The sequence below is a fragment of the Vigna angularis genome, chromosome 5, assembly GCF_016808095.1.
Source record: "Vigna angularis cultivar LongXiaoDou No.4 chromosome 5, ASM1680809v1, whole genome shotgun sequence".
Taxonomy (NCBI): domain Eukaryota; kingdom Viridiplantae; phylum Streptophyta; class Magnoliopsida; order Fabales; family Fabaceae; genus Vigna; species Vigna angularis.
In genome coordinates this window covers 35093344-35163383 of record NC_068974.1, presented here as the reverse complement: position 1 = coordinate 35163383, position 70040 = coordinate 35093344, and the positions used below count along the sequence as shown (strand labels likewise).

Genomic DNA, 70040 nt, shown 5'->3' with positions numbered 1-70040 from the left:
AGAAAAATATTTTAATCCGGGGAGATACTACATACAGAACCAAAAGAGCTGTGCAAAATGACAAACACAATTTTGATGGTGGATCTAGTAATTCCCATCTCGCAGCCAAACAAAACAAAAATGTGATCACGGTTAATTTTAGTTTTAAGCCACCCAAAATAAAGCTATTCAAAGACTCAGAGCATAAAAAATGGCCAGAAAAGACGTCACAAGCCAAAAACCAAAATTAACTACAATATTGAAACCAAACAAACTAATCAAAATTCCTTTTTTGTTTCCTTTTGCATATGCCCGAACGATAATTCCTGAAAAGAAATGAAAAGAAAAACTCTTCCAAAACGTAAACAGAAGTACTCGATGACCCCACCCCCAAAAAAAATACGAACTTTGATCAGCTTATGACACACCCACCACATAATCTTCACATTAAAACGAAAACCACTGAAAAAACACAGCAATCGGCACGATCAGACAAAATGGGTCACAAAAAAGAAGGAGTGTGCTCATATGAAATAGTGAAATGCATTATTAAAGTAAAAAGAATAAAAATTTACCTGCGGCAGTGAAGTTGGAGGGTTTCTGGTCGAAGTTCTGGCCATACTCTTCAGTGTCCGAATTGGTGCATGATTTCCCCGCGCAACAAAAGCAACCCATGTTCTTTCTCTGCTCAAACTCCACCAAGAAAACAGAGACCCCCCCTCAAGAAGAAGAAACACACAATTTTTTTAAAAAAATAAAACTGAGAATAAAAGAGTGACACAAACTCTGTGTGTTTTAGAGAGAGTGAAGAGAGAGAGAAGAGAGAGAGAGAGAGAGAAGAGAGAGAGAGAAGAGAGAGAGAGAGAGAAGAGAGAGAGTCCTTTCTGATGTTTTGGGGTATTGTGGGTGCTTTAATATATTCTTGGTCAATATGAGGTGGAAATTAATTGTGAACAAATGTTCCATAGTCACCAACAAGCCACAATGAGGACAAAGGAAGCCAGGGGTGTTTCTGTCATTTTATACGCACGGGGAAGAGAATGTTATCACCTGAGGCCGATTTGTCCCCGATCAGGGGCTTTTTCGGTATTTCTCCCTCTTCCTTTTGTTTTGGATTTGGAGTAAGATTTTGATGAGATTTATCTGAGAACATTGATTTGAAGCACTAAGCGTGAGATTTTAAGAGTTGACTGAAAATATTATTTTAATTAACTAATAAAATAAGATAACATTTAAATATTTTATCCATCACACAAAATAATATATACTATAAATCAATTTATTTTCATACAAGAAAAAAGTAACTATAAAAATATATATTTAAATTGTTAAAATTATTATAAATTATTATAAATTATTAAACAAATAAAAACATTTAATGCAATTAAATTTTTATACTTTTGCTTGTTTTACACATTGAAGTCCGAATTTTAACCACGTTGCATTCTTTAACAAAAGAGTCACTACTTGTCTTCAAAAGGAAAAAAAAGAAGATTGAAAGTTACTTAGAGACTTATTAATGTTAATTCTTACCTTTAAAGTTAATTTAGCATGTATTTGCTGAAAAATGTATTATATATTTTTGTTTTAATGTAAGAAATATCTTTTTAACGTACCTAAGAGTTTAAAACTTATATTAAAACAATATATTTATTTATAAATAACTCCGTTAACTGATTTCCATATTTTAATACATATACTCAATAAATGTAAGAAACTTATTTTTTGTACATATATGTAAACTGCAATCTATTAAATTATGTAATTTTTTAATATTATGTACTCATTAGTTTAATTCAAAAAGACTTAAATTTTGTTTAGTTTATTGTAATTCATGATATAAAAACCGTATTTTTAACTTATTTAAAACGCTTTATTGTTAAGTACGTTTTCTGATGAAGTTTGAATATTAGGTGGCGATGGATTCAGTGTGTGGTGCGAGCTGGTTCGCAACATTAACAGCAACGTGTGTGTCGTTTGAATAGCCCTAAATCACATTGTTTTGTTTCAACGTTGGCAAAACGCTTTGACCAAAACCCTGTCTTGTTTCTCTCTAAAAATATTTATTTAATTGGAAAAAAAAATTAACAAAAAAGTCAACCTCTCGAACATCGCAGTGGGCCACAGGTGACGTGATCAAATGGGGCCCACTTGCCTACGCGTACCGCACTATTGATATGGTTTCGAACTTTCGTTCCAAACTGTCGCTAAAATGAAATTGACGGTGATCACGCGTTCTGTATCCGCCGCCGTAACGGAACCGTAACTCGAGACCGTGACGGTGAGTCAACCAATCAGGGAAGGGTTGCACGTGGAACTGAGTGTACTGGATGATTGCTCTTTTGGGTGACTTTTACTATTTTTTTTATTTAGTAAAAACGCAGTGAGGGGAATTGTTTATAGTATATATGTGGTAGGTGAAATATGGCATGCTATATATCAGCATTTTTAATTTGACTTTGCTGGTTTCTTCCATGTATTGTGGTCTTGAAATTTAATTTTTAAAAAGAAATTGAGTCGAAACCTGGCTTTAATTTTTTTAATAAAATAAGTTTTTAGAAAAAAAAAATGATTTGATACTAATTGAACATGTTTTAGACTAATTATTCAGTATCAAACAAGAAGGAGAAACTTTTAACCAATTTTTTTTACTTGCACATGCGGGTGTTTAAAGAAGATGTAAAGTTGTAGAGGTTGAGAACGTATAATTAAGTTATTTAATGTATATTTATAGTATATAGTTGTTTAAAGAATTTGACTCAACTTGTTTTATTTTATATTGAATTTGAAAATTATTTGAGAAAAAGTGATTGCAAGTAAAAGAAGTTATCTCTAATGATCGGGTAATGATGGATTTATAGAATCTTGTTTAGTTGTAAAGGTTTTAGTAGGTTAGTTTTTATGTTACGTGTTTGAGATTAGAACTTTAAAATACTTATAATATTAAGTTGTTGCACATTAGATTTGAAAGCAAAGTAGATTCACTCTTGGTATTTTGTGAAAAGCAATATTATATGTTGAAGTAAAAATTTTGTTTTGCAATAAAGGGGTTGAATTGTAAGCTTTTAAGTCATGGATAGTTAAATTATAGTGTTTGAAGTTATTAAGGTTGATAGATTTAAGTAATGGTGTGATGAAAATTATACATGTTTAATATATTGAGATGATATTTCTTTTAAATTGACTTTTGAATAAAGATAATTTTAATGTATATTTTTATTATGTATTGGAGATAAGTATATATAAATAATAATATAATTTAAATTAGATATGTAATCATGTATAACATAATTATAAAAATTTGATTAGTTTAATTATAGGATATTAATTGTTAATTGACTTAATTTAAAAAAAATTATTTAGTTTCTATCACTCATCAGTTTGGAATGGAGATTTATAACCATTTAGATTGGTCTAAAAATCATAAAAAAGAACGTATAAATCTTTGATGAATATATCAGCGATCTATTTTATTTAATCAATTTTATTATATTTTAGAAATTAGATTGATTTGTAAATAATTTTCATTCCTTGAAAAAAAATTGTCTAAATCCGTAAATAATCATAATTTTTTAAATAATATATAAATTTATCAACTTTATTATTTTTACGATTTTGTAATAATCTCTCTCGTTTGCATTATCATCTATTTATGTGTAACATACAATCATAACATATGAAGAATCAATAAATCAATCCAAAAACAAAGTAATATAATATAAGTATAATATATATATATATATATATATATATATATATATATATTAAATTTAATTAATTTTTTTTAATGTGTAAAAAAACAAAAGGTAATAATAGAATAAAGAAAAATTGGTGTTGATTGTAAAAAATAAAAGGACAAACAGTTCTTAATTGTTAATATGATGAAGGGTTAGCCATGACACGATCCATTTGTAAATTAGATAGTAAAATAAAGAATTAAAGAATGAGGTAGAAAGAGATAGTGAAACGACGTAGTACTTTGAGCCGATCAAAAGAAGAAATGAGCGTAGTGATGCATGCTGAATCACACTAACATTCATCTTTGCCAATCCAAAGTGCAAGTGTTAAAATTCGTAACGTTAACGAGTACTTGGTCGGTGCACCAAAACAACACAATTTAAATCATCTAGAAACTTCCACCATCCAAACATTAATAACTTTTCCTTAGGATATGGATGGAAATTAAATAATTCTATTATAATTTAACTCAATTATTACAAACATCAACTGAATTTTAAAAATACTTTAATTAATCCAACTGAATTCTATAAGGTTTTTAGTAAATCAAATTCAACTTATACTAGTAATATATTTTGAATATTTGTTAGTCTTGTGAGTTATGATAACTTAATAATTTAAACTTTAGTAATTAAATTACTATAACGATTCAGTTCCCATTTATTTAATAAAACCGTATGCTTTTTCTACTTCAAAATTGTTTATATAACTTGTGATAGTTTTACCTTTTGATGAACCCTTGTTTATTTTCAATTAATATTTCACTTACTTATTCTCTTTTTCTCGAAAATAATAATAATAATAATAATAATAATAATAATAATACATTTAATAAAGAAAAGAGACTGTCGTTTCAATAAAGTTATACAAGAAAACATATTAATTATGGGGTTTGCTAACGCGCGTACGCCTGTTTTTCAGTTGGTACATGTTAGCAATGTGTACCGTGTTTTAGTAGACAAAAATATCCTTATATATCATGGATTCTAAGTTTTAAGGTTAAGGGTATTTAATAATTTTCATTCTCAAAACTAAAAAAAAAGAAACTCCCAAACTCTTACTCACCTCTCTCAACCCTTTCTCTTTCATCTTTCTCACTCCAATCTTTTCTCTGTCATCCCTACTGTAGCCCCAATTGAAAAAATCAGAAACAATTGCCGTTAAACAATCTTACAAAAAAATGATTTTATAATGAGTTTTCATCTTATAATTTTTGTCTTATCTAATTTTATCCAATTTTCACAAGCATAAAGGAATTGGTAATTGACCTGAAAAAATCAGAAATACTCGCTGTTAAACAATTTCTTACAAAAAATGATTTTATAATGATTTTTTATTTTATAATTTTTGTCTTATCTAATTTTATCTAATTTTCACAAGCATAATGACATCGGAAAGAATTGGTAATTGGCCTGGAGGGTTTTTTTTAGAGATGATGATTCAACATATGCAGATGATGAAATTAGAGAGGTTAATGAAGATGGTGAAATTGAAGAGATCTTGAATGAACCTTTGCCTGAAGGTGAATATGTCAATGACTCAACTCTTTACAAAGACAAATTGTTTAAAGGCAAGTGTTTCTGTTTTTTTCAATTGGAGCTACAGTAAGGATGACAGAGAAAATGTTGGAATGAGAGAGATGAAAACGAAAGGATTGAGAGGAATGAAAGAGGTGAGTAAGGGTTTGGGAGTTTTTTTTTTTTTTTAAGTTTTGAGAATGAAAATTATTAAAATACCCTTAACCTTAAAACTTAGAATCCATGATATATAAGGGTATTTTTGTCTACTAAAATCCGGTACACATTGCTAAAATGTACAAACTGAAAAACAGGCGTACGCGCGTTAGCAAACCCCATTAATTATTACTTTTAATAAATATGAAAAAAATCTCAAAATTACAATTATAACGAAACAGGAATAGTGTTGCGCAGGTACCGAATGAAACTAAATTATTTTGAAAAACAACACCACAAATATAATTTCTTTTATAAAAAATTACCTAATTAAATAGAATTTCACATTCTATTTAATAACGCAAAGCATACTATTTATATAGGTTAAAAATTAATACTTAAAATAATTTAAATAATTTTTCATTCTTTCTCTTTCTTATGTATATTTTAAGAATAACGACAACATTTTAAAAAAAAAATATCTCAAATATATCATTATTAACCGATATCATCGACAAACTTAAAATCAGAATACATACAAATATTTTATATCTGATTTCAATATAATTTTATTTTAATTTAAAACCCATTGGGATAAAATCAATTTTAATGAAAACAATTAGTCTAAATAATAAAAGATTATTATGTATTCAAAACTCAAATTTAACACCATGGATTACATTATAAGAATTCCACATTAGTCTATGAGCACTAAATGAAATTGATGGCAACTTTTTGTTAATTAACATAACAAATTGTTTTAAAAATGTTGATTTGATAAGAAGATGAAGAGTAAAGCAAGGCTTTTTGAAAACGACAAGGAAAATAGATAGTTGATTAGGTACGTATCGAAGTGTTTCTTCTATGATTGTAATATTATTTTCTTTTTGTGTGATGATTAATGCTAAAAGACACAACATGACAAAGATTCAAAACACGTGGAGCTAAATCCAAGGTAAACTTCATAAGCTTTGTTTCATGAATCATAAGATAATGTTCCAATCACTTTGAATAAAGAATAACATTTTTTTTCTTTTGATCTTCATTTCATCATCTCTTAAACATTCATATTTTTTAGAGGTAATGTGAGCACATCACACACATCCACAAACACACGATTTCTTCTAGAAAACCTCAAGAAAAAGACTTCCACTTATATAATCTAACTATTTTGTAAATTGTTTCCAAATCATATAAAAATTAATGGGAGTATGTGATTTCAGTGATTTTTCTATAAAAAAATTAATAAACATGTATTTTTGAGACAGGAGATAAATACTTTCTTTAAAGGCATTTCATTCTTTATAGGAGATTTTTCATCATGAATTTGTGTTAAATTTTATAAATTAAATACAAAATATTTAATAACATCTTTACAAATAAATATATTACTTGAAACGAAAATTATTCGAGATAGATAAGCAAATAGTAAAAAGAAATATATAAAATGTGTAAATTGGATTATACAGGGAAGTAGATTCAAGTAAATAAATTGTAGAAAGGTAGATAAAATAATAAAGTATAAGAATATAAATTACTGGAATGTAAAGATTAATAATATTGTAATAGCCATTCATTGGTGAAGGTTTTATAATTCAAGATTTGTATGATTGTTTAAAACTTTCAACCTTTATCACCCTTATTACGACATCAATTTTGGGTAATTATAAATTTTCAATAACTTCTATTTAATAATCTTAATATTTAATCTCCATTCTTGATAATAATTTTTTATTCATGTTGGGTTTGTACATGTGATGACATTCTGATATTTATATAAAAAAAACTTTAATTATACAGGTTCAATATTAAAGGACATTATTTCCATCGTCGAAATAAAGTTACAGAGTGCATGGTAAATTTTCTTTTAAATTTTTAAGGAAAAGAGCTTTTTTTATAAGTTTAAATTAACTTATACATATATTAAGAAAAGAAAACTAATATGAGAAGCATCGAAAGAAAGTTAATATGAAAAGCTATTACAACTTAACTTATAAATAACTTAGTTTTAGTTGACAATATTTATTTTTTTATATTTTTCTTTTCTATAAATATTTTGCAAGAAATTTCTATGATCCCATCTTAATAACATATTATTAGTTAAATAGTGTATCAATAAACGGAATCTTTATTTTTTTTTATAGGCAACTAAAACTTGAATTTAAAAATTTGAAACGTATTTTACAAAGGATTTTATGAACCGACAATATGAGTGACGTGGTATGTTTCGGTTAGTGTCCACCAACCCACCTATTTTTTTTATTGAAATCAAATTAATTATTCAAATCCTATTTTTTTATTAAAATTAAATTAATTATTCAAAACACACAACCTTTACTTCCCAATAGAGTTTTTCGTGCTGCGTTGTGTTGTTGTCTATCCAAAGTTTCCGCTGTTATATATTTTTGTTAACAGTTATATGTAGTTTCTTGATCAAACGGCTGTATATGTCTCATTAAATTAAATTGGCAAAATTTTATGGTTGATAGCTTATAATATATAACAATAGAATTCTTTATTTTATTTTCTTTTATATCAATTGGTCCAATTATTACTATTTCAATTTGATCGATCAAAGTAACATGTTATAAGAATATCAGAAGAGGATGAAAAAAAAAAAAGTTAAGTGAGCCAATGAGCCAACCTATTTAATCCACCAACCCATGATGGGTCGGGTCGGATTCAAATTTTTTCGACTTGCTAATAAATGAGCCGGGTTGGATTGGCTCACTAAGTGGCCAACCCATGATGAATCGGGTTGGGTCGAACCGGATTACCTATTTTGACAGCTATACTTTCCGTAGAAAATAATTGTATTATTTGGTTGTTTGTAACAATGCCTTTATAAATTAAGGCCAAGAATGTTAATATATAATTATATTTGATGAGATTTTGACAAGTATCAATTAAATAATATTTTTCTTAAACAGTGAGATCTGAGAATCATTTTCGAAGATCAATGTCAAATTGCACTTTTGAAGGGTGATTCTGGTATCAATTACAAGGAATTGTTTGAGTATTATAATCTTTAGATTGATTTAAAATCTTTATTGGCTACCTTTTGATTAGAAATAAGCTAATTTATATTATAATAATAAAAACTGTCATTTTTTATAGTAATAAAACTATTATTACTATTATTATAGTTATGAAATTAAATATAAATAACTTTTATAATTTTATTGTAAATAATTTTTACTCATTGATAATTTTATAAAAATGTTTAAAGAAATAGTAAAATTGATAATATAATTATTTTAATTCTAAAATAATGTAACTTAAAGAGTAAATTTTGAAAAGCAAACGTAAACATCCAAAATAGAAATCCTTTTTAACATAGGTATAGATAATAAAAAATAACTTGTATTTTATTAGTCAAGTTTATAGAAATCTGATATGATAAATTAATTGCGCAACTCAAAACGTTGACCTTTTTACTAATTTTATTACCTTAAAATTGAGAAAAGAAATTTATACTAAGAATGATTATTCTTACATAGAACATACTTGACTGTAATTATTAATTGTTCTGACCTACGTTTTTTCAAACCAACGGTAAATATATCTTTTAAACTCAAACTTTAATTATAGATGAAAATATTTTAGTGCCATTACATCATCATAAGAATTTCTCTTTATAATTCGCTACTAAATTTCATAATTTTTTTTTCATTTTAAATAAGATTGTTAAAACATTTATCACACTTTCGTATTTTTCTTTTGACCAAAAATTCTAGTGCTATTTTACAATATCATATTTTTTATATATTATAAACCAATTTTTATCCCTAATGTCAAGAAGTAACTTTTTAGTACCCGTTCTTGTGTAATAACACATTTTTATTGCTGAAAATATATTTTTTCGTATTTTTGAAAAAAGAAGAAGAATTGTTTGAATCGAGGAACTTAAAGATATTTTTCATTTAATTTTAATTAATTACGTTTCAAAAGTTAAAGTCTATCATTTAGATGAAACAGTATACCTTTTTCCTTAAATAAAATTTATTTCTTGACCAGCAATTCTTTCAAATTAGAATTCACGTAAATCATTAACACGGTGTTTTAAGTAATGGGTTGTTTGGACGAGAGAACATATTTACTTCACAGTAAGGTAATAAGAAGCTGTGAAACTATATTTCTCATATTTCGTTTATATTATATATATATATATATATAATTTCTACCAAAATCTAAGTTCACATGATTAAAAGAGTTTCAATTACGCTGAGTAAGATTTGTGTTATTACTAGAGATATAAAATGCTTTTTCTGAAAAAAAAAAAAATGTAAAGAATTAAAAAAGATATTTATGTTATTCCGGAAGGTACAAGAAGATGAAAAAGTTGTTCCAAGTGGGTCATAGATGGTTCAAGGAAACAATGGCGACAACTTTAATTTTTACTCGAGTGAGAACCCTAGATGTTTGCCTCCGTACCAACAAACTTCAACTACTCACAGTTTAGGTGTACAGACAGACACAAGTTTAACTATTTAATCTTCTAGGCACTTATTAAGAAAAAAAATTGAACATGATTTTAATATATTAGAATATGTAAAAAGATATTTTTATTGAAACCATAATATTTTAATTATTAAAAGCTCAAAAAATATTTTTAATCGAGTACTGTGTATTTTATATATCTTTATCAGGCATTTTGAAGGCAGTTGTTGGGAATGTGAAGCAGACAGCTGAAACAATTATTGCTAAGAACAGAACTCTGATCACAATAATTGATTTATGATTGACGTAACAGCACAAGTTAAGGAAAGGTGGCTGTTCCAGTTGAAGAAGTCCTAGTGAGGGAGAGAAGAATTGTTGAGAAAATAATGAGATTATTTGACAACAATTCATATAAAGATAAAATAGTTATAAAAAAAGTAAAATTTTGTATTTATAAAGAAAAAATAAAAATAAAAAATAATGAAAAGATAATGTTAAATGAAAAAAAATTGGATGTGAAAATCCTAGCGTATAGAACAGTGACATGAAGATAAGAAGCAGAGAAACTCTATTCTCTCTTCCTTTTCAGCCACGACAATGAATTCAGGAAAACGAAGTAAAAGCTAACATGATAAATTTTATTTCATCAGAGGTTAACCTATCCAAAGGTAACCACTTCCATGGGTCCATTTGGAGTTTTCAAGTTCACACAACCAAGATCAGATTATAGAAAGTTGTCCTGAAGGTTCAAATTAAATATCTGTTCTTCAAAACAACAGAGGTAAAGGTAAACTACCTAATCACAGGTTCCCACTACACAAACTTCCGAGCTCCTTCCTAGGTGATTGTGCGAAGGACTAGTCTGACAAGCAAGAAGCTGGAGGTCGCTACTGGAACAGAATCAGTCAAATAATGGCCAGCATTTGGCTGGTGTTATTGAGGAATGTCGGTATTATCCCCAGGTACCAGGTTGTCACTTTGGTGATCTTTTTCTTCTTTGGCTTCAGACCTGAGAAAAATTTGGACACAAGTTAATCCAGTGCTTATATAGTGCAACAGAGATATATAAAGTGAATCCAAGTATGCAGCAACTTACACTATTCGTCTAACAAATTGTCCCCTAATACGAGGCCGCTGTTCTGCTAGTTTTTTCCTGCTATGATATCGAACCTGGAAAAGGAATGGAAATTTCAGAATATTCAAACAAGTCAAATTCATGACGACAATATATAACATCTCGTGGTTATTAAGATTAGGATCAACTCATTGACGAAAACATGGACATACAAGTCATACGAGGCAAGTACAAAGTACAATAAAGCCTTATCCTACAAGTAGGTTGACTACATAAATCACATAATACTACTGGGCTAGGGTAACTCGGCAGTAAATATCTTAATTTATAAATGAAGGGAAAATAATTTGATAAAACTGCAGATATATAAAATACACAGAATCCAGAGAAGATCTCCAGACCATTCATTTGTAGAGATTATACGAATACGATAACAAGGGCATAACCACATCGCAATTCTCAAATTGACAAAATCCACATTCGATAAATATCTTCAGCGAACATATTATAAGCACATAATTTAAAATAGAATTACCCTTTTCTCAAAGCATCTTTCTTTTCTCTTTTGACGAAACTTGGTCAAAGCAGCCTCTCTCAATGAAAGTCGTCCTTCATCTGCCCCATTCCCAATGGTTTTCCTATCAATGCCACCAACTCCAATGCTCCCAACAGCCACATTGCCATTTTCCACATTTACTGTCCTCATTGTCATGGTTCCGTCCTGTCCATTGCTCCCATGTCCATTGCTCCCGTGATCACTCTCCCCAGCATTTCCATCTATTGTGTAGTTTGCAGCATTACTTTCTGCTGGCCCTCCAAACGCATTTGATGATACACATTGCTGAGCAGTGTTGGTTGATCTTTTGAGTAAGAGATCATGATCTGATTGGAGATCTACAGCCGCTTTACGGGAAATGTGATTATAATGGTGAAGCTCATAATGAGTGTGCTCGGCTTTGAATTCATGTTCAGAGCTTCCCACTTGTCCTCTAACAATTTCCATATATTCTTCCCGGGCATAGGTTTTCTTCTGAGACGAAGAGATACTATTGTTCCGTATTGTTCGGAGTTCAGAGGAATTAAATGAGCCCAAACCTCTTACAGACTCTGGCATCTTGTCAAAAGTACAAGGTTTGGTGCCAAGATATGTATTAATGGAGGCCATGTCATTGATGTTGTTGCTCCCATTAGATTGCTGGTTTGGAGGAGTGACATTTGAGTGAGATGGAAAGTTGTTTATTACCTCTGCATTAGGTGCAGCTGAGCCATTGGCCAGTGGAGAACAGCTTCCTACATTTCCTGTTCGAGCCTGACAAGAGGTAAAGAAAAACATAAGGCTTGCCCAAAGGTTAAGCCTTTGCTTAGTTGAGGGAAGAGAAATGTGTGGAGAGAAATTCATGGAAAAGAAAAAAAATGGAAAGAATGGACAAATAGAAATTTTACTTATAAACACGTTTGATTTGAAAAATGCAGAAAAGGAAAGATATTTTTTTACAATCAACCCGTTTACCTCAGATATTTTTTGTTTATATCTTTTCCATTTCAAATGATTTTTTAATCTATTTTATTTTCCACTTCAATTTATTCAATCCATTATTGTTTATAATATAACAAGCTCCAGCTGAACTGCTTGGGGTGGGTGCAAGCTGAAGCAGCTCTTAGAAAAAAAATAGGCAGTTGCTCCTGAAAAAAGTCACCGGTGGAAAGAAGGACTCGAGATTAAAAACAGAAAAATATAATTTGAGGGCTACATGAACCCTTCTCATGTTCTACTATTTATATTGATAAAAAGTGGATACAGTAGAGAGATGGAAGGTCAAGAGACTGTCTTAGATTTAATGCCTTAGATAAAAACTATAATCCATATTCTCTAGCATATTCAGGTACCTTCAGTGAGTTTCTTTTTTCTTTTGAACTTAATGCCTTGGATAAAAACTATAAACCATATTGGATACTGGATTGTGGGGCTACCGACCACATGACACCCTTGCCTCAACATTTCTCTTACACCCTTGCCCTAGCAACAAAAAGATATTCCCAGCTGATGCCTCTATGATGACTACAGTAAGCAAGATTGTCAAACTCGAGAGTTTATATGAGCTCGTTGTGAGAGTTTATACGAACTCGTCGTGAGAGTTTATATGAACTCGTGAGAGTTTAGTAAATTTGTAAGAGTTTAGTAAATTCGTAAGAGTTTACTTTACATGAATTCTTTTTATATGAATAACATCTTAATTCAAATAAGTTCTTAAAATTATATAACTTCAAAATAAATAAGTTCACAAATAATATTATAAAACATAAATTGAAATGTCAAAGTCTCTATGTCTAATCCTCTAATAATGGCATCATCATCTTCGTCATCATCTTCATTCAACTCTTCACCTGATGAATGTTGTGTATCCTCATTATCCTTAAAAGTTATGTTATCAAGATCAAAAACATCTAGAGTTTAATACATTGTTCCTCCATCTAAGTGAACATTTTCACCTTCAAGCTTGCTCAATCTCAACAACATTATCTACCTCTTCAGTTATCCATTTATAAGATGATTCAATATCATCAAATGGAAGAGCAACAATTTTTCGAATTTCTCTACTTTTCAACTTCAAGTTATACATCACATAAATTAAATCATTCATCTTTTTCTGATGCATATGATTTCTTCTCTTTGCATGGATCTAAAATGAAATATCAAATTTTTAGTAAAGATATAAACCTAATAAAGAAAATTATAAATTAAAAATAATTTATATTACCATTTTAAATGATCTCGAATTACGCTTACATCCCAAAGAACTACAAATTAAGCTTAGAATTTGAATAACAAATCTCTTCAACTCCGGAGTTCCATCCCCAAACATTGCCCACCATTCCCCAGGATTTAATTCTTTCCTACATTCCTTTGTATCTTCCATTCCAAAAAGTCCTCTAGCAAAATGAAATTCAACAATCTTCAAATTAATTTTTCTTCTTTCTACCATATTTGGTACCAATCTTCTCATGCACATATACAATCATTCTTTCACCTCTCCACCATCATCACATCTAAAGTTAGGTTCATAGTAGAAATAGGGGTTCAGAAAATAGGCAACTGCATGCAAAGGCCTATGAAGTTGATTATCCCATTAAGCATCAATTATTTTCCAAACCTTTTCATAACTACATACAATTACCAAACCAATTATGCTATATTAGAAATAATTTCACACAAATAATTAAACTTTGAATGACTATAAGTTTGACATTTTACCTCTTCTTAATATTGTTTAAGTTGGACCTAATCTTCTCTTTTGCACAATCCGGCTCTTCACAAATGAAACTCATTGCGAATTTTACATCTGAGTCCACCGATATCAAGACCACCATACAAGGGGTAACAACTTTCAGGCATGTGGAGACATTCTTCCAAAACCGACTGTCTAATACCACATGTTGTATTCTTTTCCCCTCTTGTGAAGTTTCAAACTTGCTTGTCTCCCACTCCTCTAAGCTAAACATGGTCAACAATGATGTCTTCAATTCATGAAGACAAACAAGAGTTAAATAAGCCGTGGCAAATCTAGTCACACTCGGTCTTATAAAGTCTCTACCTTTAGTGAACTTTTTCAACAATGAAATCAACATTGATCTTCCATAAATGTAAGTGGTAATCCTTCTTCCCTTTTTAATTGTCAATTCATGGACCATCAAATTCTTTTCAAAATCTTCAAAGATCAAATCAATTCAATGTGCTGCACATGGAGTTCAATACAATTTTTTTCCTTTTTTGCATCAATAACTCTCCACCTGCCTTGAAATTTGCAGCATTATTAGTGACAACTTGAACAACATTTTCTTCTCTAACAAACTCAACAACGTCATCTAACATTTTGATTGCTTTATCAACTAATTTTGAAATGTTTGAGGTGTCAAGTGAATAAAGAAAAACCATCCCTTTAGGACTATTCACCAAGAAAATGCAAATAAAACATCTTTTTTTATTCGTCCAACCATCAAACATAATGGTACAACAAGTTCTCTTCCACTCCTTATATTCCTCAAGGATTGTATTTGCTTTGTTCACAGTTTATTTCAAGAGCTTCTCTCTAATACCATGATAAGATGGTGCTTTGTAGCCAACTCCATACTTACCAATTATTTCACATATCTTTGCAAATGCTGGATTTCTAATTACATTGAAAGGAATGGAAGAGTGTAAAAGAGTTCAGCCAGTTGAGCATCAACTTCTTCTTTGTATCCTTTTTTCATCATTTGATTTATAATTGCTTGGACTGCCCCCTAGCTAGTAGTAGCAACTTTTTATTTATTAAAATTGAACACCCTATGTCCTCCTTCAACATTGTGACTTTCTTTAAGGTCGTCATCAACGACATTTAACTTTTTTCTCTTCAATGAAGCATCCTTAGCTTCTAAAACTATTTTTATCATAATTTCTTCTGAAATAATAAGCACAAGGTTCATAGTCCTCCCTTGTTCCAATAAAATGATGTTTAAATCTAAAAATGCCTCAACTCACAATCTTTGAGCAATAGTTACATTTAACCTTTTCTTCCATTACCACAAATATCAAACCCATGTTTCCATCCAACATCAGACCGATTTTCCGGGGCATTTTTGCTTCTACTTTTAATGGATGAAAATGCACTTGGATTAGTATTCATTGAATTTGATGCATTTTCAGACATAATGCTTTAAGTTTTTTCACTACAAAACATAAAAAAAAATAATGGCAAAGGGCTTAGGCTTTATGGTTCAAAAACATTTACATTTTAAAAACAAAAACAATGGTAGAGGCTTAGCTCAGGGAGGACGATTGGACATGCTAAAGAATTGAATGACTTCTATTACTTGGACAATCTGAATCTACCACCAGACCTGGAAAATAACAACTCTTTTTTCTCTGATTCAATAAAGACCAACAAGGAGAAGGTCTTCCTACATCACTGTTGCCTTGGACATTCTTCTTTTAGCCGTTGTTCACTTGAATGGATTTGAGGAAGACTGATTGAATGGATTTGAAGGTAAATTTTTTGTTGTTTATTTGAGTGGATTTGGAGGGAAGTGAGAGTGGATTTGGAAGTATTACAAAAGAATAGTGCCAGGGATTTGGTTACTCTCCCAAATGGAAAAAAACCAGCAGGGTGCAAGTGGGTATATACTATAAAATACAAGGTTGATGGATCCATTGAGAGATACAAAGCAAGGTTAGTAGCTAAGGAATTCACTCAAACCTATTAGTATACTTCCTACAATAGCTTTCTAGCCTTGTATATATGAATTGTATTCCCAGCATAATTTAATATATCAATAATTCTATCTTAAATTGTGAAAGTATATAAGTGGATGCAAAGCTCACCTTATAAGCCAGTTTTGTGGGGGGTTGAGTTAGACTTAAAATTCACTTCTTAACATGGTATCAAAACCTATTCTAGTGAAATTTGTTGTTTATTGGGCATATTATTTTGTCTACTATCGAACCATCCATTAATATTTAGTCCCTCGTTTGAGATGTCTATACAAATTTAATAGATGTTCCGGTAGCGGCTCAAAAATGGGGTAACAATAGACCCACCAAAATACAAATATTGCGAGAATAAGCTCAAACCTATGACTCTGATACCATATTGAATATAGTAAAACTAGGTATGAGATTAATCTCCCATGTGTCTAAACTAGGCATAGGGTAATATATTTATAATGAAGAATGATACAAGTATATATTGGCAACAAACATAAACATGGTAAATAGAAGATATTGTTAGAAAAACAATATCAACAATATCTACCAATATCAAACAATATCAAAAGTCTAATTTTTCCTAATTAACATAAAACGCAATATATCTAACATTTCTTATTGTTTATTATAACTTTTGTGATGATTCACTCCATCCCTTTACCCCCATTTGTTGGTTGAGAGGAAATCGAATATTCATTCAGAGATGATTCATAGTGAGGTGTAGCCAGTCAGACAGGTTGATGAGGTGAGTAGGATTTCGGATGGAAATCAAATCATGCAACTCAAAAATCTTAATTTCAACACAATACATGAAGTTATCAAAGGAAATCACCTGGTTAGCAGAAGAAGCAGTATTATATCTGCACAAGGAAAATAAATGTTATGTATGTAATGCAAATAATATTTGTTTCCACTAGAACTCAATTATGCTGGAAAATTTTCTCTTACTTTGAGAATGCTGATTGGTCTGAATGTCTCAAAACATTGCATTCTTCACCCGTGACATTTTTAGGATCTCTTACTTCTCCCAGCCTTTTCAAAGTTAGTTCCAGGGATGGATGCTCTTTGGGGCAAGAGTTTTCTTTCGTTAGTGAGAAACCAGAGAACCCATTTGGAGTGTTCAAGTCTCTGCTTTCAGCCTGTGGACTGTTGCTATCAGTAACATCAATAACATTCATAGTCTGGTTTTCCTGTGTCCTGGTTTTACCACCATTGCATTCCATTTCTCCTTTTTCACAGGCATTACTCTGTCCTTTAACTATCTGCATATCATCATCATCAGACATTTTATTTGCCCCTTTACCCATTGGATTGCTAGACAGTCCCTCAAGTCGATGCTCTAGTTGCATACTCAAAGATATTCCAACAGCCAAGTCCTTGCCCATTGCAACATCATCTGGAAAGAAAATAAGTGGTTTATTCGGGGATATATCCAAATCCATATAGTCAAGTCTAAACAATATAGATACTATCTAGCCATACCAAGATGATCAATAAGTTCAAGGCACTCCTTTTCTGTTGCATGCACCCATCTACAACTAGCTTTTTCAGTCTTCGTTTGCATCACTTGGGCACAAGTGCTATCAGGGGGATCAACCAATTGTTTATGTGGTGAAAGTGGATGAGGACTGCCAACTTGAGCCAGACATTTAGTCCACGAACTCTACAAAAAACGGGAGCTTTATGTAAGGGGCAATCGGGCAGAGAAGTGCACAATTAAGTGAACAAGTGGTTAACAATCTTTTAACAAAAAGAATCAATGAGAATGGAGAAAAAGCATAGAAATGAAGTGACAAGACAACCAGAACAGAAAACAGCACTGAAAATATCACAAAAAAAAAAAAACTAATACAGCAAAGCGACCCTTCTTTGTCCCAAGCCCTAGTTAGGCCTAACAACAAAAGGAAGCAATGCACATTATCGTATTATACATAAAATGTAACATAAACAAAAGTGAGGCATGTGTTCCAGTCCAACCAAGAGCAGCAAAGATTTTTCAAAAACTGCACCTGCCATAAAATTTGGGCCTCCTTGTTTTAACCAACACCTTTATTACAAACGGATCAAAAATTGGTTCAAAGTAGCACACATCAAATGGCCACAAGAGTCAAAATGGTTGTTTTGTAGGAAATTAGATAATTAGATAGTTTCTAATGTTACAATGCAATAATTCCTGTCTATTACGAAATTAGATAATTAGATAGTTTTTTTAATCTGACCTAATATAGAAAACTGGGAAGAGTGGGGTGGGGCCTAGAGTTCTGCAATAATTCCTGTCTATTGTCAGAATCCCTTGAAATATACTGGAGATATTTCCTTGTACAAATTTATTTACATTCCACAAATTAAGTGATTTAATTACATTTCAAGATTAGGAGCATAGGCTCCCTTTATATTTTATATTTTATTTTGTTGGATAATTATAGGGATAGGTTGTGTCTATAGAAAGATAGGAGTTCCCTTACGTTAGATGTAACATACTTAGGCCCATCTTTTTGTATTTTCATATTTATTAATGCATAACCCTATGCGCTCTACACAAATTACGGATTCAGACCATGTCTCTTTCTCTTTTATTTCCACATGGTATCTAGAACTAGGTTTAGTCCTTGCCTCCATGGTGAATCGATGCTAAATTGCTTTTGGAATTTTTTTTTGGTCTTTGTTTCTTCGCCATCCCGGTGCTACCACCACCCAGTCTAGTCTCCAAGCCATGCTCTCCTCATCACCATCTACGTTGCTTACATTGCCATGGTCATCGCTGCCACAATTTTGACAGGTGACAACGATTTTGCTCGCCTTAACTAGGCAACCATGACGCCACAAAAATAATGGCAATCACGGTTCCAATGCCCTACCCCAGCCCTCACTAGCACTGTAGCCCTCACCGGCACGCGCGGCGGGAAGCGGCGGCGCCGGCGACTGTTGCGGCGGCGCGTGGGTTGTCCATTCGCCGCGATCTTTGTACCACGGTGGTCGCCCGGCCGAGACGATTCCAATGGTGTGGTTGTCGGTCGATTCTGGAACTCCGACGACGGTGGCGGCGGCGGTTGCGGCAGTGACGACGGAAGCGGCAATAGCGACGACGGCGACAGCGGCGATGAGTTGTGCCGGAGACCGTGGAGTTGGCTGGAACTAATCCTATGCTCTAGATACCATGTGAGATATACCATGTGAGATATACCATGTGAGAAATAGAGAAGATTGGGAGAAAATATCCCTTGTGTCTTTTGCATACACATAGGGTAGTTTATTCATAATGTAAGATATGGGCCAATGCCCTTAATACAGAATGGGCTGAGCCCAATTAAGAGAAACACACATCTTAACATCTAACACATGGCAATGTATCCAACCTCTTTCCAGATCTATAACTTTCATCGTTATGAAAGTTCGTTGAATTTTTCCCCCTTTTTTAGGACTGTTTCCGTCTCCTGGCAATCATTTTCTCTCTCTACAAATATTTGGCCTCCTTGCCACTCTTATGTTTGATCCGGCCATCTATACCAATTATATTTGTTAAAAGGTAAACTTTAAGCTTAACTCAACCTCACAAAATAGGCTTTTTAAAGTAATATTTGCACCCACTTATATGATGTAAATTAGTCTTATATGGAGTTGATGTGGGATATTAATGTGCATCCATCCATTGAGAAATTAGATGGAACTAATTATGATACTTGGGCATCAAACATCATACTTTGGCTTAAGAGTTCAGGTTATGTTGATCATATGAATAAAAATGTGGCCACTATTGCTGAAAATGAGCTTTCTAGTTGGTTAAAAATTGATGCTTAATTATTAATTGTACTCAAGTGTACTATTCACTTATCATTAAAACAAATATTTTGAGTGACATCTCCAAAATGCTATTCTTCAAGTAATTATTTAAGTCAAACAAGTTCACAAGTGGTTGAGGTCATAACTCTATATTTTGCTTCTGCACTAGATCTTGCTGCAACACTTTGTTTCTCACTCTTTCAAGAAATCAAGTTACCTCCAATGGAAACACAGTATTTGAAAGTAGATCTTCTATCAGAAGGAAATTCTACCCAATCAACATTTGAATATAAGAAACTTTAGTATTATTACAGTGACCAAATAGCAAACAATTTCCCAGAGATCCTTTAATGTTCTTATAATATACGAATGATTGCATTCTATTGATCTACATATGGAGAATTGAGAAATTGACTCACCACAGTGACTGCAAAGGAAATATCAGGAGGAGTATCACTAAGATAGTTCAATTTTCCAACTAATTTTCTGTAGTTCTCTAGATTTGAGAAAGGCTCTCCATGATTAGGTAGGAGTTTGGTATTAAGATCCAAGGGTGTGTCAACAGATTTTGAATTCATCAACCTAATTTCCTCCCAAATATCCAGTACATACTTCTTTTGAGACATAACAATGCCATTGTGTACTATCTCAATCCCCAAGAAATATCTAAGTTTCCAAGATCTTTGTTCTGAAAGTGGTGAGAAATGTGTTGTTTCATCTTGGATATGTCATCATGATCAGTGCCTATAAGAACAATATTATCAATATATACTATTAAATAGATACACCCAACACTTGAACGCTAAAAGATTAAATGATCTACCTCACTGCGAGTCATACAAAACTGTTGAACAACACTACTAAATTTTCCAAAGCAAGCCCTAGGAGAAGACATACCAATCTAAAAGACTCCCCTAAGCAACAAAACCTGGAGGTTGTTCCATATAAATTTCTTCCTACAAATCTCTAAGAAAGTATTTTGACATCCTATTGGTGAAGAGCAATCATGGCTATAAATAAGTAAACATAAGTCATCTTTGTCATTAGTGAAAAAGTATCACCATAATCCAAACCAAAAATTTGTGTGTAACCATTGGCCACAAAACGAGCTTTAAGACGACCAATAGTTCCATTAAGACCAACTTTGATAGCAAAGACCAACCTACAACTAACAATGGATTTTCCGAATAGTAATGGGATGAGCTCCCAAGTTGTACCATTCTGAAGAGAAAGAATTTCATTAAGCATGTTCTAACACCAACTAGGATGGGCTAAGGCATCCCCAACAAATTTTGAAATTGACAAGAGTAAAGATAAACGAAAGACAAGTATGAAAAGATGAACATAATCTATGATAACTCAAAGTAGTGTAAATAGGAGAAGGATATTGTGATAGATAAATCAATTTTCCTACAAATATGATAATGGGCCTTTTCTATAGGAGCACTTTCTTCACTTCCAATTATGTGATTTTGTTTTATAGGAACTGTTGAGGTTCTACATCCCAACTTTCTTGTTTCTTTGAGAAGATCAAGTACATATTTTCTTTGGGAGATGAAAATTCTATTCTTGGAGTAAGCGACCTCTATATCAAGAAAATATTTGAGTTTTCCTAGGGTTTTGTTTTATAGGGTTATGCATTTATAAATACAAAAATATAAAGAGATGGGCCAAGTCCATTACATCTAACACAAATAGTACATAGTTTTAGCTAGTAGTGATTGCATTTCAAAGAATACTTAATCTTAGCCAGGAGTGCTTGCGTTCCAAATAATAATGAGTCCAGAGTGTCATGTGTTGTAGCTCCTAGTCCTAAAATGTTACATGATCAGCGTATCCATCCTCATTTGTCAAAATTAAGAAAAATGTATCCTGAACTTAGTGGTTTCCAGGCCTTAGAATGTGAATCAAGTTAACTAGGAAAACATGTTAGACCTACCTTTCCTTAAAGGTCTCAATCAAAATGTAATTCTAGTTTCTCTATTATCCATTTAATATCTAGGAACCTAGTCGTGTCTCATATTTTGGTTTTAGGTATTTTGTTACATTCATTGATGAGTATTCAAGATGTACTTGGGTTTATCTTATGGAAGATCGTTCTGAATTGTTACCCATTTTTACATCCTTTTTGAATGAAATCAATAATCAATTTGGTCAAGTAATCAAAATCTTAAGTGACAATGCCAAAGAGTACTTCTCATCCACATTTTTTGTAGTCTTGAGTTCACATTATGCACTACATGAATCCATTTGTCCTCATACACCACAGCAAAATGGTATAGCCGAAAGGAAAAATAAACACTTGGTTGAAATTGCCTGTACTCTTTTGCATGGTTCCCATATTGTTGTCCATCACTGGAGGATGGCATCTTAACTGCATGTTATCTTATTCATAGGATGTCATCCTCCTCTCTTAATCATAAAGTCTCTTTCTTCATTCTCTTTCCAAATTATCCTCTCTTTCACACCTCTCCTCGGGTTATTGGTTGTGTCTGTTTTGTTCATGACATGTCTTCAGGGCTAGAGAAGCTTTTTGCTCGTGCAATCAAGTGTCTTCTTGGGCTATTCATAGCTTCAAAAAGGGTACGGGCGTTATTCTCCTGAAATCAAGTACTACATGTCTACAAATGTTACATTCTTTAAACAGACTCCCTACTTCTCTCCATCTGTTCAAGATGTTCATATCATACAACAGATTCTTCCTATTCCCATAGTGGCGTCTCATATTTCCAACGTCTATGTCCATCCAAGTGTTGATCAAAGTCCTCCTGAACCCTCATCTCCACATAGATATCTTTCGACACAGGACCCCAATGGAGAGTCCACTTCTCTAAGAAAATGGTAAATCTCCTACTTCAGATTCTTCTCCCTCGTCACTTCATACCACGACTCCTGTGAAGATGATTCAAGCTAGCCCATTGCTCTTACAAAAAGTAATCATTCCACTCGAAACCCACATCCCATTTATAATTTTCATAGCTATCACAAATTGTTGTCTGCCTATTATTCTCTTTTATCCCCAGTGTCCTATGTGATTATACCAAAAAATGTGAATTAAACACTTGATCATCCTGGATAGTGACAAGTCATGATTGCAGAAATGCATGCTCTTGACCACATTAATACTTGGGAGCTCGTGCCCCTTCCACCAGGCAAAAAGGAAGTTGGTTGTTGATGGGTGTATGCAATTAAAGTCAGCACTAATGGTGAAGTTGATTAGCTCAAAGCTCGATTAGTTGCAAAAAGGGTACACTCGGGTTTATAGTCTTGATTATTGTGACACTCCCTCCCATGGCCAAGATAACTACTATTCGTCTCTTCTTTGCAATGGCAGCAATTCGTCACTGGCCACTTCATCAATTGGATATAAAAAATGTCTTCCGCCATGGTGATTTTGAGGAAGAAATTTATATGGAGCAACCTCTTGGGTTTGTTGCTCAAGGGGAGTCTGGTAAGGTATGCAAATTGCATCGCTCTCTATATGGCCTCAAGCAATTACCACATGCTTGGTTTGAAAAATTCAGCTCCATTGTTCAAAAATTTAGGTTAAAACACAGTGAAGCAGATCATTCGGCCTTTTACTGTCATACATCTTGTGGGAAATATGTTTACTTAATAGTATATGTTGATGATATAGTCATTACAGGAAATGATACTACTGGAATATGTCAACTGAAGGAGTGCTTGTGTAGACAGTTTCAATCCAAGGATCTTAGAAGTCTCAACTTGGGCATTGAAGTAGCTCAGTCAAAAGATGGAGTTGTAATCTTACAAAAGAAGTATGCTCTTGACATATTACAAGAAACAGGTATGACTGATTGTAGACCGATAGACGGTCCTATAAACCCAAATCAAAAATTAACGACAAAAGAGATATCGGAGGCTGGTAGGAAAATTAATTTATCTCACTATTATAAGGTTGGATTCATCTTTTGCAGTTAGAGTGGTTAGTCTGTTCATGCAGGCTCCATGTGTTGGGCATTGGAAAGATATCATTCGCATAAGGTATGTCAAAAAGGCTTCGGGCAAGGGTTGTTATATGAAGATAAAGGGAGCATTCAGGTCTTTGGGTATTGTGATGCAGATTGGGCAGATTCGCCTATTGACAAACGGTCTACTATTGGATATTGTGTTTTCTTTGGAGAAAACATTATTTCAAGGAAAAGTAAGTGTTAAGAAGTGGACTTTAAGCCTAACTCAACCCCATAAAACTGCTTGTAAGGTGAAGTTTACACCCACTTATATATTATAAATTGGCCTTATCTCTAGTCGATATGGGACTTCCAACACACCCCCTCACGCTGAGGTCTATACATCTCGAGCGTGAGACTAAACATTAATGAATGGTGCGATAACAGCCTGATAGCGGGTGGAACAAATCTCCAACAAACAACAAATATCACTATGATAGGTTCTAACCATAGCTCTGATACCATGTTAAGAAGTGGACTTTAAGCCTAACTCAACTCCACAAAACCGGCTTGTAAGGTGAGGTTAACACCTACTTATATATTATAAATTGACCTTATCTCTAGTTGATGTGAGACTTCCAACAGTAAGAAACAAAATGTAGTGGCCCGATCAACAACTGAAGCTGAATATAGGGCAATAGCGTCACTAACATGTGAAATTACATGGGTGAAGCAGTTCCTTCAAGAGCTTAACTTTTGCGACATCCAGACTATGAAGATGTATTGCGATAATCTAGTTGCTCTCCACATTGCATCAAATCCAGTATTTCATGAGAGAACTAAACATATAGAAATTGATTGTCATGTGAGAAGTTTTTGACAAATGAAATATGTATTGAGTTTGTTGGATCAAACGACCAACTCGCAGATGTGTTCACCAAGTCCTTAAGGCGACCTCATATTGAGTTTATTTGTTCAAAGCTTTGTACATACAATCTGTATGCTCCAGCTTCAGGGGAGTGTTGAAATAGCTTGAAAATTCAAGTAATCACTGTGTCTAAGACAAGAGGTTGAGCATTAGATAACCTTCACCCCTAGTTCTTAGTCCAAGTAGCCTAGGACAACGCTTTTTGCCTTTTAGCCTTCATATATATAAATGCAGATGTATTAGAAGGGTTCTTTAAGCCCTCTAGAAATGTATTTCTCTATTCTAATCTCAAGTGTTTCAAACAATACCCCATCTTAGCCAAGCGTGACTACTGTCTAAATAACACTTAATGTTAGACAAGAGTGGTTAGGTCCCAAAGAATATTCACCTTCTTATTTTGCAACGATAGTCTATCTAGTGGAACTTAATCTAGATTAGGACATAGTTTGGTTTTATACATGAACCAATATAAAAACACCAAGCTTAAATATTTTCTCCATTCCAATCTCCTTATATTACATTTTGTTAAACAAAAACTAACCAAAGGAGAGTTCCTTTTAAACAATCAGATGCTAACATCATGAAAATGTTCAAAAGTTTTCAATATTAACCATTCCCTTGTATTGTACTTGTTTTCACAAGGTGACTTAGAAACTCTGGTTTATAATTCCTAGAAAACACATCTAGAGAGAACAAATAACCTCTTGCATAATTCACTAGATTCTTTAATGCTCAAGTTTTATAATTCCCTAGATTCTTTAATGCTCAAGTTTTTTCAAGTGAAACTCCGAATTTAAGTGATAACCTTATAAATATATTTTTTAATGGAGGTAATTGATACATTAACCACCCACCTAACAACTTTAACAATTCTACACTAAATTGTTCCTGAACAGAAAATAACTGCTAAAATTCCAAAATTGTGATTCTCCCTAAATTAATAGCTAATTTCTATAATGTGATTCAAAATTGGGTGCAATAATAATTAAAAAAAAATAGCATGCTTCATACTGTTGTCAACTCCACGAACAACAACAAGAACATCAATGGTTGCATATGGGACAATGGAATGACAAAAGAACTATGGATGACACCTATTGACTTATTGCACTAGGTAGTTGTTATGAGAAGTAACTGCCACATGCTAAGTGAACCCTATGTAGGTTAAATTGAACAACTAAAGACATCCATTACCTTCTCATCTTCATTGATCACTCAAGTTAACTAATAATTACCCTAATGCTCTGTTTAAAAGGAGAAAAATAGGTTAGATAGAAATAAGTTGGTAGAGTGAAAATAAATGGGAAATGAAATAGAAATTAAAGATGTTTGGTTTAAGAGAAATAGAGAACAGATGAGGATATGGATGAGTAGAAATAGTGGGAACCCAATGGGTCCCAACATTTTTAAAAATTATTTCTCCTCTTTTTCTGTCCCACCAAACACATTACATTATCTACATCATGTTCCATCTTTCGCCTTCCAACCAAACAAGGCATAAAAGACAATTCAGACTCAACAGTTCTTATGTTGTTTATTTATCTATTGCAGTACTAGCCGTGCTTTGTAGACCCACATGGCTTCTACAGAATTTCTAAACCCTTATTTTCTGGCTGCTTAGAATTACCATATCAAATTGCACATGTGAAGCAAGTCAGTATGAAACACTACACACTATTACTGAGACATTAGAAAATCATTGATCTATCCATAAAAAATGATGAATGTGTTCTTAAAAGCAGAACCGCATCTGTTGTGCTTCAAAATAAACAGAAAAAAGTAACACAAGAATTTAGAAACTAATTTTCATGAGCAGAAAATGATATCAACACAGAAAATTATGGTAATCTTGCCCCCGTACAGGAAAATATTACATAAGGGTTATCCAGTAAAGAGAATCTAATCTATACTATAAGATATGTGTAATACCTGAGTGCCACTTCCATTGTCACTTCCATCTCGAATGCTCAAGCCTTTGCTTCCATAGTCATTCTCCTCATTGCTGTCACTATTGTTTTCAGAAGCATCATTACTTCTTGACTTCGTAGATTTTCTGAAGTTGGTCGCACTTTCACTCCCACTGCCGCTAGACTGAGGAAGCGTGTTAGTTCAAGTTGAGGAAAGAATTGGTTCTTAAATAATGAATTTAATGTTCATGTTGATTAACGATGAGGTCCATAGGATAGAATATCATGCACAGAAACCATATGAAATACATTAATTCATTATTGATTCTTTAAGGCATAGGTTTCTACATAAAAGAAAAGAAACTTCAATTTGATTGAAAGGAGGTGAACAGTATCTATCTTTTGCAAAATTTCTTGGTCGATCCTTATATCAGTTAAGGAGAGGTATTGAACATTAATGAACTAGAAAATTGAATATTTAAGTTTATCAAATATGTTAGATGTTAAGATGTGTGTCTTTGTTATTTGGGCTTAGTCTATTCTGTATTAAGGGCATTGGCCCATATCTTACAATATAAATAAACTACCCTATGTGTAGTCTAAATACACAAGGGATATTTTCTCCCAATCTTCTTTATTTCTCACATGGTATCTAGAGCACAGGAATAGTTCCAGTCAACTCCACGGTCTCCGGCATCCATCACTGCTGCTGTTGTCGCAGTCGCCGCCGCTGCCGTCGCCACCGCCGCCGCTGCCGTCGTCGGACCGCCGCCGCCGTCGCCGGAGTTCCAGAATCGACCGGCGACCACACCATCGGAAGCGTCTCGGCCGGGCGACCACCGTCGTACGAAGATCGCGGCGATCGGACCTCTCACGCGCCTCCACGCGCCGCCGCAAGAGTCGCCGCTGCCGCCGCGCGTGCCGGCGCGTCGCCGGAGCTTTCCACCGCCGATCAGCACCGCCGTGATCGCCTCCTCGCCCTCTTTCTGGATCTGTGGTCGTTGCGTCAATCAGAGCACTTTGAATTTTTAGGGTTTCTCCCTCTCCATGGCTGCCCAACTTGATGATCGGAGTCAGTCTCGCCAATCAGGTAAAGGACGTCCAAAATGTGACCACTGTGGCAAGCTAGGCCACACAATTGATAGATGTTATGCGCTTCATGGACATCCTCCTCGACCTATAGCAATGGCTAATTCTGATCCACCTCTCCCATCACCGTCTGCAGACCATCCTACATCAAATCCCATAAATAACCCTTTACTCTTTCAGGAATTTCTCAGATGGTATGAGGACCGTCAGCACTCTAGTTCCACTACATCTGCTTCTATTACACGCACAGGTACTCCTTTTGTTGGTTTGACTCACTCTCTCGGATCTTGGGTCCTTGACTCAGGCGCCACCGATCATATCACTGGTAACAAGTCCTTGTTTTCTTCCTTGTCATGTCCGGTTAATTTACCCTCGGTAACGATGGCTGATGGGTCTAGAGTCTCATCTCGTGGTATTGGTACTGTTCATATTTTTCCCTCCATATCCATTGATAATGTACTTTATGTCCCTGGGTCTCCGTTTAACTTATTGTCCGTAAGTCGTCTAACTCGTTCCCTTAATTGTGTTATTTCTTTTACCAAAGATTCTGTTTGGTTGCAGGACCGGAGTTCGAAACACATGATTGGCACAGGATGTGAGTCTCATGGCCTATATCATCTCAGCCCTTCTCCACATGCTGGCGTAATCATGGAGTCACCATCCCTTCTTCATGCTCAGTTAGGTCATCCCAGTCTTGCCAAACTGCAGCAACTTGTTCCGAGTCTGTCCAAATTATCAAGTTTGTCGTGTGAGTCTTGTCAGTTAGGTAAACATACTCGTAGTTCCTTTCCTCGTAGTGTTTCACAACGAGCGTCATCTCCCTTTTCATTGGTTCATTCTGATATTTGGGGACCTAGTCGTGTTAAGTCAACTTTAGGATTTCAGTATTTTGTTACCTTTATTGATGACTATTCCAGATGTACTTGGTTGTTTCTCATGAAGAATCGTTCTGAGTTGTTTTCTATTTTTCAAACCTTTTTCAATGAAATAAAAACTCAGTTTGGGGTTTCTATTCGCACTTTACGTAGTGATAATGGCCGTGAATACCTTTCTCGACAGTTTAAACATTTTATGGCTTCTCATGGCATTCTTCACCAAACCTCATGTGCTTATACCCCTCAACAAAATGGGGTGGCTGAGCGCAAGAATAGACACCTTATTGAAACAACTCGTACCCTTCTCATTCATGGTCAAGTACCCTCACGTTTTTGGGGTGATGCTGTTCTCACGGCATGTTATCTTATCAACCGCATGCCATCTTCCGTCCTAGAGAACAAAATCCCTCATTCTATCTTATTTCCTCAAGACCCTCTGCATCCATTACCTCTTCGAGTTTTTGGGTCTACATGTTTTGTTCATGATTTTAGTCCTGGTCTTGATAAGTTGTCTCCTAGGTCTCACAAATGTGTCTTCTTAGGATTTCCACGGTCACAAAAGGGCTATAAGTGTTTTTCCCCTTCCCTCAATCGTCATTTTATCTCTGCTGATGTCACTTTTGATGAGTCTTCTTTTTACTTTTCACATCTATCTTCTAGTTTTGTACCTCTCCCTGTTACTGTTGATATTCCTCTTATTTGTGATCCTCCTGGTGATGCTCCACCCATTTTGTCTTCTCCTTCTTTAGACTCTCATTCACCACAGGATCATCCTTCACCTCCACCCCTTCAGGTTTATAGTCGCCGTAATTGTCTCCCTCATGACTCACTTCCGGTGCCGCCTCATGTGTCTCCTCCGGCTCCAGCAACTGAGTCTGACTTGCCTATTGCCCTCCGTAAAGGTATACGCTCTACCCGTAACCCTTCCCCCCATTATACTGTTCTTAATTACCACAGATTATCTCCATCTTTTTATACTTGTCTCTCATCCATTTCTTCTGTGTCAATTCCCAAATCTGTGGGTGATGCCTTAACTCATCCTGGTTGGCGTCAAGCTATGATGGATGAATTAAGTGCTTTACAGGAAAGTGGAACTTGGGAGCTTGTCCAATTACCATCTGGAAAGTCTGTTGTTGGTTGCAGGTGGGTGTATGCTATCAAGGTTGGTCCTGATGGCACCATTGATCGTCTGAAAGCTCGACTGGTTGCCAAAGGCTACACACAGATTTTTGGTTTGGATTATGGTGATACTTTTTCTCCAGTGGCAAAAATGACCTCTGTTCGCCTGTTCATTGCCATGGCCGCTCTTCGACAATGGCCTCTTTACCAACTTGATGTCAAAAATGCTTTTCTCAATGGTGATTTGCAGGAAGAAATTTATATGGAGCAACCGCCTGGCTTTGTTGCTCAGGGGGAGTCATCTGGATTGGTATGTCGTCTTCGCAAATCCTTATATGGCCTAAAACAGTATCCTCGGGCCTGGTTTGGTAAATTCAGTTGTGTTGTTCAACAATTTGGTATGTCTCGCAGTGAAGCGGATCATTCAGTGTTCTATCGCCACTCGAGTGCTGGATGTATCTATTTAATAGTGTATGTCGATGATATTGTTCTCACAGGAAGCGACTATCTTGGCATCTCTCAGATGAAACAACACCTTTGTCATCATTTTCAAACCAAAGATCTTGGCAAACTCCGGTACTTTTTGGGTATTGAAGTAGCACAATCCAATGATGGTATTGTCATATCTCAGAGGAAGTATGCGTTAGACATCTTGGAGGAAACAGGGTTAATGAATTGTAAATCTATTGAGACACCTATGGACCCTAACATCAAACTCCTACCAAATCAGGGGGAGCCTTTCTCAGATCCTGAACGGTACAGAAGACTAGTTGGTAAATTAAACTATCTTACTGTTACGCGTCCTGACATTTCCTTCGCAGTTAGTGTGGTGAGTCAATTTCTAAACTCCCCATGTGAAGACCATTGGGATGCAGTTGTTCGTATACTGAAGTATATTAAAAGATCACCTGGAAAAGGTTTGCTATATGGCCCTAACAACGATACAAAGATCGTTTGCTATTCAGATGCTGATTGGGCTGGTTCCCCTTCTGATAGGAGGTCTACTTCTGGATATTGTGTCTCTATTGGTAGCAACTTGATATCTTGGAAAAGTAAGAAGCAAAGTGTTGTGGCAAGGTCGAGTGCAGAAGCAGAATATAGAGCTATGGCATCAGCTACTTGCGAGCTTGTGTGGCTTAAACAATTGCTTAGTGAATTGAAATTTGGAGATGTCACTCACATGATACTTATATGTGATAATCAAGCTGCTCTCCATATTAGCTCTAACCCTGTCTTCCATGAGAGAACCAAACACATTGAAGTTGATTGTCATTTCATTCGAGAAAAAATCATATCCGGAGATATCAAGACTGAGTTTGTTAACTCAAGCAACCAATTGGCAGACATATTCACTAAGTCCTTACGAGGACCTAGAATTGATTATCTTTGTAACAAGCTTGGAACATATGATTTATATGCTCCAGCTTGAGGGGGAGTGTTAGATGTTAAGATGTGTGTCTTTGTTATTTGGGCTTAGTCTATTCTGTATTAAGGGCATTGGCCCATATCTTACAATATAAATAAACTACCCTATGTGTAGTCTAAATACACAAGGGATATTTTCTCCCAATCTTCTTTATTTCTCACAAAATATAAGATCAACAAGGTAAACGATGTTGTACAAACTAGATGGGTTGTGGTTAAGTATTATAATGAACAGTACTGACTTAGTATAAGTTGCCATATAGCTATATAGCTATATTCTAGATGGGTCGTCATATAGCTATATTCTAGTCGAGTAATTATTCATCCAGGCTAATATATATTGTGGAAGCAGTCCCTAACTAGTGTACTGTAATTAAGATTGATATGTACCATATTTTCAGTCTTATTTTAGAAAGTAACTGCGCTGTTTAGTCTATATACCGTAATTGCCTAGTATGGTTTCAAATCATCGAAGTAACATGTTCAGCATAATGTATTCCAAAGTCATTCTGCTGTAACATGTTCAGCATGTGCTTATTGTGTTTATTTCTTCTTTCCATTTTTTAACAAATTTAATATGATTTAATCCTAAATAGGATTGTTTGTCTCATAAAGTGGATTTAAACCTAACCTAAACCTACAAAACCAGTTTGTAAAGCAAGATTTGCATTCACTTATATTATAATTAGATGTGAGATTTCCATCATTTTTATTGAGCTTGACTTGTACCCAAAATTCTAGCATATGATTATATGAATAGGGCTGTACTTGTAGTCCTTTGTCGCACACCAAAACTCAAAAATTAATATTAGTGATTTCCTCATATTTGAAGTTATTTCTTTATGAAATTACGGTAGTACAAATGTAATTCATGAAACAATATGTTCATGATCAGATCTTAGGGTCCCCTGATGTCCCTAATTTTGCTTCTACTTGTTCCACCATTTTTCATGTACCAAGTAAAGTTATTGTTGATATACCTGCTTCCGTTGATGATGACTCCTCTGTTTTAGTTTCCCAATAGGTGATCGTAATTGCTCTCACAAGCTGAACAAAGGGCGTCACAATTACTTTTCCCTCTAAACCCAACCAACTGAAGAAAGATAGCCCTGTTGCTTAAAAGCCTCATGTAACCCAAAAAAACTACCTCTGTCCCTTTACCAAAAAGCAAAGACCCCCACTGTCCCTTTGTGCACTTCATAAGTTTTGTAGAATCTAACAATCGGTTAAGAAGTGAACTTTAAGTTTAACTCAATCCTACAAAACCGACTTGTAAGATGAGGTTTACACCCACATATATACTCTAAATTAGTCTTATTTCTAGTCGATGTGAAACTTTCAACACACCCTGTCACACTGAGCTATATTCATCTCGTGCATGGGACTAGACATTAATGGTGGTCTAATAACGGCCCGATAGCCGATAGCAGGTGGAATGGCCAGATAGCATGTGGAATGATATGCCCAACAAACACAAATCTCGCTAGGATAGGCTTTAATCCATGACTTTGATACCATATTAAAAAGTGGACTTTAAGCCTATCTTAACCCTACAAAACTAGCTTGTAAAGTAAGGTTTACACCCACAGGAATACTCTAAATTAGCCTTATCTCTAGTAGATGTAGGACTTCAAACACAATCCATGTTACGATTTTCTGATTTACTATCCAAACTTCCCTCTCCATTATGAAGGAAAATATTGATTTTGATAACCTTGAATTTTTAGGCTATAAAATGGAGATTATTGCTTGACTTTAACTATGTAAGAAAATAAAGAATTATTTTATCGATAAAAAACACAAATTATTTCATCACCTCTACTTCAAGCCATCAAACCCTTTAAAATAAAGAAATAAAAAAAATGTTGACATTAATAGGAAATATGTTTTTATCCTAATTACTATGGAGATATTGAGGACATGTTCATCCTAATAATCCTTTATTTACAACAACTTCATTGAAGTTGGGAAATGAATATTGATCACTGTTATTAATATCGAATAATATTGGATACCAAAAATCCTTTATGAGAATGTATCAAAAGTCGTCACAGGTTATGGCGGAAACATTGTCGACAGAAATAAAATATAATATATACATATTGATAACATAAAAAATACAATATATAGATATAGATAATTTTAGAAAATCCAAAAATATAAATAACAATTAATATCTTGTCTAAGAAGTTCAAATAACAATAAAATCAAATTAAAACACCACAAATTTCAAGTTAAAAACTTAAAATACAGTAAAACATAACGTAGGAGTTGCTGGTTCTATGTGGGTAGGGTGGATTTGCAATTTACTGCAATTTGTGGCAACAGCTGTAACAATGGCAGCAGCATAAGTGGAAACAACAGCAGCCGCTGCAATAGCAGTGACAGCAAAACAGCACAATAATGAAGGAGAATTTTTATTCAATGTGGGTAGGGTGGCCTAGGTATATATGTTGTTCTAATGTAATGTTTGGATCGAGTTGGGTAGGAGAGATAGTGTTAATAGATGCATATCTAAATGGGCCAAAGTGCCTCTTCAAGACAGGATTAAGTTAATGTCTCGTGTTATATGGATGCTTGGATGGGTTTTGAATGGCAAGATATTCCTGCTTTTTCTGGTTTATGCGAATTTTTTTTTCCCGGGAGATCCCTGAGGAAAGGGATACACCGAATTGGAAATTGGACAACTCAGGTATTTTTGAATCAAAAAGCTGCTAGGAATTACTTTTTGGTGTGGTGGGGCGGGGGGCTGATTTTATTTGGTGCTATTCTTCCTGCCAAATCCCGTGTTATGGAAACTTTTAAGAAGTGAATTTTAAGTCTAATTCAACCTCACAAAATGCCGAGGTATATATATCTCAAGCATGAGACTAGACATTAATGGGTGATCCGATAGTGACCCGATAGCAGATGGAACACTATGCCTAACAAACAACAAATATCGTTAAGATATGCTCTAACCTAGCTCTAATATCATGTTAAGAAGTGGACTTTAAGCCTAACTCAATCCCACAAAACCGGCTTGAAAGGTGAGGTTTACAACCACTTATATACTCTAAATTGGCCTTCTCTCTAGTCAATGTGAGACTTCCAATAGAAACTTTTACATAGTAGGTTTCCTGTGAATGATACTGCCCAAAGAAGAGGGATCTTTCTATGTTCCTTGTGTTCCTTATGTGGCAAGAAAGAGGAGTCTCTATCTCATCTTTATTTTTATTGTGATGTTGGCCATCAAGTTCTGGTTGTGGGTGAAACATTTTTTTGTAAATTTGATGGTTGCTTCTACTGATTTAATTATTGATTTTCTCAAAAGGCAAGTCAGTCTCAGGTTGATTTGATAGGCAATGTGTTGTAATTAGAGAAGATATCTTTAGAATCTTCCTAATTAGAGAAAATAAATATATAATCCTCTATTTTATTTTGTTTACCTAGTTTCCCTATTTCCCTTTTTAGGAGAATTAGATTATTACAAATAGAGGATATGAAAATGTATTTTTTCTATGATTGAGAATAATAAAATCAGTCCTTTTTTTCAACTCAGTGGTTATTGGGATTGGCTGGATGATTTGGCATATGAGAAGATCAGGTTAGAACTCAAAGCTACCTATACACAACACGGTGGCTGATTTGAGGATTTTTAAAGTTATTGGTATTAGCAAAAGATCGAGCAAAGCTACTGAGTACAAATAGATTATATGGCAGTTTCCTCAGGTTTCTTGGGTTAAAGTTAACATGGATGGAGTTGCTAGGGGAAGTCCTGGTTTATCAGCTTGTGGAGGTATTTTCAGGGGAAGTAGGGGGGAATATATTGGGAGTTTCTGCGTTTCTGGGACTTCAGAATGCACTTTTTGCTGAGTTTATGGGAGCTATTCACACCATTGAGTATGCTAGAAGTGTCAGATTTAGAAGACTGGTTGGAATGTGATTAAACTTTGGTTCGTCAAGCCTTCCCTCATCAAGAGTTGGTACTGTGGTGTATTAAAGTTCGTTGGAGGAAATGTGTAAAGTTTTGTAGTGGTAGAGAAGGAAATTGTTGTGCAGATAAATTGGCAAGTTTAGGCCTGTCTTCTAACGAGTGTTTAAATGGTACACGGTAATGCTAGCATTTATCATAACAGGTTTCTTTTTCCTATGTATAAGGCCAGTTAGGTTGTGAATAGCTTTATAGTTGGCTTGTATTTTGTTCATGGGTTTTGGTGTGGTACCAACATGAGCTTTGTTTATTTATTTATTTTTTTTAACAATATTTTCATGTGATGACAAATGATAGATGTACCTTGGGGTGTCATCATAGCAGAGATGTCAAGTAGCATAGTGATGCCTAGCATGAGTTTTACAAAAAAAAAAAAAAAAAAAACACAGCACAACACAATACATTCAAGGACCTTGCAAGGTAGACTTTACAGTAAGGGAGAAGAGAAAACAAAAAACAATAGAGACTCAATTTCACTAAGTCTTTTAAGACAAGAGTGGATAACCTACCGATGAGGTATGTGATAGTACACAATTTCGCAGCAATTGGTTTTGATAAAAACCATTTGGAATAGAAGGGCTTTACCTACTTCTTGAAGACAATTCTTCATTTCTATGACATACATTCTTGGGGAGTATTAACACATTAGTTCATGAACAATATCATTAAAAATTGAGAATTCATGTTCATATATTCTTTACCATTATTAGACATAATTATTTTGATGTTTTTTCAAATTGATTTTGGACAAGATGGAAAAGTTTTTAAAAACTTTGAATTACCTCATACTTATTGTTCATAACTGCTGTAATTAGAGGAAAATCTTCTTAATTAGAGAAAATATATGTAAAATCTTCTAGTTTATTTTTCAGTATATTTTTTCCTTATTTTTGGAAGATTAGATTGTTACAATTAGGTGTAAGAAAAATGTAATAGGTATGAATAATAATAATAAAAAATCCTTCTCCTTTTCAAGTTGGTATCAGAGCTCCCGATCTTGGGAGCTCCGTTAGTCACTGCCACCGATACCTGGTCGTTGATAAGGTAGACAAGTGTGCCCAACTCTGGCAAACACAACACCGAAAATCGTTCTAGGAAAGACGCCGCCACGCACCACCGTCGTCGTTGGCATGTATAGCCCACTTGTCTAGTTCCAGACTGTTAGAATTATTGGTTATTGTGTATGAGTTATGTGTGTATGAGTTGTGTTCAAGTGTATTCCAACTAAGAGTGAGTTGGAAAGGAGTGTTGTTAGTTACTTTGTTTTCTATAAATGTAAGTGTAGAGGTGTTTAAGACCTCAAGTAATACATATTCCTGTATTCCATTTTAACATGGTATCTGCCCCTCAAAACCCTGCTTCAGTGAGGCCCAAAAGCTCCCCTTGAAGAAAACCCTAAGAAACCCCTAAGGTTTTCTAGTTCCTCTCGGTTTTCTGGCTCCTTTCTGGTTCCTCTCTTATTTTTATCAACAATGGCGTCTGGAAGTGTTCTTTCTTTCTCTGGAAGTCCCTCAATTACTTCCGAAAAGCTAAACGGAAAGAATTACCTCTCTTGGTCTGCTGCAGTGGAAATGCGGTTTCTCGGTCAAGGACATTATGACCACCTTGAGCAGGATGGAAGCCCTCAAGAACATATTTTTATCTCAAGTTGGTATCAGAGCAGGTTCTCTGATCTCTTCTGGTGGTCTTTGCGTCTGCCAGCGGCCAGCCGCGGCAGCCCCTAAAAATTTCATAAGATCCATTTTCTCTTCTTCTTAAATCTCAGCACCCAGAATCAAAGAGACCTAAAGTCTCCTGGGAACCCTAGAAAGACACTCCCTCCGTAACGGTCAGCCGTCGCGAGCCGCAACCCAATCGATCGCCCCTCTCCTCCGTCGCCAGCCACTGTCCGCCGCCAACCTTTGTCCGCCGCCGGCCACCATCACAGTTTCGACGGGTGACCAGCGGATCTGGACCGTCTCTTCGAGCGACAGCCAACCACGTCAGTTTCGGAAGCTACTTCTCCCTCACGCGCCGCCACGAGCATTACATCTCTCCGATCTACGCCGGCCACCATCACGGTTTCGACCGGTGACCAGCGGATCTGGACCGTCTCCTCAAGCGACGGCCAACCTCGTCGGAGTCAAGACCAGATTCCTCTTCACGCGCCTCCACGCGCCGCCTGTCTTCAGCTAATCTCGGGTGCGTGTTTGTCACGCGCCGCCTTCTCGTCGGCCACCATCACAGTTCCGACCGGCGTCCAGTGGATCTGGACCGTCTCTTCAAGCGCGACCTAACCCTGGTGGTCGCCGTCTCTGTCTCGTCCGCATGCGCCGTCACGCGTCTCCTCTCTCCGGTAGATCTCGGACGCGTGTTCATCACGCGCCGCCTTCTCGGCGTCGGCATCAAACCGCGCCGCTTCCGTTCGTCTCGCTGGACCTCCCTCTCTCTGTTCAGACCCTCCAGAGCAGCCATTGTTGCCATCTTCATTTGTCTTCGTCTCCGCCGTTGATGGACCAGCGCCTAGTCCTACCTTTTTCCGCTTTCGTCATCCTCCAGCTCTGCCGTAGGGGGTTTCGCCTCTGTGTTGCTGTTTTTGCTTTTTCTCACTATATTTGCCGCTTTGTCAATTTCTTAAGATTGCAAATCTTTTTGATCTTCGGACCAGCAACTGTGATACTTCCAATCTCAGTCAACAATTTCACTGTTTCCGCCATGCCGTTCACACTGAGGGGGAGTATCGTTCCAAGACAACATTGCAAAGGAAATGTCAGTCCACCATGGTGTAGTCCCTGTAGTTTTGTAACTTTCATGTTGATCCCATCACCCATCCTGCAAACTAAGTATGGCAGTTTAGCATGGGTGTAGTCCCTGCAGTTTTGTAGCTTTTACTACTGTTGATCCCATCACCCATCCATCATTGATGGGGATTCAGTGTATTCCCTGCAGTTTTATAGCTTTCAGCCACTGCAGATCCCGTCACTCATCCATCATTGATGGGGATTCAGTCCTTGCAGTTTGTCATTGTCCACAGCTGCTCTCCTTCATCCACTTTTGAAGTTGAAGTTTCACAAGCTGTTGTTAGTTCATTGACATGTGATAACCCATCTCTGTTTGCCTCACACTCTTGAAGACAAATCATCCAGTTCAAAACCGAGTTCAATTATTCCAAGCTTGGTTCATACAATTTGTATGCTCCAGCCTGAGGGGGAGTATTAGAATTATTGGTTATTGTGTATGAGTTATGTGTGTATGAGTTGTGTTCAAGTGTGTTCCAACTAAGAGTGAATTGGAAAGGAGTGTGGTTAGTTACTTTGTTTTTTATAAATGTAAGTGTAGAGGTGTTTAAGACCTCAAGTAATACATATTCTTGTATTCCATTTTAACAATATTTTAAAATTAAATTAGAGTTAAGACTACCAAAGATTACAATAAACATTAAACACATGGTTCATTCTAAAGAAGTTATCGCCAATTTGATATCAAGTATAAAGATGCAAATTTTAAATTTTTAATGAAATTGAAGATAAGCAATTTTAAGAAATAATATTTGAAAGGAACAAAAAGATGTAAGAGAAGCTAAATGACTGAATGAGGAAGAGAAGAGAATGTCTCTTTAAGAGTGAGGACTCGAATTTATAATATAGGGGTGTATAGCATACATGTATATATAGCACAACAAACTAACGAGCAATTTTAGGAGTTAACTTACAATTTTTATTCATTTAATAATTAGGATTGAATGTTGTAATTGTTCTCACATCCCAAATTGATTAGAGATATGACTAAGTTGAAGTATATAAATGGATACAAATTTCGTATTACAAGTTGGTTTTACGAGACTAAGTTGGGTTTAAAGTCTACTTAATGAGATGGTACAAGAGTTTATCCTAATACATTTTGTTAGGTCCATCATCTTATCCACTATTGGACTATCCATCAATATTTAATCACGCTCAAGATATCTAGTTCTGAACATGGGAGTGTGTTATAAATCTCACATTAACTAAATATATGACGAAATTATATTATGTAACTAGGTGTACACCTTACCTTACTAACCCATTATGTAAAGTTGAGTTAGATTTAAAGATATTTTTCTCCTAATTACTATGAAGATATTGAGGATATTTTTATCCCAATAATCCTCTATTTACAACAGCTTATATTCAAAACACAGGAATATAAAAGATCATTTAATATTCAAGTGGAAGAATGAAGTAATTCTCTATGATAAAACAACGTTGAAATTAGTTACAGTAATGCCTGAGACAAATGTAAATCAACTCACACTGTGGCATCTTCTCCAAACATGCTGCCAAAGATTTTTAAGTTCATTCCTCCGAATAGGTTTCACTAAAAAGTCAACAGCACCTTTTGACAAACACTTAAAGATGATACCCATAGAATCATGAGACGACATCACTGCATGCATTTGAACACGTGCAATTAAAGAAACAACACATGAGCAATAATCATTGAAAATATATTATTAAATTTGTGACAAAGTATAACTTTGGTACACCACTTACTAATCACAGGGATATTCTTCAGTGTTTTGTGGTTCATGATCTTGCACAAAAGACCTATTCCAGACAAAATTGGCATAGCTACCTCTGTTAAGACCAGACCGATGCAATTTTCTGGATTTTCTAGGACTTTCCAGGCTTGAAGACCATTGGAAACAGCAGTAACTGTAATAGATGAAGAACATGGATTTTATGATTTTGGTGTTTGTTGTTTGAGCTCCTACATCTAGAGAAACAATTTGGTTCATATTAAAATAAAATAAATATAAAGACACATTAAAGTCACCCCAGGCCCAAAATCTGACTATTAACAGTTTTGAACGCAAAAAGATTGTAATTATCATCAGCGCTGGAAACTAGGAAGCATCATCCTCACCTTTCAGCTTAACATTTAACCTCAACACAGGATCATTCCCTTCGTATATAAGCTATCTATCACGATAAAATATGCAAGAATATATATCTCAAAATAACCACAGAACATATTAAAATACATTAACTGAAAGGTTGTATACCAATGTTGGGACCCCTTGAGTGGATAAGTGGCCAAGAATCATTCAACGGTAAGAATAAAGCAAGACTGTATAATAAATGCATAAAACATAAAACCTATAAGAAAGTTTAAACTTAATGACTTTGGATATATCAAAAACCATACTTTGTATGTGTACGTATGTATGTATATGTGTGTTTATACACGTTGATACAAATGCATTCAAGTTACAATCATAAATACAAAAATCTTACAATTCATGATTTGAGATGTACAATATGATTCAACAAGCTATCAATTCATAGCATAAGATGAATCTAGAATGACTTTAAATCTTACAATACATGAATAAATTGGTTCAATTTCATATCATTGATCCAAATCACATGATTAAAAAAAAATTCCTTTACCAACTTCTTTTTCACTAATTCTCAAGAAATAAACCGAAACTTCATATATGCTAAAATTGTTAAACGAAAAGGAATCTCGAAGAAGCAAACGTGAACTTATTTTATTTGATTACTGAATTACTTTATTTTTCACTCACTCATGCAATGCGTGGACTCTATTTGGATTTCATTGATTTGTTTCCATTCTTCCAAAATAGAGAATTCACAAACACAAATTTAACTATACTTTCATTTAGTAAAACCTATGGTTAAGTTGTTTTATCTGTTTTTACTTTAAAAGTATCATATTGAACACTATATATCATCTATATGGTGCTTAAAAGGTTAGTTTTTCTTGCTAGTGAATCTTACAATTCAATCCATATTATGACAAAATATTAGCTTAGCAAAAAATATTTGAATCTTAGGTTATAATCTTGTTACTAAGGCATAACTGACCACAAAGATAGCATAAATACCTTCGTAACTACAATTGCAAAAAAGAGCACGCACAACGTGGCGTGTTGAATCATCATCTTCCACCAGCAAAACTTTTATTGATCTCACAGGGAGAAATCTATCCCAGCAAATGACTGGCCCTTGAGGTGGTTGCTGTGAAACCTGCAAGCTCCCATTGATTTGAATCAGACCCTTCAATCCATTGTTTCCATCTTGATTCAGCTTATTAAATCTTGGGTCATCTTCTGTTGATGATCCAGAACTTACCCCTCCATTGGCTACTCCAAAATTGAGGCTCTTTTTGTCAAAAATCATATGATTACGTTCTGCCAAACCTCTTTTCCCTTTCCCAACATTATTGTTCATTGGACCAGCCTATATCAACCACACTGAAAAAACATTGTGAGGAATTAACACACAAATGCAACACCCTCGTCAGGTGAGTCATGGATTCCCCACATCTCAAGCACTTCAACTATCAATTTCTGCAAATAACAACCCTATCCATCAGTCAAGTCAGTACTTTTATGATACTTTTATAATAACTCTGAAAGAAACAAAAAAAATACCCTATACCTGAGCATACTCCACAGGCCAAAACAAATTTATACCCACACAAATATCATGGGAGTAAATCAGAATTTGCATACGGTAATTGTTAACAGACTTTACATGACAAAAACCTACACTTCGTAATAAAAGCAAAGTTGTGATTCAAAAAGTTAAGATAGAAAAATATAGATCCATACCTCCAAACTCCAGCCCCCAGACAGAAATCAAAAGCTCAAAAACAAAATTCATATCAAATTTAATGAAAAGGAACGACAACCTGTTCCTGCATCAAAGAACTCTTAAAGCTTTTGTCTCAGCACAAGGTAAACTTCCCATTCATACCGATATCCTGTTAAATTAATATAATAAGTAAACTTACTTAACAGCCCTATTCCTTACATAAATAGAGACAGTTCACAGATTATTTTACATGGAGATTCCAGCAGACTTCAGAAACTCGAATAGTTAGTGGCTTATTTAATACGACAACATAAAACAAACAAAGTCCAAAACTACAACCTAAATATCCTCTTTGTTTACTTTCTTTTTTTAAAAGTGACTTCCATCCAATTTGCATATCACCGGATAGATGCACTCTTTTTATTTACTATAAATTTGATGCCAAAATTATAATTACACTGAAACGCACCGTAGATTCTTTTACACGAATATATTAGCTCGGACCTCAGAAATTAGGGAAGGAAACCAAATTCAAACTTAAAAAGGTTAATGTCTCTTACAAATATAGCAATGAAGCTTTTACTTATCCAAACCAAACAAAACACAGAAGAAAAAAAAATCCATAAAGCACAATCTAAAACCGCGTTTTCAAGCGCTTATTTTATGTTAAGTAAACCCAAAAAAGTAAAAGAGGCGCAAAAATTAAAAACACCAAATTCACAGGACCACGAAACCAACCTTCAGAGCTTCACTGACAAGAACCAGACCTCCATTTGCAAGCTCGATGCAGCAACTTGGAAAAAACAATCCAACACCAAAAAAATCAAAAATCGTAACAGTCAGAGCACCAATCTCGTTTCGAAATTAGAGCAAAACAAAAATCACAACAGCAAAAAATTAAATAAATAAGTCACAATCAAAGAAAGAAACTCGGCAGCTCAGGAAACAAGGTTCTAACATTTCTCCCAAAGCTTTTCTTTTCTTTCCGTTTCGAATTCGGCGAAAAACGATTTTCTATGGAAACCACTTGACTGGCAGAGAAATAGCGAAGCCAAAAGGTTAAGAGAGAGTGGGGGAGAAGATATTATTCTGAGCACGCTGACGTGTACAAAATGAAGGCGTGAATGGCTCGGAACTCCACGTAGGACGCTGGGCCCGCGTGACGTGGCGCGTTGTTGACGAGTTGATTGCGTGACGTGGACAAAATCAAAAGCCGCGAGGTTATGTGCACCCTTCCGAATCTAATACGATCTTCTAGATCTGGATCCCACCACGTGGCTCACTCGCCTCGCGTATAAAGGTTCTCCCCTCAAACCCACAAGCCCCGAAACGCTGTCGTTTAATTCACACACCGTACCACTCTGGTAAGTGCCTTCCTTCAAATGCCCCTACTTTTTTTCAAAATCTCATCTTTTTTATATTTCAAATTATCCATTCAGAACATTATTAGGTCATTATCCATTCAACACATGATTAGTTCACTCTTGTAATAATTATTTTATTTTTTATAAAATATTAATAATATTAAAATTAAATATATTTTTAGTCTTTATATATAATTTCATCTTTATTTTAAACTTTAACACTATAATAAAAAAATTAACTTCTTTAGATTGAAAAACTATATCAATCTCTTTTTAAAAGTTTGAAGACCTATTAAAATTCGAAAAAAAAAATCACCTTATCAGGCTTAAGAACTAAAAATAAATTTAATTTTATTATTGAATATTAGCTTCATGCTTTTGTTGGAGAATTTTTGTCAATTCTATATTAGTTAATTGTATATAAAACTATGGTGTTGCTTGCAAAGTTCTTTTTATTGAATATTTGAATTGTTGGATTGAAACATAATTATGTTTGGTAATTTAAGTGATTTATAAAAGAAAAAACCAATGATTGTAGGAGATGAGAAAAATGACCGAGACAGTTGTAAGACCTATGAAAAATAATATTTACCTTAATAGTAACAATTTTATGTAATAAATTTTTGTAGTGGAAAGCTAAATAATAAATTTTGGTAGCTTAAATGGTAGAAAATTGTAGTGATTTCAAGAACATGAGTTCAAACTCTTTTCTATTCGGTGATTGAAATGATAATATATATATATATATAATAATAAAAAAAACACCAAATAGTACCAGAATCTTGGCCTATAAATACCAAGCAAGGGGGAGGGAGATTTTGCACCAAGAAGTAGAGAGAAATCATAAGATTAGGAAGAATTTAGAGTAAGAAGGATTTTAGTGTGAAGATTCTGGAAGTTTTCCGGGAACAACCTCTGATCAAGAAACCAAGTCTGGAATAGAGTTAGGGGAGCTAACTTTTCTAAGCTTTTATATTATGATTTAGTATTGTTTTATTACTATTTATGTCTTGAAATTCTGTGTGAATACTGTTAATGAAAAACATACGTGCTTGTTATATATCTATTTATATTGAATTTCTGTGTTAATATTATATGTTGTTGTTTTGAATCTGTAAATAAGAAATTTGTTTAAAACTAGTTGAGGAACACTTTAGCTAAGGAAAGACTTAGTACTTAAGTTGTCCATTGTGACGCACCTCTCTTTTCTGGAAGTCTACTCGATAAGTTTTTAACTTAAATCTTATTGAACAGATTATGTACTGTTAAATTATTGTGCAATATATCTTGTTGGAATGAAAATTTCTGATGAATTCATGTTATTGTGGTGGATACGGAATTATGAATTTGAGCATGGTATGAGTTGATGAATTCGAGTTATATTTATGAGTTTGTAGTTGAAATCTGAGTTTAAAACATATATACATATCAACTATGAATTATAAAGTATGAGATTATGAGATGTGTAATGCTACAATATATCCATTATAAATTATCAAGTGTGTGAGATTATGAAATGTTACAGCAGTGATGTTACATTACTTTTACATTAGAGGAGGAGAATGAGAAGTACATATCTTTATATATTCATATGGTCCTGAGGAATTTATCCCAGTGTTTGAAAGGAAGTTGCGTAGTTGAAATTCTCCTTTGAGGGAGTGTATGTTACTGTTTTATGTGTCAATTGCTACTGTCTGTGCGTTTGTTTTATCGTTATTTTATTGAATCTACATCGGTTTTTAAGGTTGCCATGACGATAATGTATGGCTGATGATTTTCTTTTACGGAAAAGGGATGTAAATTCTTCTACTATAATTTTGGTGATACAAAATCAGGTTCAGTTTTTACAAGAAATAATGGAAAACTATTTCGGAAATAGTGTGTCAGACATGTCTATAAATTGTTTAGTCATGAATCACATTCATTTAACATTACAAGAATAAAATAATCATAAAAAATAAATTTTTGTATTTTTATAAAAAAAAATGAAGTATAATATAAGAAAAACAATATTAAATAAATATTAAAAATTTATGTGTGTGAGATATCTCCTTCTACCAATCATAAATGAGCTATTAAGTATCATAATTTTTCTGATATAGCAGAGTTCATCAGATGACTGCACCAGCTGTTTATTTTACATCTCTGAAAATTCTTCATATGTGTAAGCAAAAAGGAAGAGAATGATAATAAAAGATAAAGCTGATACGGTTATGTCGTGTTATGTATGTGTGTGTGAAGTCAGACAATTCCATCCGATATTTCTAGTACGGCAATGCCAGTGGCTGAGAAAGAGGGAATCTTTTTCACAAACAGACATGAATTTCAACTAATTGAAAATGCTTGAAATTAAGGAAGAAAAAACATCACAACACAAGTTAGATATGAACTTAGTCTACGAGATAAAAAATAAAACATCACACGGTTAGGTCTATCAAAGAGGAAGGTTACTCAAAAGATACAAACACCAATAAAATATGCGTTTAATCATGTAAAAGATTAACATCATTTTTTATCCAAAACCTTAAAACAATGGGTTAATAAGTTTTTCATCTTTATATAGTGTTATACTTTTTCATTTCTATCCAACGCGAGACTTTGACTCACACTTTGATTCCTAACAAACTTTGAATATGTACATGTTTCATCATTAACCGGTAATATTGAAGTTGAGAAAAATGATCAATTAACATAATGGTGTAGATGAATAGATTAGAAACCTTAATGTTGTTTTTGGTGAGTAGTTTTGGAATCTAGAAAAGCTAATGCTGAAAAAGAAAAGGAGTGGAAAAAATAACAAGACTAGAGAAAAATCATGTTGGACCATATTTTTACCAGAATAGAATATACTGTTGTTCATACGATGTAACGAAACTTGAGAACCACGTATTTGCAGAAACTTTCCATAAGGGGAATCTAATTGTACTGGTGCATGACCACATCATGGATAAAGTTAGAAGGAACAAATAGTAAACAAACTTTAGATCTCACGCACGAGAAGTATGTCCCATGGAATTTTTCGATTGTATTATATCATGGTATAAACTATCTGATTCAGTTTCATAGAATAGTGATTTTCAACAAAAAAAAAACATTGGATAAGGTATAACGTGTGAACCTCTCGAAGAAAGTCATCATATTATGAAAACTTATCTGGATTTAACTCTTGGGAGTGTGGAACAAGTGATCTTCAAATAAAATTGCTACATATGAGAATGGTTATAATTAACAATAAAGTTAAATATATCTGTTTTTCTTAAGTGAAAATTAGAATTAGATCATTTTCAAAACTTTGGTCCAATTTAGTTTCTCAATTTTAGAAATATATGAATTTAATCATTTTAACTAAATTTTGTTAAGTTTATTTGACGTTTCAAATATATTTCGTAATAATATTTAAATTGTATATATTGTTTGATATGGTTATCCTTTAATATTAGTTTAAAAAACGCATTTAAAACTTCAAATAAATTTAACAAAATTTGATTAAAATGACTAAATTTAGACACTTCTAAAATTGAGAGACTAAACTATTACAAAGTTTCAAATAGGAACTAATTCCAAGTTTAATGGAAGAGACAAAAATAAATTTTGTAAGGAATCGTATTAAAAAAAAAAAAAAAAAGAAGAAGAAAGAAACGGGGAAGGAAGGGCGCTGGAAAGCGCCAGTTTTGTTGGCCACAAGGGACAACAAATGTTGCTTCCCTTTCCCCATTAAGAAAACAAGAGAGGGGGAGGCTAGTAGGAGATAAAAAGAGGTGGGTTCTGCATTTGGGGTGGAGAATCATTGCTGCCAAATTTGTGAGAGAGGTGAAGTTGAAGCTGCAAGGAAGTTTTGGTGATGCAAGTTAGAGAAGAGAAGAAGAGGAGGACTTTTGGAATTGGAAGGGAATCAAACTCTCTGAAAGTGATTCAAGGAAGTCTTCAAGAGGTAAGGGGAGCTAGATCTATTTCTTTGATTGTTAAATTATGCTGTGTTTGATGCAAATCTGGAAATTTTGGGAATGAAAATGGTTTCTGCAATTTCTGGAAAACCTGCCTGCGATTCTGCAGAAATTCTGCAGAAACGCCGCTCGTCCAAAATGGGGTACGACCCCGACCAATTTCTGAACGTTCGATATATCCTTCTGAACGTTCGCCCAAAGCAACCAAATTCGTACGCTCGTTCAAATGGCTCGACCAATTAGTGGTCGGCCAAAATATTGAACGTTCGTCCACACGGTGCTCGACCAGTGGTCGGCCAGAATATTAAGAACGTTCGGTTTTGGGTTCGGCAAGTGTTAGCGTTCGCCCTTTTTCTCAGTATACCGTTCGGTCGAGACTTGTGTTAGGTTAAGTGTGGTTCGGTGAGGATGGTAGACGTTCGTCCTAATTTTTGGTAGTCTAGGCTGGTAAACCTGAGCGTTCGGTCTTGAATTGATAGGTTGAAATTTATGAGCGTTCGGTGTTGATGTTGTTGGTTTTCAGTCAGCGGACGTCCGTAGGTATTAGAAAACGTTCGGTTTTAACTTGATATTCTGAAGTTGAGTTCTTGAGCGTTCGGCCATAGTCTAATTCTGAATGTGAGCGATCGGCTTTAAGTTAGCATCTTAGATTTCCATCTTGAGCGTTCGGCCTCGGTTTAATTTTGGTTGTGAGCGTTTAACATCAATTTACTATTTTAGGTTTTAATGTCAGAGTAATGGTAGGCGTTCGTCCTTAAATTTCAGGAAGTAATCTAAAGCGTTGGTTCTTGCATATTTGGGAGTGTAGCGTTCGGCCTTAGTGAACTAGGAATGGTGAGCGTTCGTTTCTGAACGAACGTCCGCGTTCGTTCGTCTTAGTATAGAACGCTCGTCCAAACAGTGTTTGTCGAGCGTTCGTCCTCCCATTGAGTGTAGTGTTCGTCCCAGTGAGCGTTCGTCCTTCAACTCCAAAGAGCGTTCGTCCAGTGGAGTGTTCGGAAAGCGTTCGTCCGTCCGGAAAATGGACGTTCGTCCAAACTGTGAAAAGTGGACGTTCGTCCTAAACTTGAGCGTTCGTCCGTTTTTTTGTTAAATAACGTTCGTCCAGATCCTTAATTGCGTTCGTCCAATTTGGTGGTGAATAGCGTTCGTCCAAGAGTGTGTAAAGGGTTAAATTGCTATTGTTTTAGATTGAATAAAATATGTAAAATGTTGAAAGCATGATACGATGTGATTTATTTGAAAATGTGAGCATGTATGAATTATGATAAATTACCGTGATTATATGATGAAAATGATGAATGTGAGTATGATTCGGAAATCTCAGGGAGAGATGGATGGAAGTAGTTATGTGAAATATTGTGGTTGTGTCTGTATAATTGTAGGGGCTTCGAAATGGTATGTCTATCCCTACACTCAAAACATTATTCACACTCAAGTAGAGAAGAATAATGTCAGTGGTGAGAGTAGAGGGAGATCCTCGTCTATAGTCTTTGAATTTAGACATAGGCAGCTTGGGGGATTTATATTGCTAGCGTTGGAGAAAGACCAGCAGAGCTAGCAAGTGTAGAGACGACCAATAGTTCGACAATTATACAAGAATCCGGATGAGTTGTGTGAATATGTGGATTGTGGTTTAATAAGCATGCCTAAATATTTCTGTATATGAATTTATGTATGATAACATGCTTTTATATCTAGCTCACCCTTGCATTGTTTGTGTTGTGTGTCGTTTGGATATGATTCTTTGGCGATGATCATCCACTTGGATGGGAGCAGATGTTGTCGAGGAGAGTCCTTTGGAGCAAGAGCTGGAGAATATTGAGGTTGCGGAGTAGTCTTCTTAGGAATTCCTATCTGAACACGTGTAGTGTTCGAATCTATAAACTGTTTAAGTTTGAATTTTCGTTTCTTTTATTTTGGATGACTGTAATTTAGTACTTAAATTACACGTCGTATTCTGACTGTTCTCTATATTTGAATGTTGACGTCTTTATTATGTAATATTGATTATTATATAATCGGGATGTTACATTAATGGTATCAGAGCAGTTCATCCTTAGGATGACCTTTGTGTTGTGGGTTTGTCGTGTCTTCTCTGTGTAGACTTGAGTGTAGATGGTATGATTTACCATTTCTTTCAAGTCTATATTGTGAGGTGTGTATCTGACTAGAAGTTTTAAGAACAGAAAACGTCTTGATAAGAGTAATGGGGGTGCACACTCATGACTTTTATCGTAGATGATTTTCCTTTCTTAATTCTGAAGGTTTGAGGTGAGAAAGAGTTAGAGTTTCAGTGTTGTTTCCCTTAGAAATTCCTGTCTTGTTCTTGTTTTGTGGTAGTGTTATGTGCTCTATAGTAGTATTGGAATGCATATTCGAGGACGACTTGAGTTGTATACCTTTATTGGAATTGGGTTAAGCCTTTGAGACAAGTTCTTGCCTTGAAGATAGGAGATTGAAGACTAAAAAGTTAAGCTTCGGAGGGCTAGTGAAGATATTAGAGTTTGAAAGTAATGTTATGGATGAAGAAAATTTCAAGAAAACAAAGTCAGAAGGTCAGATACCGTGTATTCCACAAGAAGAGTTGGGTTTGAAGGTTAGAATAAGATGAGCTTTGGGTAAGCATGGGTGTGACAAAGTTTGAGAGATCAGTTTAAGTTCAGTGTATCAATAACGTCAGAGGTTAGAAGAAAAGGGTTTGAGGAGCAGTGTGTAAAACATAGAACGGATTTAGGGAGGGTGTAATAGAAGCCGGATCTCCAAGTTAAAGGAACATGAAGTGTGTGAGGAGAATTGGAGTATTATAGGACTGTGAGTTGAATAACCAAATGGAGTGGTTAAGCATTAATCGCTATTGGAGAATGCATAGTCAAGTTCAGAAGAATGTTTCAAGATTAGTGGTTCGTATAGAATAAATGTTTGATCATTGGCTGAGATGAGAGATTTCAAAGGTTGAAGGAAGGAGTACACCAGAATGCCCGTTTGGTAAGAAAGTATAAGGTCAGAGAATTAAGAGCACAGTGGATGGAGAAAGGTTTTAGAATAGATGATAAAGGGTGGCTGTAGTATAAGTTGCTAAAGGAGGTATCGAGAATAATCAGAGAAGTTTGGGTTGGTTGAGATGTTTAGAGTTATGAAGTTGCAGATTGTGATAAAGTTAATTTTCTTCGAGTATGGTTTTATAGTGATGTTCAGTGTTCGGTTGAGTTTGATCAAGAGAGAAGTGGATGTTGAATGATGGATTGTAGAAGGCAGTGAGTTGGTAAGTTCAGATAAGGTCAGAGTATTGGTGTTGTTAGTTAAGAGTATCTTGAGGTTTAGAGAATTAAAGATAGGGTTGGTATTTTGATGATTCCGAGTTGAAGAGGGCAATTCTTGACGAAGCAGGTTTTTAGTTAATCTGGACGGGATGAGTGCAAGAAGAATTATGAGTGTTGTGGCGTTTGTGGAGTTAATCTAAGGACTCAAGTTTGAAGTTTATTTGGAGTGGTTTCTTGACAGGGAAGGAGAACGAAGGTGGTGCATCAAGTATAGTTGAGCGAAAGGTGGAAGCAAGTGTTATGAGAATTCAAGATGTCTGTAAATTGCAAATGAAGAAGAGATGATGATGTTCTTTCGTAAGTTTGAGGTGTGATTCAAGGGAAGTTTGTTGTTTCAAACAAGTTCTCTAATGCTTTATAGTCTTTAATAGAAGCTTCATATTTCAAGAAGAAAAATCACCGGTTATATATATATATATCAATTGTGGATCAAATTAGAAGTGAAGAAAATGGGGAGTTGGATTTTCTGGATGTTGATAGTGGTTGCATGAGTAGGATGCTGGGAAATTGTGGTTGTATGTATGGTTGGACTGAAATTGATGTGTTGATTCATGTATGTAATCTTGTATGTTTTAGAATTGAAGGAAATTGGAATTTCATAGTTTTTTTGTCATTTGGAGAGGAAGTGAGATAGTGATTTTGAGTATTTGGGGTCTAGAGTGTTATTGAGCCTTGGGAACAGTTTCACCCACTGTATTGTGACTTGTTAGAACCATCAAATTGATCAAAATAGGTGTAAAGTGGTAGAATTGGATTTTGGATATCTAAGTTGTGAAAATTGGTATTTTATGGTTGAATTTGAGTATGAATCCCTTAAGAATTGAATATGGAACGTTTGTAATCAATTAGATAAGTTCAATCTAGTATAAAACATGAATTTAGGGTGTTAGAAGTTAATAAAAAAAAAGAAAAAGGGGGTTGAAAATGGTAAAACGAGGTTCTGGCCTCAAATCTGCAGAATTCTGCATTCTGCAGAATTCTCGCCCGGGCGCCCCTGTCGCGCCTAGGCGCCCCAGCCTCTGGAAATGCCGCGCCCAGCATCTCGCGCCCGAGCGCGAGATGCAGCGGAGCGCGTTCGTTCGAGCTGAATTGGACGTTCGTCCAATTTGCTCGACCAAGAGTTCGGCCTTTATTCTAAGTCGAGCGTTCGGTCTTTTCTTCTGTTGAGTGTTCGTCCTTAAGTTGTATGTTGAGCGTTCGTCCTTAGTTTTCGTTGAGCGTTCGTGCTTGGCTTTGGTGAGCGTTCGTTCTTGGCTTTGTGAGCGTTCCTCCTTGGTTTGGTGAGTGTTCGTCATTAGCTTTGTGAGCGTTCGTCCTTAAGTAGTTATGTGAGTGTTCGTCCTTGGTTTGGTGAGCGTTCGTTCTTGGCTTTGTGAGCGTTCGTCCTTGGCTTTGTGAGCGTTCGTCCTTGTATTTGTGAGCGTTCGTCCAAGCAGTGATATAGTGACCGTTCGACCAAACAGTGATATAGTTGAGCGTTCGTCCAAATAGTTGGCGTTCGTCCAAATAGTTGAGCGTTCGTCCAAATTGTTAAGCGTTCGTTCTGGTGAGTGTAGCGTTCGGTTTTAATCTTTGAGCGTTCGTCCTAGATATAGAAGTGTAGCGTTCGTCCTTCAGTTTGAGTGAGTGTTCGTCCAATAGTGTCCAGTGAATAGTGATCGTTCATTCCAACAGTATTCATTTTGAGTGAGGTGTTCGGTTTAAGCGTTCGACCTTTATTTGATATTATAAGTTATGAATCTTGAGTGTTCGGTCCTAATTGGATAAATCTTAAGTTTGAAATCTCTCAACGTTCGGTCTTATTAGCGATTAATGACGTTCGTCCAAAGAGTGTTAGCGTTCGTTCAGATAGCGTCCGTCCAGAAGTATTGTCAAAATGGTTTAGATGACGTTCGTCCAATGAATTATGGTGACGTTCGGCCAAGTGGTGTTCGGCCTAGTGTTTGAAAAGGGCGCTCGTCCAGTGGCATTCATTCCACAAGTGTTTGGATGAATAGTGTTCGGATGAATAGTGTTTGGATGAATAGTGTTTTGATGAATAATGTTTGAATGAATAGTATTAGGTTCGAAGTTGATTTTTTTACTAGAATTGAATTATGTGAATAAATGTTTGCAATGTATATTGTAATATGAATCATGTGAAAGTATGTGAATGCGTGGTAGATGCTAAATTTCTGAGATAATATGATAGATTATTGTAATCATCTGATGTAAATGTTGAAATCTGAGAATTTTGTGTGGAATATATGTAGTGATGTGAGCTATGAGAAAATATGAGAATGTATGAAATATGATAAATTACTGTGATTATATGATGGGAATGATGAATTTGAGTATGATTCGGAAATCTCAAGGAGAGATGGATGAAAGTGGTTATGGGGAATATCGTGGTTGTTTCTGTATAATTGTAGGGGCTTCGAAATGGTATGTCTATCCCTACACTCAAAGCATTATTCACACTCAAGTAGAGAAGAATAATGTCAGTGGTGAGAGTAGAGGGAGATCCTCGTCTATAGTCTTTGAATTTAGACATAGGCAGCTTGGGGGATTTATATTGCTAGCGTTGGAGAAAGACCAGCAGAGCTAGCAAGTGTAGAGACGACCAATAGTTCGACAATTATACAAAATCCGGATGAGTTGTGTGAGTATGTAGATTGTGGTTTAATAAGCATGCCTAAATATTTCTGTATATGAATCTATGTATGATAACATGTTTTTTATATCTAGCTCACCCTTGCGTTATTTGTGTTGTGTGCCGTTTTGGATATGATTCTTTGGCGATGATCATCCACTTGGATGGGAGCAGATGTTGTCGAGGAGAGTCCTTTGGAGCAAGAGCTGGAGAATATTGAAGTTGCGGAGTAGTCTTCTTAGGAATTCCTATCTGAACCCATGTAGTGTTCGAATCTATGCATACCGGAACCTTCAATAGTATCGGTTAAAAAAAAAAAAAAATAGTAGTATGCGATTTTTACCACATTTTAGGAGTATGAAACATTCAATTAGAGAGGATCTCTTGCTATGTGAGTAAGAGTAGATATGACCTGATTTTGGTGTGAGATGTGATATGTATGTTGATCTAGAATTGTCTCTTTGTATGTGGTGGGAGTTGTCCTGATAAGCTCTTTGAGCGGTGGAAATTGCCCGGGTAAGTTTATTATATGAGTTGTGGGAGGAAACTCTACCTAAGAGTTAGAGGACAAGATGAGAGAGACGTATCTCAACTTGTGTTGGTAAACTTAATTTTCGAGGACGAAAATTTTTGTTGTTGGGGAGAATGTAAGGAATCGTATTAAAAAAAAAAAAAAAAAAAAAGAAGAAAGAAACGGGGAAGGAAGGGCGCTGGAAAGCGCCAGTTTTGTTGGCCACAAGGGACAACAAATGTTGCTTCCCTTTCCCCATTAAGAAAACAAGAGAGGGGGGGGCTAGTAGGAGATAAAAAGAGGTGGGTTCTGCATTTGGGGTGGAGAATCATTGCTGCCAAATTTGTGAGAGAGGTGAAGTTGAAGCTGCAAGGAAGTTTTGGTGATGCAAGTTAGAGAAGAGAAGAAGAGGAGGACTTTTGGAATTGGAAGGGAATCAAACTCTCTGAAAGTGATTCAAGGAAGTCTTCAAGAGGTAAGGGGAGCTAGATCTATTTCTTTGATTGTTAAATTATGCTGTGTTTGATGCAAATCTGGAAATTTTGGGAATGAAAATGGTTTCTGCAATTTCTGGAAAACCTGCCTGCGATTCTGCAGAAATTCTGCAGAAACGCCGCTCGTCCAAAATGGGGTACGACCCCGACCAATTTCTGAACGTTCGATATATCCTTCTGAACGTTCGCCCAAAGCAACCAAATTCGTACGCTCGTTCAAATGGCTCGACCAATTAGTGGTCGGCCAAAATATTGAACGTTCGTCCACACAGTGCTCGACCAGTGGTCGGCCAGAATATTAAGAACGTTCGGTTTTGGGTTCGGCAAGTGTTAGCGTTCGCCCTTTTTCTCAGTATACCGTTCGGTCGAGACTTGTGTTAGGTTAAGTGTGGTTCGGTGAGGATGGTAGACGTTCGTCCTAATTTTTGGTAGTCTAGGCTGGTAAACCTGAGCGTTCGGTCTTGAATTGATAGGTTGAAATTTATGAGCGTTCGGTGTTGATGTTGTTGGTTTTCAGTCAGCGGACGTCCGTAGGTATTAGAAAACGTTCGGTTTTAACTTGATATTTTGAAGTTGAGTTCTTGAGCGTTCGGCCATAGTCTAATTCTGAATGTGAGCGATCGGCTTTAAGTTAGCATCTTAGATTTCCATCTTGAGCGTTCGGCCTCGGTTTAATTTTGGTTGTGAGCGTTTAACATCAATTTACTATTTTAGGTTTTAATGTCAGAGTAATGGTAGGCGTTCGTCCTTAAATTTCAGGAAGTAATCTAAAGCGTTGGTTCTTGCATATTTGGGAGTGTAGCGTTCGGCCTTAGTGAACTAGGAATGGTGAGCGTTCGTTTCTGAACGAACGTCCGCGTTCGTTCGTCTTAGTATAGAACGCTCGTCCAAACAGTGTTTGTCGAGCGTTCGTCCTCCCATTGAGTGTAGTGTTCGTCCCAGTGAGCGTTCGTCCTTCAACTCCAAAGAGCGTTCGTCCAGTGGAGTGTTCGGCAAGCGTTCGTCCGTCCGGAAAATGGACGTTCGTCCAAACTGTGAAAAGTGGACGTTCGTCCTAAACTTGAGCGTTCGTCCGTTTTTTTGTTAAATAACGTTCGTCCAGATCCTTAATTGCGTTCGTCCAATTTGGTGGTGAATAGCGTTCGTCCAAGAGTGTGCAAAGGGTTAAATTGCTATTGTTTTAGATTGAATAAAATATGTAAAATGTTGAAAGCATGATACGATGTGATTTATTTGAAAATGTGAGCATGTATGAATTATGATAAATTACCGTGATTATATGATGAAAATGATGAATGTGAGTATGATTCGGAAATCTCAGGGAGAGATGGATGGAAGTAGTTATGTGAAATATTGTGGTTGTGTCTGTATAATTGTAGGGGCTTCGAAATGGTATGTCTATCCCTACACTCAAAACATTATTCACACTCAAGTAGAGAAGAATAATGTCAGTGGTGAGAGTAGAGGGAGATCCTCGTCTATAGTCTTTGAATTTAGACATAGGCAGCTTGGGGGATTTATATTGCTAGCGTTGGAGAAAGACCAGCAGAGCTAGCAAGTGTAGAGACGACCAATAGTTCGACAATTATACAAGAATCCGGATGAGTTGTGTGAATATGTGGATTGTGGTTTAATAAGCATGCCTAAATATTTCTGTATATGAATTTATGTATGATAACATGCTTTTATATCTAGCTCACCCTTGCATTGTTTGTGTTGTGTGTCGTTTGGATATGATTCTTTGGCGATGATCATCCACTTGGATGGGAGCAGATGTTGTCGAGGAGAGTCCTTTGGAGCAAGAGCTGGAGAATATTGAGGTTGCGGAGTAGTCTTCTTAGGAATTCCTATCTGAACACGTGTAGTGTTCGAATCTATAAACTGTTTAAATTTGAATTTCCGTTTCTTTTATTTTGGATGACTGTAATTTAATACTTAAATTACACGTCGTATTCTGACTGTTCTCTATATTTGAATGTTGACGTCTTTATTATGTAATATTGATTATTATATAATCGGGATGTTACAAATTTAATCTTTAATAACAATTTTTTTTAACACATTTTAAATATTCTTAAGTATGGCTCCTTAAATAAAAAATAGGATAAAATAACAATTTAAAAAAATAGTAAGTCAAAAACGTATTTGATAAAGTGGTGTTATAATTTATATCTAATCAGTGTTTATGTAAAGGTATACCTATCAACCGTACTGGGAAATAATTGTTGTTTTAATATTCAAATGCTGTGTGCAAAAATAAAATGAATTATATGAAATAAAGGTTGAGTTTAAGTATAAAAAAAAGTTGGTTATAAAGGAAAATTTTACTAAATATAACGGTGACTAAGATTTTCTGATAAAAAAAGAAAAGATAATATTAACAAAACTAGTAACACTTCGCAATGATATAATGATGATAAAAAAATGAAATTAAATAAAATATTAAACCGAGTTGATTGACTCATTTTCTGATTTTGATTACATTTTCTTCTTTTATTATTCGTTAAAAATTAATGAAAATGATATTAAAAACTCATTTAAAATTGTTCAAATTATTAAAAATTAAGTCTCAATTTAACTTATCTTTCAATTTTTGCAAGGATTAATCTTATTTATAAATTATAAATGGTTCTAAATACTATCCATTTATAAAAATTAATTATTCTTATTTGTAATTAATTATTATTAAAATTATTTATTTATAAACTGTAAATTATTCTTATTATTGATCAATTCACATAATGAAATAAGATTAATTGGGTTTTATTTTACTTCATCCTGCATTTATCATTTTCTTCTGCTTTGATTTAAGATTATGACACGAAACTAATTTCATGAATTGCAACTTTATTTTAATTATGTCACTTTGGTTTTAATTTATATCATTTCATTTACTACTGTGTAAATAGATTCTCACTTTTTTGTGAAAATTTGAACAAAAATTATTATTAGAAAATATTTATTATGTCAACTAAAAATTTAGTAAATAAAATAAATATAAAATATTTTTACTTAAAATTCATGTAAAAGAAATCGTACACGTGTTTTTCTCTTTATGTTTCATTTATTTCAGGGGAAAATGGGAGGATCGTGCAAAAGGGTAAGGAAAATTCAAAAAGTTTAATTGTTCTTTCGTTTGGTGCAAGATGCAAGGAAAGAATAAAGGAGACCCTGAGTTCAATTAAAATTTACTTTTTTTAACTGAAAAATAAACCTCTCATAACTATATTACTATTTTTATTTAAAATGTGTTTGTTATTTTACATCTTTTTCCTTACTTCTTACTTTTTCATATTCAAATAAAGCGGAAAAAAACTTTTCAATAAAAATCTGTTTTTAATTTTATCTTTTAATAAAAAAGTAATTTTAAACCCATGTTGATTTCTGTGTTTTTTAAAAGAAAATAAAAAATCAGAGAAAAATAATAATAAATAATGTTAAGTTTATAATTAAATTTTGAATATAATCAATTTTAAAAATAATTTAGTAATTTTAATCAATTTTTATTAACTTTATTTAATGTTTCAAATTTGTTTCTTTGCTAACATGAAAGCGAAAATGTGTTAAAGGATGTAAACAACTCAAATATTTTTGAAACATCAAATAAATCCAACAAAATTTATTTAAAATGACTATATTCATACATTTCTAAAATTGGGGAGCTAAATTAGGTTAAAGGTTTGAAGATGAACTAATTCCTATTTTCAAAGTTAAGAAATCAAACACATATTTAACTCAAATACAAGATAAAAGATGTGCAAAAATAGAGTATACGCTTTAAAAGTATGTAGGATATGCAATAATATGTAGAGTTAATTTGTTAAAAATATAAATTAGTGTATGAATAAACTGATGTAATGTGAATTGTTAGATTTGTCTAATCAATGCATTGACAAACTTGTTTAATATATGTTGTTAGACTCATTTATTCAGTATATGGATACATTTGTCTAATGTGTATTGTTAGATTAATCTAATTAGTATATGAACAAACATGTGTATTGTATACTGCAAGACTCGTCTAATCATATAATGGATAGAGTTGTCCAATATGTATAAATATATTCATCTAATATGTGTATGAACAAACTCGTCTAACGTATATTGTTAAATTGGTATAATCAGTGTATGGACAAACTTGTCTAATGTGTGTTACAAGATTTGTTCAATTAATGTATAGACATACTCGTCTAATGTGTCTTCTTATACTTATATAATCAATGAATTGAATGGCTCATGTAATATTTTTTGCTATACTCATATAATCAATACATAGATAGGCTTGTCTAATTTGTATTCTCTAGATTCATCTAAACAGTAAATGAACATACTTGTTTAATGTTTAGTAATAGACTCGTCTAATTTATGTATTGAAAAAATTGTCTAATGTATATTGCTAGAGTCGTCTAATAAATATATCAAATGACTCGTATAATGTATATTGTTAGACTCGTTTAATTAATACATCGACAATCTCATCAAAAGTTTTAAGTTTTGTTCATTTAGTCAATGTATTCATATACTTGTTTAATAATTTGTGTTATACTCGTCTAATCAATGTATGAAATTACTTGTCTAATATTTTTATTATACTTATCTAATTATTGTATGGACAATCGCGTGTATTTTTTTCCTATATTTTTTTAATAAGTGTATGGAAAGACTCGTCTGATGTGTATTATTAGATTTGTCTAATCAATACATCGATAAAGTTACCTAATATATATTGTTAAACTTGTTTAATCAGTGTACAAACACACTTGTATATTGTGTATTGTTAGACTCATCTATTAAGTGTATATTTAGATTTATGTAATGTGTATTGTAAGACTTGCCTAATTGATGAATTGACAAATTCATCTAATGCATATTAATAAATTTGTTTAATCTGTGTATAGACAAACTTAGATCTTCTTCAAACTTCAAATGTTATGGTTGCGGAGAAAAATGTCATGTTGAGACAGATTGTCCAAACGCCAAAAAGATGAAGAGAATAAAAGAAGGAAGTTCTTCAAGAAAAAGAAAAGTTATATTGATTGGGAGGATAATGAATCAAACTCTTTCAACTCAAGCGACTCAAATGAGCAAGTAAAATTTTGTTTGATGACCAACAATGAATCCTTTGAAAGCTATGTTTTTTAATAAGATATAAGTTATTGTTTGATGACCAACCATGAATCCTTTGATATGTGTATAATAAGATATATTTTTGTATAGACAAACTTAGATCTTCTTCAAAATTTGTTTGATGACCAACAATGAATCCTTTGACAAACTATAGTTAAAAAACATAGTGAAGTTCTTCATAATAATTTGAAAAATATAAACTTTGTGTAGCATGTAAAATGAAAAGAGGAGAGGACCAGTAAAAACAACGGGAACCAAGCTTGGAGTCCACTTATATATTCTGTGGATCTCAATTCTGAATAACTTCCACAAGTGAAATGAATGTATATGTAATCCTCAAAAGTTTCTGTTTTTTATTTTTTTATTTTGTACTTATAAATGTTATAATATTTTTAATTTATTGTTTCCTTTAAACATTTCTACAAAATAATAAAAAGGGTCGTTTTTAATGTTTCTGTATAAATATTTTGAAAATATATAAGACTTTTATAATTAAAAATGGAACGTGAGTAAATGTCTTTTAATCTCTTTTATGTTAGATTTTGATAATGGTAATATCCTAAAAAAATTCCAAAAATCTAGAGTTTGGACATTCGAGTGCCCTGTGTCGTAAACGTAACCCACATTCTTTATGGGCATAGCTTCATGCACTAGCATCATTCATCCTCCATTTCCTTTTTCTTGGAAAGAAAAAAGTATGAAATGTGTAAAAGTAGTAGATATTGCGATAGTGATAAAATTTTAATTACGTGTAATTTTATTTATTTTTATGATTATTTGATATTTATTTAAATGATAGTGAGGGTTTTATTTTGATGTTTATAAAATTATGATTTTTTTTCACATGGAAGAAAAAATCTTTATTGGTTTGCACTAAAATTTGATAATATTATCGTATTTATATAATTTTATTTGTTCTGATATAAATTTCATATTTATTGTTGGTCAGGATAAAAATAACTATCAATTTTTACTTTGAAGGCATGAATAATATTGCAACACATATTGATCACGTTCTACGATAATTTTGAAAAATCAACTTCAAAAAGTTAAAATTGATGAAGTTAAAAAAAGTCAAAGATTTTTATTTTTTTTAAATATTAAACGTATATAACATAATAAGTGTTAGAACTTATGGATATCTCCTGACATATTAAGTATTATAAATAGTTAGAGAATATAATATTTTTAATCAATTTATTTTCAATAATTAATTTTTGGTATTTTATCCTTTTTATTATTATCTTTCTCTATTTGTTTTTATATTTTACACAATATTATTTGTTCATTATCAATTTAAATAAAATATCATTTTATTAGTATTTTATTTTTAAAAATAACTACAAACATTCAACTTATAAATTTTAACCATAAATCCATAAAAAAATCTATAAAAATAATGATTTTTTTTTTAAAAGAAGTGTACCTTTCTTTCTCAAATACTTATAAAATTATATTTGTTGGTTTAATTTATCCTTAATAAACAGTATAGCCATCACCAATTTTCAATAACTTTTAATAGGGTTGTATTTTAACTACTATTTAATAAAATAAAAAAAAAATATCACATTTATTATAGACTACTCAGTCAAAATCAACAATTAAATTTAGTTAAACATCAATTAATATATACGCTCTTTTGAAAAAAATCACATTAAAATCGAAGCCGTCTTTTTGTTTGGTTTAATAATGAAGAGGCAAGCTGTTGGTCAACTTCCAACTAAAACCTATACACTTTATTGATAATCAACCATTATCACCACAAACAAACTGAAATACTTGACGATTATTTGAATTAAAATTTAAAAAATAAAAAAGTCAAAAAATGCAAACTAGAGTAATAAAAAATGATTTTCGGTTTAAAATTTTTATTTTTTAAGGCTAATAAGTCTTTTAGTAGTACATGTCAAAATTAAGGTTTAATGTTTCGGTAGTTTTTTTTTTCTACTAGAATGTCAAATAGATTCCCTTCTTATTCGTTTTTTTAATTGAGTCCTTATTTTTTTTAAAAATTGAAACAAATAAGGATTTGTCATCAAATTAGACTAACGCGGTTTAAGTAGTGTTTATATGCATGCTGATTGTCTTTTTTTTAAATGATGTGACATAGTTTTTGTTGTACATGATCTGATGTGAAATTTTATAACTTTTGAATTTAAAAAGTTGAATTAAAAAATTGGGGGAACTTACCCCTTTATTCGAAAAAAAAATTGGAGGAACTTACCCCTTTATTCGAAAAAAAAATTTGGAGGAACTTACCCCTTTCTTCTTCAAATTAGGGTTCCTTTGTAGGGTTGATGTTTGAAGAGATTTGAGACGAAGATGTTGGGTTCTCTCACTCATGGCTCTCTCGCAGTAGATGGAGGCTCGAAGGATTCGCTCATGGAGGAGATTGAACGACGTTGTTCGAATGGGTTGCTTCTGTTTTTGGTTTTGTGATTCTAATTTCTCTTTGCATGTTGGATCATTATCTCTGTTGCGGTGGCCATGGAGGTTTCACGATTGAACTGGGACGTGATTTAGGTTTCGCGAATGTGCTATTGTTGATGTGTCAATGGAGGATGCGCGAAACTTAGGTTCGCCATGGTTGCTGACTTTGGGTGGCTCGTGATGTGGATTCATGGTGGGAGCAATGATGATGAACGAAGAAGATGACGATTGTTGAATTAGTTTCGCAATTCGAAGTCTCTCGAGTCTTTGTGGTTTGCGCATGGTGGCCATGACAGGTGGTTGTGGTAGCGCGTGTAAGTTGAGACGCGGTGGTGGTGTCCTCACGGCGGCTCACGGTGGCTCACGGTTGAGGTGCGACGACCATCAACTTCCTCTTTCACCATTGATGGACGTTTAATGAATCTTAAACTCTCGAACAAAATCCCTAATTTTCAGAAACAATGCAGTTATGGTTGTGAGAGTGATGAAGATGGTGGTTGAACTGAAAACCCTAATTTTAAAAAACAATTAAGTCCAATTAACTTTACTTAATTTTTTTTAATTTTAAAAAAACAAAAATCCATGTCAAACTCAATTAAAATTATCTAAAAATTTGCCACGTCATTTAAAAATAAGATTTTTCAAAAATAAGGATCCAATTGAAAAAACAAATAAGATGAGGACCTATTTGAGATTCTAACAGAAAAAAAAAAACGTACTGAAACATTAAACCTAAAATTAACTATAAAAAAAAACTATTTTACATAAAAAAAAGTTATTGTATTTCTATTATTGTTATCAGAAGCTTTTTTTGAAAAAAATTTATATATTACAGTAACTTGGTTAAGGAAATTATTAAGACAAACATTACGCAAAGGATTATAATAAGTATTTTAGTAAGAAATTAAAATGTATACAAGTCTACTGATTATGCATTGTCTGTATAAAAAAATTCGTTATCCAAAAATATAACATTCATATAAACTTTTAAAGTAAATATGATAAAAACCAACATATTACCAAACAATATAAAAACTATTATACCATAAACTATTGCTTCTATTACAATATAACAATAAGTACATTATTTAATTTGCATGTTTCTTTAGCATGCACTTTTATGCTTACGAACGTAGTGAACACATAAATATAACATGCATATGTATATTTATATGTACCATGTCAAATAAGAAATGAAAATAAGGTTCCAGTCATTCAATCGTTCAATAATTATTAACAATAGTTCTTCTAATAGATGTACACAAAGAGAATCAACACAAATTCGATTGTCAATTTAAATTGCAACACATTATGAATTCAACTCTTCCAAAGTTGAGCTTTTACAAAGTAAAGGGTAAAACAATAATCATCAATCATAAAAGAAGTCATTAATATAATAAAATTCCTTGTATGCAAAATAACTTAATTGAAATTATCAAAGTTTTCCAAACAACAATTATCCCTCTCAACTTTATCTTCTGAAGTGAATCTCACAATTTAGTGTTGCCAAATTCCGCAAGTGGAACTAGCAAGCTGTGATTGCCATAACTCTGTAATTTGAAGGAAAAGATAGTTTACAAGCACCAAAACAGAATCCAAAGTTCAGAAAACGCATCAGAAGTGTGTCTAAAATTCAAAAGTGAAAGACAAATAACGAAACAAAACCTCTATTATAACCACCCAAAAGTAAAAACCACTATATTGTGGCTTATCTTCAATAACTTCTGTGTAACTACTATATTTGGATATTTATACAATGCAAAGCCAAAAAGACAACGGCTTAGGCCTTGGAAGCATATGCCCCTCTTATGCATAGCAAGCACCAACGCTTTGTGGGTACCATAATCCTCTCCAAGAAATAAAAAAGGTAAAAGAAAGTTTCCCTCTCAAGGCAACTGGAACGGGAGAACCTATCTCCCTCACCATTTCCATTACAGAATCACATGCTGCACTTGCAGCTCCAAACCTACTAAAGCAATTTATAACATGTTTGATAGAAATAGAACCTTTACCACCCAACTCCAAACCTGAATAACGAAATTCCATATAAAAAATATTTTGCCAATGCCCAAGGCTATTCCAACATCTGGTCCTGGCTGAAGTTTAGAGACTCTCTCCATATGAGCTCCTTTATGTCTTCTTCGTTAAGAGTTGTCTGTTCGAAATCAAAGATGAAAGGAGTTGGGCAAACGGGCTCCTCGTTGATCTCATGAAGACTTGCCATGTATGGGTGATTTAGTGCTTCTTCGACTATGCAAACCATAGAAAAGAAGTAAAACTTATGAAGAAATGAAAGAACGTGATAAAAAAGATAAGAGGGTAAAACGTGATTTAGCCTTTTAGGTCTTCCGAGATTTGGTCTAAATTGATTTTAGTTCCTACATTTTAACACCGTAGTTTTGGTTCTTGTACATCTGAAATGTGGTGGATTGTCTATAGTGAAGTAAAAATGAAGTACAGAATTGAGAAAAAAAATGTACCACATTACGAAATACAAGGTCTAAAGCTATCGTTTTGAAGACATACTAAAACCAATTTTGACTACATACTGAGGGATTTAAACACATTTTACACAGAACATAATGGATTATTAAAAAAAGAAAAAAAGAGGTATACCAGTTATTCGCTTGGAGGGATCAAAGACCAACATTTTCTCAGCAAGATCAATTGCTAACGTGGACGTATCAGGAAACCGCTCAGCAAAAGACCTCTTCTCTATATGTGGAAGCTGCTTAACATATTTCTTTGCATTATCACTTCTGAGGAACCCAAGATCCGAGTCATTTGGAGAACCTAATAACTGTTTTGAGAGACGATTATCAGGACTTTGTTCATCAAGATTTCATCACTTGTAAGCAGCTTGCATTAAGCATCAATACTAATTAAAAGATATTTCAGAAGACAAGGATCCTAGCGTGCTAAGCTAAACTTTTGTGCCAATTCAACACACAACCAGGTAGTGAAGAGAGAAGACAAATACCTCAGTTATAAGGGCCAACTGCTGAACATAATCTTTACCAGGAAATAAAGGCTCCCTTCTAATTATCTCCATTAAAATACAACCAACCGACCAAATATCAATAGCAGCAGTATATTCTGAACAATTCAATAACAATTCAGGGGCCCTGTACCAACGAGTGACAACATATTCTGTCATAAAGTCCGTCTCTGAGGTTGTTCTGGCCAGCCCAAAGTCACATATTTTGAGATCACAGTTTGCGTTGAGAAGTAAATTGCTTGGTTTTAAATCTCGGTGCAAAACATTTGCAGAATGTATGTACTTCAATCCTCGCAAGAGTTGATATAAAAAGTACTGCAGTGACATTGAAAACACAGTTTAAGTTTTATGAACTACAAATTTCATTGATACAAATCAAATAAAACGACGAAATTTAAATTTGTAGGGTAATGATCCATAATCTGTTTCAAGGAAAAAGCATCAGAAGATCTGATGCTGGTTACTGAATTATTCAAGGTTCTCGGACAACAATAGATGGCATCGTAAACAGAAGCAGCACTAAATGACCAATTTAACAGTTCCATTTTCTAATTAGCATTCTTGATCATTTTTGTATTAATAACAACTTTCTAATATCATTCGAGTAGTTAGATTTCTTTTTTATTTGTCTTAGATCCTTCACGTCGAGAAGTCAACTCAGTTTCCAACTAATCCAAGTTAAGCCAGTGGACTCACAAGCTATACTAGCACTTACTCTCTTTACAACACTTAGTCACCCCCAAAACTTCATTTAAGAAAAACAATCTTGTTATCTTACCACTTGGATTAAATTCTTGGTGGTATTTAGATTAATTAACAAATGAGAAGAAACATTCGATTAAATTACATTCTCCTCCCATACCATCAAACACGGTCACTAACAAGTAACAACTACTGAACTAAACAGTCAAAATGCCACATAACATCAATGCCGAAAAATACGGAGATAGGAGATAAATTAAACTCATCTTCATCACTATAAAATGCGTATGGTACTTTATTTAATCGCTTTCCGTGTATCCTTTACACATGATACCTTTTTCCCACGTTAAACACCAGTAAGCACCAAAGATGCCCATTGAGTGGTGGTCATTAACACAAACAAGACAACAAATATCTCCACATATTTTTGCCTTGATTATGTGGATATCCTCCCCAAGAGACAATACTACTCGAATTGGATAAGACAACTGCCATAACAAACTCTAGCTAGCTCCTAGTATTTACTGCATTTACATACTCATGTCAATTGATTCAAATGGTCAGAGGTACAAGCCTGTCCACATTATCCACCAAAGAAGAGAACAAATATACTATAAATATGAACTCCCACTGTCTTGTATTATTACTATAAATATCTCACCATTATCCCTGAAGCTAGGTCTTAGACACCCACTTAAATGTCACAACACTCTTTTCTCATACTAACTCTCAATCACTCCTATGACGCGTGCACACTTACATTTCTTTCAAGTCAAACAATTAGTCACCACCACCACTCAGCAATAACCACAACCACGTAACTCCTCACCTGGCAGTGCTCATCAGTGAGAGCCTGATTAGACTGTATAATCTGATGCAGATCGGTGTCCATCAACTCATACACAATATACACATCGTTGAAATTCTCCCTCTCCGCTGGCCGAATTATGTCCTTAATTTTAATTATCTGCACAATAACAAAGCAAAACGAACCAAATAAAACATCATTACAAAAATGCACAAATCATCATTGTTTTAATTTCTAAAAATCACCGAAAAAACAAAACGCACGTTATCATGTTCCATGTGGCAGAGAAGCTTGATTTCTCTGAGCGTCCTCTTCGCGTCGATCCTGTTGTCAAACGCATTCCCAATCTTCTTAATCGCAACTCCTTCTTCGGTCTCCGAATTCGTCGCGCAGCTGGTAAATTCATTCAAAAACCAGTTAAATTAATTAATAACTAATTAACTAACTAAATTAATTGAATAAAACAGCGAAAGAGAGAAGAACGAACCAAACGATGCCGTATGCGCCTCTACCAACGGGTTGCAGAGGCGGTGCGTACTTCGCATAGACTTCGAAAACGTTGCCTAAGATGTTGTAGCGCACGTACTTGCCACCGTGAACTGGAATCCCTTTCCCTTTCGGTTTCTCAGATTCGGCGTTATTTTCCATTTCCTTTCGTTTCTCTGCACACAAACCGAAGCGAACAAGGAAAGTGAGTGAGAATTGGGATTCAGGATTTCAGAATGTGATTATTATTAGGTCCACTTTGCCACAGTGACTTCAATGGCTTTTGCTTTTTGGCGTTCGAACTTTTCAAATTTAATTTCAAATGTTCGAATCTGCTTCGTTGTTCTTGTTGTAAACCTTCCCGTTTGTGATTAGTTGGGGACAACCCAAAACAACACTGTCCATCAAAATTATCTTTCGAAATTGAATCGTGTCAGTGAAATCCCGCTCCTTTTCTTGCAGTTTTTTTTTCTCCTTTTTGTAAAACAAACAAGGTATTAAGTAAAGGACGCTGAGGCCAAGAGAAAAAGCCTGCACAAAACAATGTGCTACGGCCCTTTCTTTACACACCCCCATAGTTTTCTTGTGCACCCCCAGCGGGTGGTTAAAAGACCAAACTGCCTCCTTTTTTGTTTTCACCCCTTATTATCACCTCACCTCACTACGGATTGACTCAATTCATAGTAATGATAGGATCACACTTTTACCTATAAAATAGTTATAAATAATAATTTTTTGTATTTTTTTAAAAAAGAATAGAGTAAAAAAATGATAACTTTAAATAAATATAAAAAATTTATGTGTCACAATATTATTTTTTTATAAATAAAATGTTTTATGTTAATTTATTTTTTCATAAAAAAAATAGTTTTCAAATTACATAATTCAAAAGGTAAAAAAATATTTATGAATTGTACAATGAGAAAGACACTCTTGAATACACAGTTCGAAAGATGTTTTTGAATTACATAGTTCCAAAGACACTCTTAGATTAGATAATTTGAAAGACGTTTTTGGATTATATAGTTCAAGAAAAACTGGATGACACCCTCTAAAGTTTATTTTATGCAAAATAGACTTCCGAATTGTGTTAACGTAAAATTATTTTTGGATTATTCAAACTGAAACTAAAAAATCTTCCAAATTGAAAAGTCCAGAAAATATTAATATTCTAGATTGCATAAACCTAAGTCATTTTTCAAAGACATAATAAGATTTTTCATGTGTTATTAGTGTGCATGAGAAAATATTGGGTGTAAAGAGAAACTACATAAAGAAAGGCCCAAAGCATTTAAATAAATATGATCTAAAATTATATTCTAGAACATATTAACATATGCAAGAAAATAAATATCTAAAAGGTGTCAAATGATATTTAAAAAGAATTAGACATGTTTGTAGTCTTTTATTTTTTAGTAAATATTAAAATTAGTCTGTTTAATCTTTTAATTTTCAAATTGTGTAATTTAATTATTTTAATTAAATTTTGTTAAATTTATTTAATGTTTTAAGATATTGTTTACTATTTGTCATATTTTTGTTTTAAAGTTACGTTAAAAAATACATTTAAAATTTTAAATAAATTTAATGAAATTTTTTTAAAAAAATTAATTCTACGCAGTTTTCAAAGTAAAAAAACTAAATTAATTTTAAGCTGTAAAAAATTATTAATTTAAATTTTCACTAAAAATCAAGAAAAAAATAATAATCTTTAAAGTACTTTTTCTTCATTATAATTATATATTTTTAATCAATATCAGCACTGTTAAACGCGCATTCAACATGTCGTGGGTTGTAACTCATCAAATGAGACATCAAATGATAAACGCGCATTCAAGCTTGTAAGCATTACATCATCATCAGTGATGCAATGTTATCTGACGTAAAGTCAATTCTTAGTTGGAAAGGAGAGTCTAGAAATCACTCGTTTGTAGATAATTGCAATAAATAATTTGGCATTATTTGTTACATAAATAATAAACACAGTGGACCATATATAACGTTATATTCACGATAATTAAAAGCTACAAAATCTCCCCTTTATTAACTCAAAATAAAAATTAACAAAAATTATTCTTTTATATTTCCATTCACAATAATTTATAATATTTTGTATATCTTTAACCATGTATTACAGAACTTTTGCCCTTGCGACCAGCTTTATTAGAAGGCTAATACAAAAATGTGTAAATAATTACTATAATACGTGTTGGTCAGGGTAATTTTTGTTCAACCTTTTTCATGCATGATTGAGAAACTACTATTTAGTAAGGGAGTTTATAATTAATAATATATCAGAAATCTCACATAAAATAAAAATAAAACTAATTAAAAATATATAAATAAACTAAAAATAGAACTAATTAAAAATATATAAATAAGTTAAATCTTATTTTATAAATCGATTTTATGGAATTTAATTAGATTTAAAGTTTATTTCTTAATTAATAAAACAAAGAAAAAGTTGTTTTATTTTATTATTTTTTATATTTTAGTTTTCTTGCTAATTATTTGATGTTTCTGTTTTGTTTTTGGAATAAAAATGAGTTTGATAATGATTAATGTGATTTGATGTATAGGTTTTTACAATTTCATTATACTATTTTTCATTTTAGACAACTGTAACATCCAAAAAATACAATATAAAACTATATAATAGAATAATCATATGTCAATAATACTACAGATCAGTCTTACAAAAGATAGGACGTACGCTTATGGCCGAACGGCCTTACAGAATAACTAGAAAGTTAAAACGGTGCAATTTCTCAATCCTGACCGAACGGTTTACAAAAGACCTATACCGAACGGTCATACAAAAAAAAAGGGAAAAGATGATCGAACGATCATCGCAGAACTAAACTAAAATACTGACCGAACGATTCTACTGTTCGATCTTAACTTCTACCTCGACTAAACTTTCTTCTGCTAGCGCTTCTTCCAGGAGTTCTTCTCCTTCTGCTCATATCCACACAGATGATCATTGCGACAGGACATCAATCGAACGTGCAAAACGGACAAGACAGGAAAATAGGGTAAGCTTATGTAATTTAATTCAAGTATTAACATAGATTTCACACAATTCAAATAAACGAGATAATTAATTCACTTTTACATGCAAAGCCTAATACTAGACTCTGACTGTCCGGACTGTATGAATTTTGTGTAACTACGATGTTCGTGCACCCGGGTGATGTAGTAACTGGGATACCCTCAACAGCTGCCACCCGAGGTTGGTTCTATCTGTCCAAATTAACCATAAGAACTAGGACCTCTTGTCATTCCCACACATGACTTACCCTTCTCTACGTGAGAACGAGTAATCATGGAATATCAGGATGAATCGCCAGCTTAGCATGCCCACATTCATACTTTACCAATTCTAATATCCATTCATGAGATATTCCTCCCCGGAATACTCTTTCATAATCAAAGACGTTTCATCCATATCATATTCCATCATCTTTCATTGTTAAACCTCAATTT

The 70040-nt window shown here is 33.9% G+C and overlaps 3 protein-coding genes across 6 annotated transcripts in view; all 3 read right to left on the bottom strand.

The window, feature by feature from the left end:
- The window catches only part of LOC108340793 (probable serine/threonine-protein kinase PBL5), a 3997-nt gene extending 3126 nt beyond the window's left edge, over window positions 1-871 (bottom strand). The window contains exon 1 of the mRNA XM_017578374.2: window positions 555-871. Coding sequence (XP_017433863.1) covers window positions 555-654 — 100 coding nt within the window. The 5' untranslated portion in view covers window positions 655-871. The remainder of the gene's footprint in view (window positions 1-554) is intronic.
- Window positions 872-10447: 9576 nt separating this feature from the next.
- Window positions 10448-42823, bottom strand: LOC108340276 (two-component response regulator-like APRR3). Of its 4 annotated transcripts, XM_052878556.1 has the most exons (14): window positions 42694-42822; window positions 42474-42528; window positions 41833-41904; window positions 41271-41392; window positions 41024-41165; window positions 39666-39827; window positions 39425-39558; window positions 26696-26857; window positions 17630-17810; window positions 17096-17543; window positions 16980-17007; window positions 11441-12214; window positions 10927-11000; window positions 10448-10839 (listed from the first exon to the last, which is right to left on the bottom strand). In XM_052878556.1, exons 4-14 carry the CDS (start codon window positions 41367-41369, stop codon window positions 10764-10766), a joined length of 2280 nt encoding a protein of 759 aa, XP_052734516.1. In that variant the 5' UTR covers window positions 41370-41392; window positions 41833-41904; window positions 42474-42528; window positions 42694-42822; the 3' UTR covers window positions 10448-10763. The 4 variants fall into 4 exon arrangements, with proteins under 4 accessions (XP_052734516.1, XP_052734514.1, XP_052734515.1 ...); XM_052878554.1 differs by having other exon boundaries at window positions 41271-41904; XM_052878555.1 differs by lacking the exon at window positions 41833-41904.
- Window positions 42824-63211: 20388 nt separating this feature from the next.
- LOC108338829 (mitogen-activated protein kinase homolog NTF6) lies at window positions 63212-67002 on the bottom strand. Its single transcript, XM_017575865.2, has 6 exons — window positions 66556-67002; window positions 66332-66461; window positions 66090-66227; window positions 64541-64873; window positions 64177-64360; window positions 63212-63810 (listed from the first exon to the last, which is right to left on the bottom strand). The coding sequence occupies exons 1-6, from the start codon at window positions 66714-66716 to the stop codon at window positions 63635-63637; spliced, it is 1122 nt and encodes a 373-aa protein (XP_017431354.1). The 5' UTR covers window positions 66717-67002; the 3' UTR covers window positions 63212-63634.
- Window positions 67003-70040: the final 3038 nt, after the last annotated feature.

Bases quoted from the DNA above. Each gene is read 5' to 3' on its own strand.
- LOC108340276 (XM_052878553.1), bottom strand. From the start codon at position 41,369: ATGAACAATAATGTTGGGAAAGGGAAAAGAGGTTTGGCAGAACGTAAT. The intron at 39,559-39,665 runs GTAAGTGGTGTA...AAATGCATGCAG, and splicing joins GAAGAATATCCCTGTGATTA to TGATGTCGTCTCATGATTCT. The intron at 17,544-17,629 runs GTATGGCTAGAT...TTTTCTTTCCAG, and splicing joins TGAACTTATTGATCATCTTG to ATGATGTTGCAATGGGCAAG.
- LOC108338829 (XM_017575865.2), bottom strand. From the start codon at position 66,716: ATGGAAAATAACGCCGAATCTGAGAAACCGAAAGGGAAAGGGATTCCA. The intron at 66,462-66,555 runs GTTCGTTCTTCT...TGAATTTACCAG, and splicing joins GGCGCATACGGCATCGTTTG to CTGCGCGACGAATTCGGAGA. The intron at 64,874-66,089 runs GTGAGGAGTTAC...ATGTCACTGCAG, and splicing joins TCACTGATGAGCACTGCCAG to TACTTTTTATATCAACTCTT.